The sequence below is a fragment of the Seriola lalandi genome, unplaced genomic scaffold, assembly GCF_002814215.2.
Source record: "Seriola lalandi dorsalis isolate HSWRI2012SDOR001 ecotype SW California unplaced genomic scaffold, Sedor1 jcf7180002054278, whole genome shotgun sequence".
In the NCBI taxonomy this organism is placed as follows: Eukaryota; Metazoa; Chordata; class Actinopteri; order Carangiformes; family Carangidae; genus Seriola; species Seriola lalandi.
Window position 1 is genome coordinate 131322 of NW_019524831.1, and position 72089 is coordinate 203410.

General features: G+C 39.9%; 1 protein-coding gene across 1 annotated transcript; it reads left to right on the top strand.

The window, feature by feature from the left end:
• Window positions 1–22783: 22783 nt before the first annotated feature.
• On the top strand, window positions 22784–48235 carry lmo1 (LIM domain only 1). The gene is made up of 4 exons (XM_023405552.2): window positions 22784–23629; window positions 37658–37871; window positions 46113–46238; window positions 47724–48235. Exons 1-4 carry the CDS (start codon window positions 23608–23610, stop codon window positions 47827–47829), a joined length of 468 nt encoding a protein of 155 aa, XP_023261320.1. The 5' UTR covers window positions 22784–23607; the 3' UTR covers window positions 47830–48235.
• Window positions 48236–72089: the final 23854 nt, after the last annotated feature.

Genomic DNA, 72089 nt, shown 5'->3' on the forward strand with positions numbered 1-72089 from the left:
TCGGTTCATTTTATAGACTTGGGCTAATTTCCAATTAGTACTGAACTAAAAATGTATCAAATAATTATTTGAGGAAAAATACACCAACTACATGCTGCTTTAAACCTGCATGAAATTATCTTTTTACTACTTTGGAGCAGAGGAAACAAGCTGTAAACACAACACTAACACAACACATTATCACCTTTTAAGCTGATATGGCCATTTTGTTAAAAAAAAAAGAGTTTCCAGTTTACACATCTAGCGGATACAGAGCAACACTAACACTCTACTACATTCACCTGCTTGCTGCTGACTTTCTCTGTCTGGTGCAGGTACAGTGGATGTTTGGGGGTATTTATCTGAGAACATCTCCCCACTCAATGTGGAAACGATGCTGATGAGAGCCGCGAGAGGGAACCAGGAACAGCAAAGTTGGGCCAAAAAATCCAAAACAATAAACTGAAAGATGCTAAAGCCCTCCATAGAGCTGAGGGGAACTGCAGAATCAGCTGATAATTCACTACAAGAGACCGCTTTCACATTACATGAAGTCATTTGAAGTATTGTTTATATACATATTAATACTGATTAGTGCAGCTTTAAATATACAACTCCAAAACATCTAGCTAATAAGCTAATACTCATACGATATTGAAGCTGCAAAGCCACTCTATAATCAAAGCCACTGTATAATCAAAGCTACTGTATAAGGGCTCCTGAACTTATGTGACGTGGTCACAGAGTCACTAAGTGTCCATAGAGGAAACACAGTTTTGGTTCATGTGAAGTGAGTTCATTGTTTAACACAAGGACGTGGAATTAACAGGCCGCCTTTCTTCCTTTCATCCTCAACTTAGTGCTGTTTGACTGAGACAGATGGGGAAGGTAAATCAAGGCAGCTGAGTGGAGAGCACTGCTGACAGCACATTAGAGCCTCTCTCAATGAACTGTCACAAGTGCACAGTGAAAGTAAAGTTTGATCATACGTGGCTGCTGTCCTGTCAGACATCCTTAAAAGCAAATGGGGCCTAAGTGCTGTGGAGCTCTGAATGAGCCTGAGACGACAGTTGTAGCCGGTGCAAAGAGAGGGCATCGGCACTCCATCCTCCATCCTGCAAAAGGACAATGAGGTGAGGAGGACTCTGGCAGCATTTCTCGCCCTGCACCCTCATCCTCGCGGTAAAAGCATCTGACAAAGTGTCAGTCTTCCACATCATCATTCACATCATTAAGGGCCGCGCCTAAACTTTTATGCTGCTTGTGCAAAAAGGTCATAAATCTGTGCAAAGCCCCACATCTCCACAAGGTATGCACATTTGACTACCAAAGTGCACCTCCCAAAATTTCTTCAATTTTTACCTCATGTGCTAAAGTGTATTTGTGGAGTCTTTGCTGTTCTCTGGTCTATTTTGGGAACAGCTGCTGTCGTGGACTCTATCAAACTTAATTGAGACTTTGTATTGATATTGACATGATACTGATATCATGCTTCACAAATACACAATGTGACATAGAGTAATGCACTAAGCAATGATTTTGAGTAATTAATTTTCAGGTACTGCTCAGATGAAAATGGGGCTACACATAAAATGTTAATGGAATCATATTCTAATGCACTGAATTAAAACCTGGACTGCTGTTTTGTAGGCGTCAGACATAGTGTAATTAACATACCAATGACAGGTAAAGATCAGAGTGACTTTTAGAAAGCAATGGTGAAGAATGTGTAATAAATAATGTGATTGCTTTTATCACTGAGTAAGAAGTAAAGTAATATCATTCATAAAATTTTGGAGAGTAATAAATAATTATTAACAGATATTTTTTCAGAGCAAATTCTTCACCACTACTATTTACATTACATTCCTTAAAAGGTTCTGATTCTTTTGACCATTGCAAAGCCTAAGAGACTGTCCATTGTCCCATAATGGGCCTGAAAGTCTCCGACATCTGAAAAATGCTTTCAAAATTCAAACATACGCTCATATTGATGTTTAAGTTGCTTTTAATACATAAGCATCTATTTTGCACCTTAATCTTGAGTTTATTTTCATTAGTTTTGTATTCCTTTACTATAGACCCCTTCAATGCAGAAACATGTTCACCTTTTGGTAACATCTTAGTAATCATGTCGGACTGGTCAACAATGCAGAACGGTTATGCCACCAAATCTAGGGTGTGCCACCTCAATTAATTGAATCTGACCACAGAAAAATTAATTACTGCAGCATGTTTTTTGCAATCAGATAGATATAGGAGGCTTAATTAACATCTGTCAATGCCTCTCATTGAATCAACTTGCAGAACAATACTTTTTTCCAAAATGCATACACATTACTTGTTACTTCTTTAAAACATTTTTGTGAATGTTGTTTTTCACTTATCATTCCACAAAGCATTTGCAAAGTGTAGATAAATTGCAGATTAAGCTGATTAGATGAAGCTTGATTGCAGCTTTTGAAAAACCTAATCTGTAATAACCAGGGCTTAATTTGTCTGATTGGAAAGCAGACCAACCTAAATTAAAGAAAACACAATGGGGCAGTTACTGTGGGAATAGGTAGAGAGGCCTGCGCTGATATATCTTTAATGAATAACTTACCGACCCTTGGACCAGCAGTGGGTAGAGCCTTGTTTACCTCAGCCCAAACCTGCACTCCAACACCGTATGCTACTTCACTCTTCCATTATAGGGTGTGTGTTGAGGCCTGTGCCCACTGTTTAGCCTGGCGCAGAGGCACTTCTGTAGCTGTAGGAATTTGGTCTCCCACATATTCTAAAACCCACTTTCACGTGTGTCCCAGTTGGCCAGCACACCTTATCTGTGATGCAAAAGAACACTTTCATAAGTGCCCTGCTGGAGAGGGAAAACACACAAACAAAGAAATATTCAGACATAGATTGAACTTTGTTGTTTTCAACCAATTTGTTGGGTAGGTGGTGGTGGGCAAATGGGTTGTTTTTCCACCCATTTAAAAAATTTACAAGATCGGTGAGTAAAACATCTACATTGAATGTGGGATCATCATTATGACATTAAAAATGTAAACATTTCTAGAGGCCTTTCGGAGTCCCAGTGTGAGCACATTTCTTCTACACTGATGCTTTCAATGTTGACCATTTAACACTGATGTCATAACTGTCCTCAAGGGAGTTTTTCTTTAACAAAGAGGATAACCTAGTTCAAAAACACTGAGCAAAGGACAATGGCAGAGCAGAAATGGTCCGTAAGTCCATGCCATTGTAGCTGAATGCTTTTAACGTCACTGTTCCTTAGACAGACATCACCTTGTGTCTAAAAGTGGGTCTGAACCAGGAGAAACAGCCATTAAGAGCAATTCAGCTGCATGAAAGTAGTGTCTGACAGGTCCTCTCTCAGTGACAGATGCCATTATAACCTGTAAAATGTGATACTGGCACTTTAAGGTTTGTGTCATTTTACCCTTCAACTCTGGCAGCCCATCTGCTCAATTCTGAGGGCACGCTCCTTTGTTTTAGGTCATATAGCCAATGTGTTCAACATCCGTTACTTCACCAAGTCAAGTCAATTCTTTACACACATACAGTACCAAATTATAACAGAAGTTATCTCACAGCACTTTTCATATAGAGCAGGTCTAGACTGTACTCTAAACAATATTATTTACAGGGGCACAACATTCCCCCATGAGCAAGCACTTGGTGACAGTGGCAAGGAAAAACTGCCTTTTAACAGGAAGAAACCTCAAGCAGAACCAGGCTCAGGGTGGGCGGCCATCTGCCTTGACCGGTTGGGTTGAGAGAGAAAGAGAGAGGGGGAGAGGGGAAAGAGAGACAGAGAGAAGGGAGAGAGAGGGAGTGCCAGTGTTTATTATAACTAATTTCTAATTTTAAATCCCCTTTGAGGGGAGATACTGTATTAAGGAATATTTTTAGGCTGTGAGTCCGTTGGCCAGCTCAAAATGACTTTCTCTGTTACATTGTTTTTTCATATACACTACAGTATAAGGTTATTATCCCCTCACAACAAAAACAGAATCTATCTGCCCCTGTTTCTGAGGGCAGTATAGTTTCTAAGGCTTTGAATCAAGACTCCATTTCTTGAACTACAACTCCTTCAAACAAGAAGCTATGGGGGAAAAAAAATACTCAAATTTTCATCGTCACCACAGTTCAGATGACAATTATGACAGCCCAGGTTTAATCATAGAATCGGGTAGTTCATTTTCTCAATGTCAACATGAAACCTTGTCAAAAAATGAATTCTGTCTTTCTCTCGGGAGATAAGCAGGCTCCAGTGCACCGGGCTCATTCAGAGGAAAAAAACTTGCAGGTCACAAGGCAGCGACTTGCATGTTTTCTTATTTTTTTTCACCCTCTCGCTCTATCCTCCCCCTCTCCTTTTTTCTGAAAACCACCCAAGAAGAGATTAATCATGAAGGGAAAACTCAACTTCACCCTCTAGCTGCAGGTCACAGTTCTTATTTCGTGTGGAATTGGCTTTCGGAAAGCAGAAGGCCTGCCCGGGGGGCAGGGACCTGATATGAGAGGAATTTGAGAATGAAGCAGAGGGGATTGATTAGCCCACTTCATATCCCACACTCCGTAAGCACAGTCCAGCTGCAATCTAACACACCGCTGAGCTGAATAGACAAGAGAAATTGGATTCCTTCCTAATATTTAACCTTCAAGTCAGCTCTAACAGCTGTTGATGGGTTGCTCTCCCAGGTAGTTACAAGAGGACTTTTTACATGTTACACAGAGAGGGAATAGCAAAGTGGGAATGTGATGACTTTTCTGTAGGTTATTCAATTACAATGGTGCAAAGAGCGGCTAGGCCATTGAAGCACATCATCTGCATGCAACTGCACTGAGGGATTTAATTTTACACCTCTACTGGCTGTGTGAGTGTGTGGGGGCACACACATATACACCACTCATGTACATATTGGCAAATGTGCACACATGCACGTGCACAAACAAGTGCACACGTGTATGCTAAGATCAAGAGCAATTAATGCCACGAAAGTTGAGTGTGCAGCTAATGGATGGATCATATACTGCCATAATGACTTACTTTGATGTTGGTTGTCAAAGTAGACCTATTTAGACTCAGAGTGCAAAGCGCTCGAAAATATCCTGTAATGCTTCCTTTCTTTTTATCTCTTTTCATGGGCAGATGTTAGAACAAAGAGCGATGGCATCGCTTCCTTACCCTTAGATCTCAAGAGTGACTACCATTTAGATTTCTGGTTTCCTTGGTCTGTACTCAAATCCAGATCAATGTATAAAAATACGAAGAGCTGGCTGATAAATGGTGCATCTCTGCGAGTCTGTGACCACATTAGACACCAATGAATATTTAGCGGCTTCATTTATAGGCCAGTTTGATCATATCCACCCACCATCTCTTGTGCCAGTCTTTGGGAAGTGTTGATAAGAGAGCAGGATGTCATCAGGCTCTTTTCTCAAGTCATTAAGCCATACAGTTTATTCCAAGCAAAGTGTTGCCCATTTGAATGAGCACATTAATGTCTTATGATAATTAAGTGCTTGAGTTGCAGAATTGCAGAATTGGATTCATTAGTAGAGTCACACATTTTTTATTAGCACCTTATTCTGTTCCAGCGCTGTAGCAAATGCCTGACAACATGCAGCTCTCCACTTCTCCACAATGAATACCAGACATTTAAGCACTGAACTTCCATGATTAGAGAGGGCATACTGTAAAACTTCACATCATGGATTTGAAAGAAGTAAATTTAAAGGAAATTTAGCTGATTTTTATGTTCCCCATAAGAATTTAGGTCAATTTGCTAAAGCATATTTCAGGCACGGGAAAGCAATCCAATAAAGTAGTCTGGTACAAATCTATAGATAAATGGTGCTTCACATTCAATTACAGTGAGGATTTTATCTTTACTTTTCAATGATTTTGTCAATTAGTCAACACAGAGTTTCTTAATTCATCAAGGACTCTGGCCTAGTATTAGTCAGTGTGTAAGCATTTATTCGATTAGCAAAGGCAGGGGGAGAGAAAAGAGAAAACACATTAGATGACATGGATGCTTTTCCGTTAAAGCAAATCCGCGAGTAAATGAACGACACACATTCTACTGAAGACAGTTGTTTGAGAGTGATATCTGCTTCTTGAACTGGGTTGATAGCAAACAAACAAAAAAAAGGTGGTAAACAGTCTCTTATTCCTTGAGTTTTGACACAATGACTATCCAGCAAATACACAGCACACCAAACCAATCCACTAGGGAGCCCATGCAGAGACCATGAAACTATACTCACAACACAAATTAATTGGAGGAAAAGAAAAAAAAAACTAATTCTGACATTCCCCGAAGAGGGTCTTTCATCTTATAAATAGTGGCTGCAAACTTGAGTATTTTGCTTAAGCAACACAACACTGGAGATGATAGGATTCGTTTGGCTCAACCCCAGGGGCCCAGCATGACAAAGAACACTTGTTTAGCAACTGCATAACCGGGTCCCAACATGGGCCTGTGACTGTGCCCAACCTCACCTCGAAACCTGCTCCATTTGCATTCTGCCTCTCCAGACACCAGGCGACAGAGTCTAAGGGGATACAGCGTCCCAGAGATGGCATTGGAAGCTCACACATAAATTAGTCTTTATTCCCCCATCTCTCCTCCCTCTCTTCTCCCACTGCTGCTCCTCCTCTCTCTCTCTCTCTTTCTCTCTCTTATTTGTCCCATGGCTTCACCACATCACAGTTCATGCAAAGGAGAGAGTGAAATCCAACTATTAAAGTTTCTCCATCTAATTACAATCTGTATTTACTTTCCTGGGGCTGCTGTGTGAGCCAGCATATTGGCTTTTTAAGTCTTGAAACCAATGTTTAATTCAGCATTGAACATGTCCTTTGGAATAATAAAACAAAAGTGTAAAATAAAGTTCATGCCAAATCCAAAACCACAATGCCGAATCCCATACTTTATATTGGACAAAATGTATGATGTGTATAGCATATACAAATTAAAAAGGAAATTCAAAAACTTTTTGCATCATATGGTAGCATACGAACTCGCCCCACACACGAATATCCTTTTCATTTTCCATGTGAACATTCCCCTTTGCTGAATTTTCCTTCATGTGCTGTAATGTGTCTCATGTTCTCCAACACTCTGAATACATACAAATACATACACCCCGCATGTATGTGAATTTTTAGATGTGAATGGTCCACACGTGTTAGACCTGGTAAATACTTGCAACCTGACCAAGGTTCCCGCCTCTTGCTTAGTATAAGGTGGAATAGGTTCTTGCACCATGTGACCATACGCAGGATAATCAGGTTAGAAAATGGATGGATGGATACTGACCAAATGACAAAATTATAACCAAATATCCCACAAAGGTATGACTCCCACTTTTTTGATGATACAAACAGCCCATTAGAGGGGCTCTGGTGACCCACTCCAGTCATCATGTTAACAGTACACCCACAGAGGGATGACAAATTAACAGAGTAAATGTGTGGGAAAACATTAACAAATGCAGATGCTTCTATGCAGGACACAAGGGGCCACTGAATGGTTTAATGAGTAATAAAATGAAATGACTCATATGTCACGGCCTTCACAGTGACTACATCGCATCATCTAAACACCTTACAGAATCTGCTCAAAGTGGCCCAACATGTTACTAAGATACTTTATGCTGGTTTTTCCTTTAATTCGTCACCCATCTGTAGTTGTGTGCTCAACATGCTAAACTGGCATCTTCTACAGTGGTTGCATTATTGTATTAGCAGCTAGTAAAGTGTTAACAGTAGAAAGTTCATAGAGAAAAGAAACACTCCCTCCAATCTGTCCATCTAATGGGAAAAAGGGAAGACAGAAGACCACTGTGGTGTTGACTCTTTCAAATGCCACCCCCATCCAATCCTTGCCTTTCCAGACAGTCACACCCTTCCTTGGCACATCATTTGCTATTGCCGCAAATGTGATCATTAATTCACCCTTCCCAGAGAAACTTCATATACCCATGACACATTTTTTTTCTTTGTCTAATTAAATATAATTTTGAAGCTCTTTAAATCCAACTTCATCCAAATGCACAATCTAATTTTTCATTTGCTTTTGTACATGATATAAGACATCAAGTCAATAATTTATTAAATTACTTTTCCCATTCATTTTCTTCTATCTATAATTGATCTCTCCAGTTGAAATTCTGTTGTTCCTCTTACTCAGCCAGTCTGCGGAGAGGCTGCGTGACATCACTGTGAACAGGGCTTGTACCTCCCCACCTCCTCATGCCCTTACTGGAAAAAACGCACACACACACGCACACATGCACGCACGCACCGCACACACGCATACACGCACACTCCTACGTAGCTGCTTGGGACATCCTTACCTCTACGTACATTAACCATTAAAAGCTCAATTCCCTCTCTTAAACTAAGTTCATTATTTTTTGGGTAATTCATTTTCATGTTTTTACTGATAAATATAATTATTATTTGATTTATTTACTTCTTTAAAGCTGGTATCTGAAAATAAGTTCTATTAATTGAATTAATAGATATGATGGAATATTGTGAAACACAAACATTAACAAACATGTTTGTTGAGAATCAACAGATCTGCTCGACCTGTTCTTGGTTTACATTTTTAGCACGTTTTAGTTTTTTTTTCCATGCATCAAAACTAAAGCATAAACCCAGTAGTAACATACTTTGCTAGCTGGCAGAGTTTTTTTCTGTAGACACCACTGCCACTGTAGAGGGCAACAAACAATTAGGGGGAAATAGGACATTAATGTGAATAGATCAATTGTTTGCAAGCAATTACTGGTATTGTTGATAACTGATAGCAATCTTACCTTGACAATAACAATTGGATGTTTTATTATATAATAATTATATTCATAATACATTTGATTTATAAGCACCTTTCAAGAACACTTCACAAACCAAATAAGACATTCAGAACATAAGACGAGATAAAAACAACAGCCGTCACAAATCATTAAATCATTATAATGATCAATACATTTCTCTGGCGTAGGATTGATACAGACAGGAATGTGAAAAAAAGTTATCTGCAGTCTGGAATTCCTGAGTGACTCAGAGAGACGTTGATTTGCTAAGAAACATTGTTAAAAACCTGACTCGTCTTACAGTCTCGCTTGGAAGATGCAGAGTTCAGCAAAAGGGGGGCTCCATGTCGATAGATGGAGCTCTTGGGGTAGTTTATTGTTGAGGGGGGTGGCAAGAAAGAATGGCTAGAAACAGTGGTTGACATTATACATGTGAGCTTATGAGCTAGTCACGCACGTGGGATCTTCACTGACAATGCACGTACGCCCCTTCAAGCTGGGGTGGATTCCGTCTCTGCTAAAAAGGGACTCTCGTTAAAATTATCAATAAACACAGGCTGCAGGCTGACTGGAGCCAGGTGTGGAGGCTGAGCAGCCGGCTAAAACGTCCAATGCCTCTGTTTAAAGAAAGGAAGGGACCAGAGATAAAAACACACTTCTCTCAGTGTTTGAGTGAGATATGAAGAAGGGTGAAATCATGTTTTGAAACTTCAGATTGCTTAAGCAAAGTGTCATTAGTACGAACGTATATAATGACTTTTTGGACATAAGGGTAGGTTTTAATAACAAGAATTTTCCTAGAATATCAGGAACTTCGTCCCCTCGGAAGGCAGTGGGTCACAGCTGCTTTTGTGCAGATATCCCTGACAATAGAGTCACCGATGATGAGGAGGGGAAGAGGAGGAGGAGGGGATGGGTATCTTCCGTCCATGGAAGATCATCACCCCTTTGAAAAGTGTTGATGCTGTCTGGCCTTGTTGGCCAGTGGGAGGTCTAAAGGGGGGAGATGGGTGAGCACTATGTTTACCTTTGCGGGCTACAGAGTAGTGTTCCAGCTTACATGAATTCGAAGTCACTGGGGCCTTCACACTATCCGACCAATGAGAGACCGTACCTCCGCTGGGACATCACAGTGAGTGCAGGAGGCCGTTGTTTTTGCGCTTTGATTCCAGGGGAAACCATGGATCCTCGGGTAGGCCTGAAATAGCAGCCATTAGAGTTTCTGTGGTGATGGAGCCGAGGAGTCCAGGATGCTTTTCTTCAGTTTAAAGATGGTAAGTTGGCAGGATCGACACCCATATTTTTTAGTTAGTATGGTACGTAGAGCTTGAACAGTACACGGCCAAGATAAGTTTCACTGTCATGAGCCAGAACGTCTGCAAGGGGTACGAACGTAGACCAGTGATTAAGACCAATAAAACAGGTTCTCGTTAAAAATCAGTGTTTCGCCAGTACTGTTTGGGGACCAGCTGCTGCCACAAAAATTTACTTAGCTTTTTGAACTGGGAACTTAAAATCCAGATGCCTGGTGGCAAAATCCTTCATCCAGTTAAAAGATACAGTTAAAAAACAACCAAGGTCTAAATAATAAAAATGTGTCTCAAAACTGAATAAAAAGTCAGTTTATGGGAGATGACCTGGTGGGCAGTATATGCATAAATTAAGCACAAATTTAGACACTGGTTATTATTTTGTATGATCATCTGATAATTCCTCTCTTCCACCACTGTCAGGGTTTTATCAGGAGTAGCGGAAATGCTACATGCTAGCATGATGGACCAACTGAGACATCATGGCTAATCACTCCTGTTTCAATGGGTTCCACATCATTTCAGTGCTATAAAGGAGTGAATGCTTCTCTTGGTGAAGGTTATTTCAGCAGTTCCAACGGAGGACAGGAACAGAGGACTGTAGTCTGGCTATTTCCTGGTTCCCATGAAAACGGGAAATTACCCATTTCTGGATTTGCATCCAATGAGTATGCCTTTCTGCTCACTCACATTAAAACAGCGTCCACAGCTGGTTCAGACAGGTGTTTCACCACTATAGACTGGAAAGATTTTTATGCTGCAATGAGATGAAACGTCCTTTGTTTAGCTCTCTTCGGGGTGGCTTACAAATACAGCACACTGCTTTGCAGCTACTCTCTGGGTACCAAGGTTTCTGCCAAGATATGAGAGTTTTCTTCGACCTAAATGGCCTTAAGATTATTTTGGCATGGTCTCCAAAGTCACTGTGTTCCACACAGGACAGTTGATGTTGACCCTCACCAAGTAAGAAAAAGGGGAAGAGCTTCTCATGGCTCATCAAACAGGTGACTTCCTCCACTTTAAATGCCAGACCCTCTACGTCCTACTGCACAGCACTGACAGCTTTTCTGACCAAGGTGCAGCTCTCATGCATCTTTTAGGTTTAATGCCAGCCCACTCAGTGCTTCTCTTGGGTCCTGCATATGAGGTGCATGCAGATATGATCTGAGCATCTGGGGTTGGACCCCAATTGTTATCATAGCCTAAACATTTCCCCCACAGTCAACCATGTCTGATCAACCAGAGAAACCCTAAAACTCTCCCATTTGGGAGCATGTCCAGCTATACATCTGTGATCACAAGAAGAATCCTGGTGAAAAGGAACCGCACTTGCATGACAGTTCTTTCATCTATACCAAAGTCTTTAAGGCTATAACTTATGGTACAGATCAAATCGAAGCTTTGTGTTTTGATTCAGCGTCACATACCTTTGGCTGGCAGGCACAAACTGTGATGCATTAGTGGATTAGGGAAGTTGTGCTTTGTTGTGGCAGAAATGTACACAGTGCGATGCAAATATTTGAAGATTTTCAAGTTATTATTAACAAATCCAAGTCACATCTGGAGTTTGAAGGTTACTAGGATGCCCTCTCTTTTCCCCCTCTAGCTGGTGGACCGAGGATGAAGTGTGGTGGGCTATTGTGGACTGAAGATGTGGCTGCATGAGATCTATTTTATCTGTGTGACCCTTCGTGAGTGATGTCCGTAAGCGTCACTCTCTGGGAGTCCGTTATGCCTTGCAGGTTTAGCCTTTGCCTCCATGTGTCTGTGCTAATTTTTGTTGCTGTGCTGGCTTCTACAGTTTTGCCAATGGACGATGAGCTCAGTGATCTACGATGAGCTCAGTGATCTACGATCAGCTTATGCCTTTGGCAATGTCAAGCTAATTGTCGGCTTGTTGCATTAACCTTTATTTTCTATTTTTATTTTCTTTTATATAACTACTATTAATTATTATTATTACTTCTATTATTATTATTAGTAGTAGCAATAAATAACATTACATTTAATTTACTCTACCATAGTTTCACGTCACGCCATCCCTGCACAACCGATGCTTGCAACACTGATGCTGTTTCATTGAAACGCTGTTTGTTGTGTGTAGGGGCCATACTGTGACTAAACAGAGCAGAGGAGATCAATAGACAGACAGACAGGACATGTCACTTAGTTCAGTTTCTTAGCTGCTGCTTTTTATGGTTGTAAACACAACTTTCAGTTCCAACAGGTACAGGAAGGGATCACCAAGAGAGAGAGAGAACTACAAGCTATAAACAGCTGTTTCTATGCCCCCCCTGCCCCCCCCCCCCCGCTTATTTTGAGTGAAAACTGTGAATGCTCTGATAACTAAATGTAAATAATTAATGCTGTGGTTGTAATGAAAATTTAGTTTAGTTTTAACATAGCCATAAAATGTATTTGTCATCCTTAAGTCATCACTCAGGGTATCCGAGAAAGAGTGATAAAGAGAGAGAGAGAGAGAAAGAGAGAGAGAGAGAGTGGTGAGCAAAACTCAACACTCTGGCTCATAGGGTAACATAACACACACACACACACACACACACACACACACACACACACACACACACACACACACACACACACACACACACACACACACACACACCACTCAGTCACCTCCCAGCTATAATTCAGATGAGAGAAAAATGCCCAGTGTGTAGGTTGTTTGTGTGTGTATTTACGTTCAGTCTCATTAGCAGCAGACTGCTGAGCGCACCACTCCTCGTCATGAAGCCTGTTTATGCCCAGGTGTGTGTTGGTGTGTGAGAGTGAAAGACCTGCTCTCTCCATCGGAAGAAATAGAGCCTGGCTGTTGACACAGCGCTGAGCAGTTAAAGTGTATGTGTGTGTGTTTGTGTGCAGTACAGCGTCACTGGTCTGCCTGGTCTAGCAGTATGTGTGTGTGTGTGTGTGTGTGTGTGTGTGTGTGTGTGTGTGTGTGTGTGGCGTAAATATTGCATAGTCTGTATTGATTTTATTTGTGCCATTGTAAAAGCTGTCTGTCCCTGTGAGTTTCTTCTTCTTCACCACAAGTTTACTGTGATTCATTTGATAGGCGCCACCATGAGGAGTCATGAAGTAGTGACTCCGCTAAGTCAAATTAGCGTGGGAATCCGTTTAGATCGCCAGTGTGTTTTAATAAAAAGATCAATATTTGTGTATTAATACTGTATTGCAAGAAAAGGTAATACAATATATTTGTGTATCGATATTTTGTCCCACCCCTATGCAGCCATAGGTTACGTCCCAAATATAACAGTAAAATAGCATAAAACAATGTTTTTCAGTGAAAGAAATAAAAGTATAAATTTTTTTCTACCCATTCCATTCAATAGCTCCAGTGACAAGAAGAGAGGGTCGGCAAAAGAGACAGGTGAGGAACAGTGTTGGAAAATTGGTTAATAATTAAATGTTTACATAATATGATGATTCATTTTAAAATTCAAGTGCTTCACTGAAACAACTTCCTCTCCCTAATTACAATTTCCTTCTAGACCGACATTGTCAATGCAATCTTCAGATCATTGGAAATGTGTTTGTGATTTATTATTTCTGCCTTCATCCCAGTAGTAAGTGACAAGAAATGAGTTTATAAAATAAGAGCTCAAATTATCAGGGCCTTTGACCTGTACAGCTGACTCATTATTGTATGTCAAAGAAAAGCTGAACATTTTTGACAACCGTGTACAGTAGAAGGAGATCAGAGGGAGAAATGGGTTCTTTTTTCTTTTTTTTAGTTTTCACAAAATGTCTTTCTGCTGTTGAGATGAACTGCAGGGACGTCAAACATTCTTGGATTCAGAGGGAAGACAGACAAAATGATTTGATGCCATCTGAGGCCTACCAGTGCTGAGGATCACAATACAGCTAGTTGACACACTGGTGATTATTCATGGAACTCACGCTTATAATCCTGGAGAGACTGAACAATGGATTTCTGTTGTGGGAAGTGAACAGTTGGAACTTCTAACCTCTGCCAAAACAATCGTCCCATACATTTCTCTCAGGAGTGAAACAACGGAGGCCTGAAGGGATGCAGACATCTCCGTCTCCCTTGGGTGTAATCTGGCTTAAATAAATATTTGCCATGCAGTCTGAGCATCACACAAGACCATTGTGATGCTCTTGTGAAGCTTGCTGTGATTGCTTTACTCCACCACAGAGATGGATTTTAGCCTTCAAGTGACTTTCACTTAAAACGGCCCTTCTTTGCTAAAATATCTACAAGCAGCCACGATATGCAGCCGAAAGTGGAATGAAAATCAATTTAAAAATCAATGGCAAGGCAGGGCATCTTGAATAATTTCACAAACATATGAACAAATATAGATAATTATTCTTGACATTAAAACATTCAAAAAAACTTGAGAGAATTATTACTTTGTGTGTTAGAGCTTTGCTACCTTTAAAAAAAAAAAAAAAAAAAACTAGGCAAGAAAACAGGTGGGCTGATTATTGGCTGTGACACAAATTACATTGCATTGTCTTTGAGGGGCTCCGGTAAAGCTGTTCTCTGAATTTCTGCTTACCCTCCAGCACGCCGGCCCATGTAACTCATGTTTTACCATCACACACATCCATCACTGAGTCAAGAATCATATCAATACTTGCCCATTTCCCCATTTGGGGAGAGCTCAGTAGATCAATTCATTTAAAAGGAACCACGGCCAGACATGCGTTTTAGAGATTAGAGCACATATTGGCTAGTCATCTGATGGGGGGTTGAAGGTTCATTAAGTCAATGGAATCCTTAATCAGTAGGCGAACTTTAAGTCCGGGCTTTTATGGCAGAATTTCTACTGCATATCTAGTTACACTGGTAAGGCACAAAGCACTAAACAGCCGTGGGCTTATTTTCATGATATTTATATTGTATTTCATAACTTTTGTGTATTCTGTCCTTAGTAAAAAGCTAGTCTGACAAAACGCCCAAGTTATTTGTTATAAGATATTTGAAAAAGGAAGTAATGTATTAAGAAATGTGTTAGATGCGGTCTCAGAGGAAAGGTTTTACAAATCTGTTTCATAACCTTGGTGCTGTGATGAGACTTTGAGACAATAATGGGGAAATATTGTTGAGCCATAATTTCTTGTTCCATTCTCAAAGTCAAACAACTGGTAATCTCTGATAGTCAAAGACAAAGGATAAAGACAAATGTCAAGCATCAAATGCATGCCGTCATATCCTTACAGTATTGTCCAAATGACAATGGGTGAAAACTCACCAGAGTCCTCAATCACTGGGTTTATGTAAATCCCACAACTCAAGTTTCTGTCTCCAGTCCAGCATATCCCTCTCCAACTAAATCATGGGGCATACTCTGGCCGTGATTCTTAAGTGTCACTTGTGTCCACCTGAATTATTGTTTGTGTGTAATGCAGGGGAAGAACCGGCACGCAATGAGGAGCGGTTGTGCCCTCTGATTGATTGTTAAGTGTTGTCCAGGAGCCCATTGCCAGCCTCCACTTAACGGCCTGCACAGCAGAAAGCAATCAGTGGCTGTTACTAAGGGTCTCATGGGGACGGGCCCAGTCATGATTGATCTTCAGTGGATCTCTGAAGATGTCTCAGAGAACTGGGTTTCACCAGAGCCGTGTTCAGGTCAGAGAGAGTGCCCTTAAACTTGGATGTGTGGTATCACATCAACTGAAAACTTTGTTTAGCTCAACACAAATAAGCCGTCTTTTTCTTTTTTTCCTTTTTTTTTTTTACTGATTTAACTTTCTGTGCTTGGACAATATGAAATGTCTTGGTGTGTCTGATCATGAGTGGTATTGACCTATGAGGCATTTTAATTGGCCTAACAAATAGTGGGTGTTTGCATACATCATTCAAACACTATGTTAACTGCAAATTGCTGTATGAAGTAGTGTATTATAGCCAAATAGTAAATCCCACAGGATATATTGCATGTCTGCAGGCACAATTGTACCTGAGGACACACACTTGCACACACCCAGCCACCTCTAGTACCAGGCTGTAGTGCTGTCGGCTCTCCAGTGGTGTGTCAATGTGTTCAGTGACCACAACGCCTGGTGTTAGTCTCATTACAGAGGGATCAAAGGGGACATGAGCTTCATAGCAGCGGGAACTCTCTTCAGCCCCCTGAGAAGCAACTCCTCCTCTAATCTCAAAGGTCACATTTAGACATTCAAATATAAAACAGCATCACATCACTCACTCATGCACCCATGTGACCTGCTGGAGTCTTCTCCAGAGCAAATGTTCACAGGAGAAAAGAATGTTAAATCTAGTGTGCGCATGCATGCATGCATGCATGTGTAGTACAAAATGGCAATAGCAATAATTAGCCGCAAAGATGCCCAAAGTTATGGTCATGACCCAGTTGTTATTTAACCTAGACTAGTAAATGTTGCTTTTAAAATACTCAATTAGTAATCTGAGGTCCCATACCACATGAAAACAATAACACTCCTTTAGAAGCTGGATGGGGCTTTGTCCTTGCATGGTGTCATAATGACTGAAAATACATGTTTCCATTTTTTCTCTTATTTCTATTTTTTCTTTACCCATATATTCTGTTACTCACACAATATGTTGTTTTATGGTAATTTCCTTGTAACATGTTATATGTACATGTTGAGGTAAATGTGTTCTACAGTACGTCTGCAGTCAAAGACATAAAACACTGCTGTAAAAAACACAATGTTCACAATTAAAATCACACCAGTGATACTTGTCATGGAATTTAGTTTTCATTCTTTAAATGACACAGTGAGTGGACAATGATGGTGGCAGCTAATAACATTGCAGTGCCAACAGCAGTTCCTCTGGATCTGAGCAGCTGTTCTGCAGTCTATATTGGCCTGTTCTTCAAGTGGAGAAAAAAAAAGAGCAACCTAGATGAGAATTTTGTGCTTCAGTGGCTATTGAAAGATGAGGCAATAAACTGCTAAACTTGAGTAATCACACACTCCCTGAGGAATTTCTCAAATGGGGATGGTCAAAAACCTTGAAATTTGAGCCCCTCGCACACGGCCCAGGCTTTAACATTTGATGACATTCATTATTGTAGGGAGCTGAATACAAGTGTCTCCTGATTACAGGGCCCACCATTAAAAGTTCCCACCAGTGTGCATTTCCATGGTAGAACGTCAATGGGATTAAAATCTCAATTCACTCCAGTCAATTCTCCAGTAACAAGATTTCATTAAAAGCAGGCAGGGAGGAAAATGGACTAGAAAGCACTGAAACAGCTGGACTATAAATTATAAAAATGTGCTTTCTGCTAACTGAACACACCTTCAGCTTGCAGATGCATTATTATTTAATGTTCAGAGGAGCTGGTTTTATGTAAATTGGAGTCTTCTATTCTCTTCAGTCCCCTTCTCAATGCCAGGTACTTCCAAACCAAGCAAAGGGAGAGATTATGCAAACCAATTAACATATGAAAATAACGTATTAATATACTGTCTCTGAACTGTATCCAATCAGTTCCTTTTCACTGGCGTGTGTACAAAACAATTAAAATTAAATTTATACTGCTCTTCCTTAACATATTCTGCAGCAAATGGAATCAGTGAGCAAATGCTGACAAAAGTTTTACAGGCCTCTGTTCTTCCTTAAAGGCACACTGACTTTAAGAATATTTATAAGAAGCCATGCTAATAAATTCCAGTCTTTGTTTCTCCCTAATGATGTGTGCATCTGAGACAAAGCAGTGAAATCCATAGTGGTAGCCAGGTGCTAATGAATGGCTTACATTATGCTGTCCACTAATTACAACTGCACCGTAAATAAAACACAAGACAATCAATTAGTGGTAGACGTGTGTTTGTTCGTCATGGGCAGCAAGTTCCTCCAGGCCAGGGCTTTGCAGCAGACCTGCCTCTTCAGGGTGCAGTTTTGAAATTGATAAGATGAGTTTAGATAAATAACACTTCGAATGTTAAGGAATGCACTTCAGGCAATCTAATCTATTTCTACTCACACAGATTACAAGTAAATTAATATCTACGAATTCTCAACCGAGGTGAGTAAAACGTGAAAATGCACATGGAGCAGAAAGTCCTTTCCACTGAATTAGACAAAAGAAATCCAACAGGCGGCTATCATCCCTCTGCTTTTTAATGGAGCTTTGCAAAAAGGCTTTCTCCTCCACTTCATACAAAGCTCCTCCAGTTTCCCAGACACCAACTGGCTGACGTATCACACTTGATTTGAACCAGAGCAGGGGAAATCAGAGTGCATTAACACTGCATGTAGAAGGCACTAACTGAATGATCCTAGCATTATGTGGCCTCTGGCCTGGCCTATCTGCGTAGTTTGATGCATAATTTGAGCATTAATGTAATTTACATTTTAACACAGTCCCAAAAGTAAACTGATTAGTTGATAGTTATCTTCTAATGTGCCAAGAGGACCCACATGTCACTTGTGTGCAGGCAGAGGGACAGGATTACACATAACAAGGTTGGCCTTGCAGAAACACAGACAAAGAGACAATGCCTGCCAGAAGGATAGACACCAGAGAGAGGTACCACACACACATGCACACAAACACACAATGTCTAACACGAAATCTTGTGAGGTAAATAGTTGTCGTTCAGGTTTGCTAGTGTAGCAATTCTGTCTAACAGGATCCATCTTTCTTCTTTATTTCAAGGTCCTTTAAACAGATCATACCAATAAGGAGGAACAACTGTTACAATAAATCTGGAGGATATAACAATAGGTTCTCAGTTGTGTTTGCAGTCTTTAGACGGCTTGGTAACATCAACATATGCGTGTTTGTGCAAAGTTTCAGGAGCAGCTGACTTGCCCGGGCATCACATTAATCAATCTAAAATTCAAATTAAGAAACCTATTAAAAGTATTTCTAGGGCATCAAATGTCTTTTATCTCTGTCCCGACAGAGTTCCTTCTTTTTCATGGGACAAATTAGTGCCCCCATAGATGACAGAAGTGCTTTAAAAAAAAAAAAAAAAAAAGTTCAACAGAGTTGCATTCCCATGATGCAACACTCCCAGTGGTTACATCTGCTCCATTCTTTCATCTTTCTCCATTGTTAGGTGGGAGCTGTCACATTAGGAGGAGAATCGTGGCTCCTTCCCACCCCCAAGTTCCCCCTTTTTTTCCCATTCCAGCAGTTGGCAGGGTGGCAGGCCCATACAAAGGAGCGTGCACCAGGAGCGCAGAGGGGAGCACCGTTAGAGGAAAAACAGTTTGGGAATTAAGGTCATTAATTTTCCACTTTCAAGGGCTGCCACACAGACGGAGATAAAGTCAGCATAAATATTCCGCCGAAGTTTCTCCTGTTTTTCTCCTCTCCCCATTTTCATCGGCAGCCCATTTATCTCCATGCTGTCAATTAGAGGCAAAAGCAAAGAACTAATTAGGAACTGTGCAATTTTAATTAGCTGTTTTGATAATTAAACTAATTGGTTCCCTTGTGTTTCTGCAATGTGTGCTGAGAACTTTTTTGATATCTGGGCAGCAGATTTCCCATCCGCTGGTTAATTAGTCACTTTTGCATTAAAAAGGAGCCTTCCTTAATAGCCTTAATTTGCAGTTGAAAAGAGAATCTACCATCAATAATTTGTGTAATTGGTAACCGTTTGATTGTAATTTAGAGGCACGGCCGGACAGCTCGGCATGTCTAATTCCTAATGACTAGGATTAAAGTTGGATTAACTGTTTGGGAAAGGGATTCGCTCTCCCCTCTTCCCTACCCACCAAATGACACCTTGTCTACATTTGATTGGTCATGAAATTCAAATTGACTAGGTGAACAGAGGGCCTTTTACCCTTCACATTACTTTCTACATGGTGAGCCTGTCAGGTTACATCAAAAAGATTCCAATAATTCCCATTTTCCACCCACTGTCTGAGGAGCGCCAGAAAGAAGAGAATAAAAAGTGGTTGCAATTTATGATGTGATGTGTTAAACCTCTGCTATCAAACGCATTTGTGTACAAGTCTGATGGAGAAACATAGCCAAGATCAGCCACTAGGAGGAGCAGAACCTTAAATCTCAGAGTAACAAAGTAAAGTAGGTCTCACTGTTAATGAAACTTCATTCATGTAGTAGGCAATGCTTTTCTCTCTGAACATAAAATTGTACATTAAATACAGTGTACAATCACACACTGAATGTCTGCCTATACTGTAAGATACAAGCCTGAATTCAAAGCAAAGCCAGTGACATTACCATAAATTATCTTGTACATTTACTTACCAATCCAATGTTTGCTACAGTAGCAGGGACACCAGGGGAAATCACACTGTTGTTTACAGGTGTCAGCTTGCTGCTAGAATGAATTTAAATATAGCTAGAAGCTGGGAAACCTAAAAGCATATCATTCAGCATTTTAACTATCAGGCACCATCTCTATACATTTACAACACCAAGCACCGTCAGTGGTCTGATTAAAAAGCACCATTCATCCCACTTAGCCAGAATACAATTAAGGGACATGGCTTTAAAAGCCCAGCCCTGAAGCCTCTCCCCATCCCACATAAAAGGAGCACTCTCCAGTGAGCCTTGCCTGTAAATATCATGTTTGATATGAGGTTTTAATCTGCTTAGCCATTCTGAACTATAGAATGGGCTCATCTTCTCTCTGAAACCCCTGTCCAATGGCTGTGTGCCTGAGGACGAATAGGAACACAACACTAGTATGCTATCTGATTAGGTGGGGTTAATTACAGAGCACTGTTTTGTAGTGGCTGCATTTGAGAGCCACCCATAAATAGATGGGCATGGGTAATGCATGCTCAGAAATGAATTTTAATTAACTGTGTATCAGAGAGGCCCACTCAGGGGCTTGTTTCTAGTATGTACTGACCCTGCTGTTGGATGTGGAGTGGGAAAGGGTCTGCTCCCCAAGACACTGTGACAGAGGCTGAAGAGTACACCATGGCCTACATGAGCCATGTATCATAGACACACAGGAAGTTGTGTCTTAACACAAAGGTAATGTGGCTAATTTATATTGATGAGAACTACCGTGATTGAGAGCCACTGTGGACTCAGTCCGTCTTCACATTATGATCACTGTTAAAACATGAGTTGGACTGAGCCACACGATCTCTGCAGCTACTTCATCTGTTCAAATACCATTGAAACTTTAATATACACGCAGCATCTTCAGCTACATGACTTTATATAACATGGAGACTTCAAAACCTGGAGTGCTAGAGAGGCGATTGCGGTAACCTCAGAACTCCATCCGTTATTACCCACTGGTCACACACACTCACACACACACACCATTTTTGTTCCCTTTCTCTTTATATTGTGTGTGTGTGTGTGTGTGTGTGCGTGTTTTTTTTTTTTTACATTCAAATATCGAATGGCTGTTTGAAGCCAAGCTCTGATGAAACTGAACCATTCTTTCCCCTTTCCTTTCCAGTTTTCTGTGTGATTGGATTAATTATGTGTCACTCACTTTGCTAGAGGTCAGCAAACATACATTCTCGGTCATAAGTCATCAATCTATGTGACCGTGGAGATGAAAAGTCAAGCATGTCAGCCAGGAAGCTGGACAGAGAGGGATCAGCCCATTGATTTCAGGGCCAACCCAATCTCACCACAGCCTGCTGCTCTGAGAACTGAAATTATCCCTATGGGCTATGTACAGTGAGCTTTATACCTTATATTTGTGGTGCATGATCACATTAGCAGGGCCTATTAAAAAAATGTGGTTCGACTCAAAATAAATGCTCCTCTATGTGGATGTGGTTATTTTTACTCAATTTAGCTCACATATTTTAGTCACCACCACCCGAGTTTATACAGATTTAATTCTAGTTATACAAAAATAAATACTCACAAATGAGGTGAATATGATCTAATGCGCATCTAACCGAGGCTCCTGATCTGAAATAGTTTGAGAGTAATGATTACTACAATTATTTATCATTACAATTATTTCGTTACAGGGTAGCTAATGATAATGTGCATAGAGTAGGTTTGTAATATCTGGTGCAAAATGTTAACAGAAGGCAAGGACAGACTGAGCAAGCTCACACCACAGACCGCCTGCTGGCTTGCTGACGAACCAGCATTATTGTAGCTATACCCCACTCCACTCTCCTAAATGGCTAATCTTTGTTGGATCTCACCCTTAATTGGTTAACAGTCTCCGCGGGGCAAGTGAAAGTGGTGCTATTTAAGGCTCCACCATGAAACAGCAACACTTTCATCTTGGCAATAACAGGCAACAATTATATTACCAGATTCGAAACTGAACCTTCTATCTACCCACTAATCAAAAACGCAGCCCATCTGTTGTGCTGTCTCTTTTGAAACTGCAGCCTGTATGATAACTGTGTCTGGACACTAATTAACTGCTAAATAGACCACAATTAGATGTTATTTCTATTAAATTCTGCAGAAGGAAGGTAAGGAGAAGAAACACAATAAGCGGATTTTATGTTTACTCCAACTGTACCAGGCACTGATGGAGCAGCATCGCTCTCTCTCAATGTCGCTCTCTCTCCCTCTCTCTCTCTCTCTATCCTCCGTGTGCGTGTGCACGTGCATCAATGCAACCTTACGTGCATGCGCGCTCTCTTCTGCTCCTGCTCGCTCTCTCTCTCTCTCTATCACGCACATTCAGACTGGCAGGCAGACCAGTCACACACACACACACAACACGCACACACACACACACTTTCCCTTAGCTGTGCTTTTGTGTTTTGTCAGAATTAATGAGAAAAGTTCCCTTGCCCTAGGGGTAATTAGTGTCCTTGGAGTTAAATAAGCTAATACTTAGACACCTCTGGCACAAGCAATTATGTTTGTGTATTGAATAATTGATTCAAAGAGGGGGGAAGGGCTGCTAATCAGATCTGAGCATAATGAATTGATTTAATTAACAGGGGAATCCGAGGGTCTCTGGAAACTGCGCGCATTTATTCAGTAGCAGCAGAGGCGAGCGCGGCACATAAACTGGGAGAGAGGCGGCGTGAGTTTGCTTTTAGCAGTTGTCAGATTTGCAATTGGATTTGTTTGAATATAGTTGCCGTTTCGGAGCAAATGAGAACGAGAAAGAGAGGATATTAACAGCGAGGAGAGCTCAGCCGTTCAGTCTGAGCGTCTGATCCGTCCGTGTGTGCACAGTTACAGATAGCCGACACTAGATTTATATCGCTTTTCATTGTTTTGCCTTTTTTATTCGCATGGAATTTATCAAAAGCAACCAACGCTGTTTGACGCTATTTATTTGCATTACAGTTCAGTCCGGATACGGGGATCTCGCCGCGTATATCACCGTATTCCGTGTATGAATTATTATTGATAGGAGAGGGTGAAAAAAAAACGTGCAGACGGTAATTCATCTTTCCAGGGTTTTGGTTTATCGAGGCTTAGTCTAGTCAGCCGCGCGTTTCAAAGCCATTTCCAGGAGAAGCTGTGAGCAGACCGAGCGGTGCAGCCTGCTGGAGCCGAGGACGGATCGCCCGGGGAAGGACTCCTCGTTCCTCAGGACGATGGTGTTGGACAAGGAAGAGGGTGAGTAACATCTCCGACCGTAGGATGCTATAACCTGGGGAGTAACACGGCAAACTACTGACATTTTACACGTTAAGTGTTTCCCGTCGCCCCGGACCCTGCGCACCCGCAGCCTCCGCTTTGTATTGGCTTTTTCAAACCCATTTAATCACGACAGGCTCCGTGTTTTTCGCCAAGAAACCTGAATACTGTGGCTGCTTTCTGTACCATGAAGTTGGGCTGCACTTAACACAAAATAGCCTTCCCCTGCCAAACTGCAGTTTAGTTTGGAGGAGTTGCGTGTTTATTTGGAGCAGATTTTGTGTGTAGCCTTTTTTTTTTTTTTTTGATGTGTAACCCAGAGTTTGAGGATACTCCACAGACGCTGCAGTGCATGTGGCTCCTCTTTTTCTTTCCTCCTCTAAGTGCTTTTTGCGTCTGTGAAGTTCGCGAGGCAGCCTTTGACATCACCACGGGATGGGAGATGACAGCAGAGTGCTTTTAACTTGATTGCAAATTATGGATAGGGCCGTGCAACGTTCACTCACTTTCCATCCAAACAGGCCTACTTGCATTACTTATCTATTTCAATGTATTTAGGTTAATGGGTGAGGCAATCTAATTAATTTTAATTTAAATCAAACTCGCCTCTAATGAAGTCCCATTTTGGATTAAACTGATGTTGAGATGTGCCGAGCATTTATCACATTCAGGTCTAAATGGTGCTCAGTGTATATGCATTTAAATACATTCATACAACATTACCATAATACTCAAAGGGAGACTGTACACAGCACTAATCTCTTCATGTGACCTGAAACAAAGTTATTCCCACGTTTCCTCTCTTCTGACACTTCATTGATAGTATTTTGAGGGTTGTTTTGGTGACAATTTAGACCATCCGGTGACATGCACAATGACAACCTCCACTGACCATAAAACCCTTTTTTGTGTGTTACTTCTCAAAGTACTGTATATTCCTTTTGCACATTTGAGTTTATGCAGGGCTCCCCTCTGTCTAAAAGTGATGGATGCATCTGTAAGCCATTATTTATGTTTGAAAATGGATGTTTCATATCTCTTAGCAGAGCATCCTTTCACTTACACATCTAAAAACCAATAAAAGGATTGGGGCAGAGACATAAATTGGTCTGTCCGGCTGAATCCATGTTGTGCTGCTAATGTACCCAAATTAACTCAACTGTAAATTGTCTCCTTTGGATGTCTGTCTAGCTAAAAGTTCCCTATATGATTCATGATTCAGATTGCTTTTAACAGTTATTGGCTAAGCAATATGGTAAATGTACAAGGTGATGCAAATGGCATTAGTGGGAAAGGATGCACAGGAGCATGTAATGCAGTCAATACTACATTAACTACTGATGCCCAATTACAGAACCAGGGAGAGTGGCTTTTAGGAGCATTAGGACTTGCAGAAAAGCTGAGATCACCTGCTGCTCATTGCCTAAAAGCTTCACCCTTTATTTGCTGGGCCCGACCAGCAGCTCCAGCATTTTGGCCAGGTTGTCAACAGAGCTGCTTGAATCCGGTCTCTTTCACTGTGGTGCCTCTTAGCGTTTATTGGCTCTAAAGTTATAGGCTTGTCAATTCAACCTTCTTGTCTAATGTATCCACTTAGTGCCTGCACAAGTAAATGTGTGCGTATATGGAGAGGGAGGTGTGGGCTGGTGTTTTGGGTGGCCACATGAGTGTATGTGTATGATTACTCTCTGTTTCTCTTGATTGATTCCCTATTATGCCTGTATGTGTTTGTGCGTGCTGCTTAAGTGTTCATATTTCAGTCCTTATGTGTCCTATAAAACATCATCAGTGTGTCTAGTCTTGCGTTCAAAGGCTGCGATGCTAGTTGGCAACAAAGTAATGCTGCTGCTCGTTTGGCAGACTGTTTTTGAACTCTGACTTCTCTTAGAGAAGTCTGAAACAATTTGTGCCACATAAGCAATAACCAGAAATGAATCTCTGTGCCCCCTTATCTTAGTTCCATTGAGAAAATCTGCCAGTTAATAATAATTTCCCACTGAATCAGCCTATTAAGAGTCAAACATTAGTCTTAGTAACTTTCATATTAACTTATTTGGCTCAAACTAAAAATAATTCTGTTACTTTCATGTTGTTTGTAGCTACCTTGTCCGTCAGAAGTTACATATTAATCGTAAGTTATCACCATTTCCTCAGATGATGCAGTCATTAACTCATAATATGCACTATCTGGTGAAGCACTGAGTCTGTTAGCACGGAGGAGGACTGTAAAAGGAATACAGGCACTGCTCTGTGAAATGACCTAATGTGCAGGTCATAGTAAGTAATGAATAGCAACACATGTACCAAAATATTCAGTGTCAACATTTTATTTCATCCTACGATATGAAGGTTCCAATTTGCGTCTAATTTGAGGGGAAAATGCAACTCAGCCATTTTCTCTCCTCCTTCGTACCACCTGCAGGAGAAGAAAGTGGCTCCACACTGAAGGCATATTTTTGCTGAACATTAACACAACTACAGTATACTCTTTAGAGACCCAAGCAGAAGAAAAATCCTCCAGCTACTGATAAATTTCTGGTTACCTTTGCTTGTTAATTTACGACCCTGTTATCATCCTGTCCAGTGAAATTTGTACATTCATAAAGCATGTGATCGAAAGGCAATGCTTCAGATGAAAACAGACTGGTGATCTGTCGGCTGCTGTAATAAAACTTGGGCTTCAGGCTCCGATTTTTATTTTGAAATAATAAGAATTGCTTCATTCTTTACCGGTGTTACCATGGTAATACTGTCTTGTAGCAATGTTATATTGATTTAGAAAGTGGACAGTAATATTTCTTTTCTGTTATTTGGTTTCTGAGGGTTGATTTCTAATTTCCAGTTGGAGATTACTTTTATATGTTCCTTAAGTCTTTTCACTTTTACAAGGGAATGCAATTTGCTCCCCTGTATTTGCTATTTTCTCAGCTTATTGGTTTGCTCTTACTTCAAAATTAAACTTGCCCATTTCAAATATTGAAATTACGTCTGGTTTTTGTGCTCTGGGCCCTGAACAATATTACAAACACATTGCTTCGTTTGATATTTCTTAAGTCACTTATCTTTTTTTTTTTTTATAAAGCTTTATTTCAGGCACCTGCATTGCCTGAGCTGTACTTTTCCAATTTTGTTTTAAACAATTGTCAGGAGACAGTTGTGTGATTTAAATTGCACCGCACCCAATTAATGCATAAAAAAGGTCCTTTTTCATTAGCATACACATGACAAAATGGTATCAAAACATGCAGCATGCGCCTGCCTGATATAGATGTGATAATCACATCTATTCTGCGTTGACACATAATGTAATTTGCATCCTCAGTGTTTTGTCCATCCATATTATACCCAAGCTGATTTTTCATCTAAGTGAAAACTCAGGGAAAAAAATGAACACAAAATCACATTTATGCCATTTTCAGTTGAGTGTTTAATTCTGTCTAATCTCTTTCTGATCTTACAAATGCAGAATTCTCATTGGAGACAATTTCGTCTGTCACCACTAAACCTCTAGATCCCTATCAATCCTGATCGTTTCACATCCACGAGTGCGAGAGATGTGTATCATTTTCCATAATCTAAGCGGAATTCAAAGGGACTGAACTGAGACTTAAGAGACACGTGTTAGTGAGCGCACCCACCTGCCTTCGATGTAGATGGCTGAACTCAGTGTGGCACACAAACTCAATTATGCACTCTTGAGCTGTAAGAGCATCCCTTTTATTATTGCCAGAGGCCACATGCTTGCCATGTTATCATACATATTTTTCACAACAAGATCCGGCTGCCACATGCATCACAGGGAACGGACGATCCCTGCTTGAACCTATTGGAAGCAGGCCTCACTGCCACTTGTCACTGCAAAGCTGACTCTCTCAAGCTCCTGTTGACTACACTCTTGTTGATGTGAGGGGGGAAAAAAGTATTCATACACTGATGCTTCGACAAACACACATGCACACTTCCCGCAACATCTCACCAGTTTTTTTCACACAAAGTTATTTATTCACCTGTTTACCTGTTGTGCGCTCTCTGTTCTGACTTGCTTGGCATTCTCATGCACTGTGTAAAGCTTATTCTTTGCTTTTCTCCTTTATTCTGTCATCATAGGCTTAGTAAAGGAAGACAGGAGAGATGGGAAAGAGGAATGATATGCAGTAAAGTTCTTGAGAGGATCAGATGTTAAAACTACAACGTCACCAACTGTGGTTCTTTAGCAGCCGAGTGAAAGTGCCAACGTGCACAAATGTCCATTTTAGCGAGGAAAAACTGTAATATTGTACCTGCATGTCACCTGTTGGCAACATAATCACTTTGTCCAGACAATTCTCAGTGGACATCAAAACTGTAACTCTGCCTGGGCTAATGTAATGCTCAAGATATTCAAAATACATGATTTCATGCAAAAATAATGTGTATTATGAGAAAAGTGTTTCACAAATTCAGACTATGGTACACAGCACCCTCATGTTTTTCATTCATTTCGGTGGCAGAAGGATTTTATAGTAAACATGAATGTTTGTATGTTTATTTGATTAGTATAGATTACTATGCTTTATTCGTGTGTCAACTGAATCTTGCACTAATGTATCTTAATGCATTAGTATCTTAAAAAAAAGAAACATCTACTATTTTTCATTCTGTGTTATAAACATAAAAGGCAATGCTCTATACATGTATGTATGTATGTTTGTGTTATAGCCAGAGAAATACTGGACTTTTAAAGCCAATACCGATATCGATATTTTGGGAGCTTAGAAACAACTTACTTGATACGAATTACCACGATTTTTTTTTTTCAGAAATGTGACCAAGATGTACACTGAGTGGGACATTTTACTGTTGAAAAATAAACCTGTCAGCGCTCTCTGGTGGTGAAGCTGTGTAACGGAGACAGTGGTTCTAAACAACCTCAAACCTACTTTGGCATGTTTGTACTGAAATTTCTTGTTACCCTTCAGCCGACATATACACCAATACCAGTACAATAATAAGCCATTTGCCAGCCTTGCTCAAGTGTGTATGTCTCTGTGTGTCACATGCAAGTGTTGTTCTGGTAGTGAGTAGGAAACTGCAGGTAAAACGTGTGTGTGTGTGTTTGGGGGGGGGTTGCGGTGTCTTGACTGGGGTAAAAGTAAGTACAGTAAAAATTATAGGATTTGATCAGCTTTTTGTGGAAATCCCTGTTGAGAGACTGACGTGTGGACTGATGTTACTTTTCAAAGTGGTGACACATCTGAGAACAGTAGGTGACAATTTGCACATACGTCCATGTGCATGGAAGTTGTGAAGCAGGTGGTTGGTTTGAGTAGCACCTGCAGAAACACAATACTGTGTTATTGTACTAATATAGTTTTTGGAGAAGTCATTTACTTCTATTTCAACTGGCCTGTTGTATTCTCTCTATAACGTACACAACACAGCGCCAAAGGAACCCTTGTCGATGCCATGCTTCCCATCTGCCAAAGCCCTGATCATTCTTGGTGTATTTTCATTTGTTTTTGGCCCTGCCTGTGTGAGTGTGAGGCTCTGAGGATGGCAGTGCTGGTTGGTTAGTGAAAGACACTTTGTTCTTGTGGGGTGTAAGGACAGGCACAGCCTCTAGGGGCTGCTAGTGGGGCTTTTACACATTCAGTCTTGTTTCACTCTATTGTACTCCCATTGCTATGTTCAATTTTCTGCAGGTTGAGTGTAGCTTTGACCTTAAGTGAGAACTTACTGATTCTTGTGTAATCTTAGGCCAAGACATGTTATGGGTTTTCTTTCTCACTTTTTGCCTTCCTCTTATCTGCCTTCACAGTAGGATGAAGATGCTCTTCAGTGTTACAACAGCAGAAGTGCTCTTTACAGCAGTAAACACATAAATTCTTTTGAGCTTACTGCAAAAGTAGTGTTTCGTGAGCCTATAAATTCCAATTTTTCTGTTTTCACACACATTTAAATACAGTACATATCTCTAATCCAACTTAAAATGATCTTTACCTTGGCGATTTTTGGAAAAAAAACAAAATGTCATGTGAATTTCTTTAGGTTAAAAACAACTAAATTAGAAGTTTCCTCAGAGCTGCTTTTTAGTGCAAGAATCCAGAGAAAAGAAGGATGGAGGCTTCACACTCTCTTAAGATATTACAGCTATCTTGTTGGTAAATAGAAAGGCCTGGGGTGCCTTCTCTTAAATAAGATCCATCTTGCTGAGAACTAATCTCTTATTGGATGACCTTCTCTAAATCAAATCGTAAATAGCTAATTAAAGTCTGTGATTGAAGGGGGTAGTTCTTTGCTTCTTAAAGCTGGTAGATTAGGTTTTGGATATTGAAGTCGTTGATTTAATCATTGCTTAACTATGATGTTTGCGACTGCAAACAGCCACACACATTCCCAGTGAACTCAGCGCTAACTTCAACTTGTTTCTCAGACCTTAGACCCTCACCCCACTCCACCCCCATTTCCAATCACATCTCTTTTCATTTCATTTTATTTCATGTCATTTGACCTGTCGTCTCTAGTTGAATTGCCATTTCATTTTAGCCAGTAGCAAGAATTACTCCTTGAGGAAATAGGGTCAGTCGTTATATTATGAGGTAACATAAAAGTATTAAAAGGAATTCATTAAAAGAAAGCCATCTTCCTCATCAAACATCGGCCAGCGTCGTCTCCGCTGTTCCTCTCTTGCGCGCTTTGGGATAGGCTATACTACATGAGGCAGCTTAGTTTACCGTCCCACATGACATCACACAATCTTCATGAAGACCTCTTCCCTAACTGTGCACCCATCCAACTTCCCTCATTATTTACCCCATCAGGTGTGGGAGTGGGTGTTTGAATGACATTAGAGGCCTGTGCTGTCAAATAACTGCCCCCTGTGGGGAATTTGCATTATTCAAGATTAAAGAGCCTCACACAGTGCACCGCAGTATGGTGTTCCTTCTTCCCCTCCATTTTTGACACATTGAGGACCCTGAATGGCACACCTGTCTCCTGGCATATCCTTTGAAATAATAAGTGTGCTGTAATTGCTGGGGAGTGGGGAGGATTTTGTACATCACGTCCTGACCTCATGAGTGACACAAACTTTAGAGGGCTACATTTATTCCTCTCCAAATGCATTTTTAATGCAGACTAAAAAGTGTTTGTGCATTATTCTGTTCCGGATGGCGGAAAGTGTCTGCGACAGGTCTAATGGTTTGATTTTTTTTTTTCCTGCCAGGAATCCTGAAGTGGCAGATAAGATTGTCTCTTCTATCAAAGTTTAAAAGAATATGGTTTGAGAATAGACAGATTTTTCCTTTATTTAATGTCAAATGCAGACTCGAGAAAAAAATCTCTGATCTCATACTGACTGTATGAGCATTGAAGATGAGGATACATTACATAGACGTCAATGAAAAATGGTAAAATGGCAAGTTGCGGGAGCTCCAAACCTCGGACCAACAGACAAAGCCGGACAATACGTCCACATTTCATTGGCCAGTTGCAATACCAAATCCTTTCATTGCTCTGCCAACACTCTGACAGTCCCCCCTCTTAAATAGTCCTCATGGGTTTATTTGGGGTAACCCTGCATGATTAAACCATGAATATTTGTGTCTTTTTCTCCTCTTCCTCATTCATCTTATTCCCTCACTCTCATTTTCTTGCACCATCTCTCACTCCTTTTCTGCTGTTGACAGTTTACCTAGCAGAGCTCTAATCTCACCCTACTACTGAGCAACCAAGTGTTGGAACAAGTCGCCTTCTGTAATAATTTGGAAACTCTGCCAGTTTCATGTCTTGAAAAAAAAAAAGCAGCAATGAATTTAATTAGAAAGCTGTTGCATATCGCTGTGATACATTTCTTTTAATTAACCCCATGTGAATAAATTAAAAATAATAGGGGGCTGAAAAGTGTGGAAAAAACACCCTAATGAAGTTTTCCGTTAATTGGGATGGAGTCTGCAGCCAAACCACAGTGAGTAGTGAGCACCAGGAGTTAACAATGCCTTCTGTAAGCCTCAGAAAAGGGCCCAGGGCCTTCGTGCTGACTTCAAGTGTAAGAAATGCACCTCTGACGTGATGGAAATGACCGTGGGCTGGGAGAAAAGGCAGTCCTGTTCCAGGCTGCTCTGCTGAGACTCCCCATGCCGCGCTTGAAGCTGGGCCAGTGTTATTGCGGCCCTAATGCGGCTGACTCATTTGGAGCGGATCAGGAGTAATTATGGTAGGGAAAGTGGCTGCCGACCGTGGGGGTCAGGACACTTGTAACATGTGAAAAGAGCAATTATTCCAGGAGACAAAACCCTCCCTTATCCCGGGCAGTGCCAGGGTCAATGCAAGGGACGGCTGGGCTCCGTTTCACCGGGGCTTATTAGCCACAGCAAGCTGCAAAGTTTGAGAGAGTGCATCTTGTTAATGAACAGTCCCCTCCTCATCCGCACCACCCCTGTCTGCTCTCCCTCCCAAATACTGTGGGTGTTAATTATGTCATAATCATAGCATGCATACAGTCCCAGAAATCACCTCACAGACCCCAGCATTCATACACAACCATCTGGAAATATCGTGCATGCCGTACAGTAACATAGAAGCCTCTTACAGCGAACTATAAGAAAAAAACACAGTCAGTATGAAATGTAATATTGACTTGGGCCTTGTAAGAAACTACCTAATTTGAGAAAGAGTGTGTCTGTGTGTTTCTCTCTGAGGGTGCGTTTGTGTCTTCATGCATATCTTTTCTTTCACTCCTTGCATATGCTCCAACGAAGGATAGGAACATGAATCAGTCAGTGAATCAGTGGCCTTTATTGTGCTTATCATTCAGAATACACTCATCAGTCTGCTTTCAACTGGCATGTGTATTCCAGCTGATATTATTACCAGATGTCTTGTATTTTGCCTTGGCAATAGAGAAACGTGTCTATGGGCTCAATTACAGCAATGACGGAAGCTGAATGAAAGGGGCTGATTCATGCACACAATGGCAGGACATCTGCATGAGATCCCTATTAACCCTGGTGGCAGACACCTTGGCCCAGGGTCAAATTTTATTTGGGATTGCCATGGCCACAGCATTTACAGTGGTGGCTAAAACATAAAAGAGGAGTTGAAATCAGCCCCTGTAGCTTCTAGAGTTCAATAGCAACACAGTCTTTTTCAGTTTTTACTATTTTACACTATTTCTACTACTACTTCTACTCACTGTTTTTGTCTCATACCAGAAAAAGGAGGAATAATATAATATAATATAATAACGCAGCAGTTTATGGATTCATCATAGGCCATTAACGCATTAACGTCTGGTTGATGTCTTGTGCAGGAGTGCTTTGCATAAACAGATGATGGTGGTGGCGATGATGACGATGACAAATGCACTTGTTCCAGCTAAATACAATCGTGTGGTAATGTAGTATCTAATTTCCCTGAGCATCCCAGTCTGTGTATTCACCACGCTGGTGGCTAACACTCTTATTTGTTGCAGCTGGGAGCTGGAATTATAGGGGCCCCTGAGAGGAGGCCCACCCAGGGTCAGCTTCCACCTCCTTGAAAGCCCACCTCCCTCCCCATGTGTCAGGAAGTGATTCTCATCAAGATCCTTTACCTCCCCATCAACCAGCAAAGTCTGCATCACACTGTGGTGTCAGTGCTTTTATTGATCAAAATATGTTTGACAAAACACAGAACCAGATGTAACTGTCACTTCTGCCATTAAAGTTGAGTGTCTGCTCCATTGAGACCATGTGTGTAGCAGCGTAGTGAAGGTTACCAGGAATCTTTGAGTCAATATACTTACAATTCTGTTGCACATGAAACTACAACTGAAACAGTAAGTTGATAAATCAATTAGTTGATCAACATTAGAATTATTTGGCAACCATCTTGATAATCGATTAATCAGTTCAGTCACTGATAAAGCAAAGAATTACTGGTCCCAATTTCGCAAATGTCAGCTTTTGCTTTTGCCGCTTTTTGTTTTACGTCATTGTAAACTGAATATCTTTGGTTGGCTTTTACTGTTGGCCACACACAAGCAATTTGAAGACGACACCTTAGACTCTCACCTTTGTGATGGGTAGAGCTGCAACGATTACTCGACTAATCAATTAGCAATCACCAGAAAAGTAATCAGCAACGATTTTGATCATCTAACAATCATTTTTGTCACTTTTCAACCAAAAATTTGCTGGTAGAAGTAGACATAGTGTCGAAATTTAGAAATCGATGCCATTATAATTATTAGCATTTTTTCTCCGAAGGCATTAACCAATCGACTTTTTCTTCACCTGAAATGACACATAATGGCCAATGAAGGATTCATAGGAAACCTGTATACATTACTGTACACAGCTTAATATCAAAGCACCTGCACACTTGTTTTCATTTTTTCTTGTTAATCAAAGATTTTACTGATAACGGTGGGAAAATTGGGTTTGGTGCAAATCAGCTTTCTTTTCACACACTCCTGTCTGGTCTGCGGAAATGTGATGATTGTATTTTTATACTTTCAAACATTTCCTTGAGTGCCTCCAAACACTGTATTTTCTTTTAAAACCTTAAATATATCAAAAAGGTTAGCAGACTGATGTGATTTTTTTGATAGCTGTAAAACGGAAGTCTAAATGGGGTAACATAGAAATCGGATGCTATCTCTATAATGGAAAATACATGCTCTGACAGACTGCTTGGGCAGAGAAAAACTAACTGTACATATTCTTGAAAGATACAATCTTAAAGAAAGTAGATGGATGGAAGAAGGGAGAGATGACAGGCCTTTACACACAGTACTAATGGCAAATTAAATTCCCTCTCAGGAAGGATATTTGGCAGGGCAAGTGCTGTCTCTCCACTTTGAGGGGTAAAATGCATCCCTTGTTGGAGAATGAATTGTGATGTGGAGAGGCATGCTTTTGGTGACATCAAATGACACTGGAAGGTCAGTGGCACTTGTATCTGTTAAATGGATTGGATTAAGTGGAGGCTGCCTCCTAGTCTGCAGCTTCCTTTCATAATGCAGCTTTTCTTTCTGGGAGGTGGCAAGCATGGGAGGTTCTGTTGTACACCACAGTTTCACAGAGCGCCGGGAGTGGTGACAGGTGCAAGAAAATGTCTCATGGCATTATGGGAATTGAAAAGACATTTACTTTACACACTCAGTTTTTTTCTGTCACTGCTCTTTGTTTAGTAGGTTTGAGCTAGTGTTTGCTACACTACTATTAAAGCTGTTTTCCAGAGGCTGCTTTGGTACATGACATCAAACCCATGTTTGTTCCCTGCAATGGCTTCAAGAAAGAGGCATCAGTTGAATGTGAGTACTGGCAGACATTAGGCATTCCTCCATTGAGACATCTCTCTTACAGTCAGGCCTGAAGGACCAGGGCCTATGCATGAAGACATGAATGTCAGACTAAGTCGCACTAAGACACAGAGAGTGTTGTAGCTTTGATGACGCTGAGCAGGGTTTTTAACCAAACAGCGCAGCCAATAGAGAGGGTGAGCAGCATACAGTAATTCCAGGGTAGGTTAAGCATTGGCCTTCTCAAATGTGATGTAAAACACACACGTGATATGTTGTATGAGTGTGTGGCGGGTGGTGGTCTCAACCAATTAGGAGTAGTTCTCTGGAGGTGGAGGAACGACCTTTTGGTGTAATTAGTTCTCTTATTTAAAGCAAAGATTTTGAGTAGAATAACTAATTAGGTGTCATAAAAGGCAAATTAAAGATTTTTGTGATCCCCAAGGGAATTGCAGCAACTCCTTTCTTTTTCTTTGCACAAGAGCACACACTCACACACGTGTACACAGACACACACACACATACACACACACGCAGGCATTTTCCCTCTCCTCATTAAGACTGTTTTTAGTTCTGTAGAAACCTGTCAGGCGAGAACTGTTGGCATACCTGCAGAGAGCTCCCCTAACAAGCCATGAAATGCAGGTAGAAGAGTCCGCCCTTATCCAGTGTGGCTTGAATTTGAAGCTTTTTAGCTTCATTTACACTGAACATTGGTATTTATAGCAGGTTTTGTGATCCTAATGTGCCAGCTTCAAGGGGCCTGTTTTGAGGAGGGAGGGAGGGGAGGGAGCTGGAGGGCAGGCAGAACACTAATTGATGGCTCCCATCACCAGCACTGGACCAATTAGCCTCTCCTTTCCACTTCTGATAAAGAAATAAGACGGCTCAACACCACCGGAGCACTTACTGACATATAAACCAAAGCCATAAATTTGACTAACAAGCTCTCCTATTTCTTTCACCTCTTTTTTAAAAGGGGAAATGCTAATTATATTACATTCATAGCATTATTGATGTGTGGATGGCCAAAAATTGCAGAGCAAATCTGGATCCAATAAGGTACTTTGTGAGACCATTTATGTGTTAAGATGTGTGCAGATGTGTGCAGATGTGTGTGTGTGTGTGTGTGTGTGTGTGTGTGTGTGTGTGTGTGTGTGTGGTGGTGGTGGTGGGGGGGTGTTCATGTGAGAGAGACAAAAAAAATATGCTTTTCTATTCCAAAGAAGTCCTTTGAAAAGTGGTATAAGGTTTTTATGAAAGAGAACGAACTTGACAGGCTTAGCCGAGAAAAACATTGCACAGAGTGAAGCAGTCCTTGTTACCAGTTGAGGTTGTGTTTATCACTGAGAAAACCACAGAAGTTACAGTCAAGCAGCAGATCTGACTACAGAATGACCCCATTCACACTTAACATTACAATTGTGCATACCACTAAAGAAATGAACATAAAAACTTTCTTTGGTCTGGACAAAATGTACCCATGCACATCTCTAAAGTACAACAGTAAAACTGTGACATTTCATACATAACTCAGTATACATATGTCAAAAAATGGGCCTTTAGAGATACCCACACATACAAATGCTGGCCTAACCCCCCATGATGCAGTGTCCAGTCTTTTTTTTTTTTAAAGAGAGAGAGAGAGAAATGTGTTTTGAAAGTAGAGTGGCAAGTGGCGTCCACTGTGTGTTCTTTTAGACAGATCAATAGCTCAGTGTGTGAGAGAGTGTCTTAAGAGCTGTTGTCTTGTGCTTTCAGCTGTGGCAGACCTGTTAGTGCTACAGAGGGGAGCTGCACGCCCCTGCCTCTGTACCAGCAGTGGCCTGAGGGGGGCTTTTAGTCCAAACACAAATGTCAACCACACATAGACTATTAGTGTTTAGTGCAGTTATTAAATGGACTTTATTTGTCCTTTAGGAGGCTAAAAGGCGCACTTAAAGGGGACCTGCGTGACAGCAGGGCAATTTGCGAGTTTGGTAACTTAGGCTCGCTCGTTGCAGACACATGAGTACAGATAAGTGTAAAAGGAGGAAAGGCTGTAATGCTCTGAGTAGGGAACACTGGGTGTGTGTTTGTGGTTTGTGTGCGCAAGTGTGTGTGTGTGAACCTGTTTCTGTCCCTGTGTGTGTGTGTGTGTGTGTGTTTGTGTGTGTGTGTGTGTGTGTGTGTGTATGAAACACAGCGAGTGAGTGTATGCTAAAAGGCACTTAGGCCATAACATATCTCACTGGGGTCTGGTAGCAACGTTTTTGTGGTCAGAGGCTTTTTAAAAGGTTAATGTTAATCTATACCAAACAAAGCCCATGAGGAGCTTTTACAGCTGTGGACAGTTGAGTGAAATGGGCTTTGATGAAATGGTAGGTAACTAACATACGACACAGCTCGCTGTAAATACCGCAGAAAGCAAAATAAACATTGTCTTTTATCCTCAGAATATACAAGACATACCCCCTCCTATGAAGCCTGCTGCAAGTGATCATGTAACTTTTGTATTACAGCATGTTCTTAGTGGAACAAGTAAGTCAGAGCTTTGTAGTCCAATGTGACCTGTGTGCCTATCTACATGGAAGAATGTTTTCTTTAATGCATATGAAGCAGGTAGGCAGTGCGCTGTGGCCGTGCGCAAGGCCAGGCTTAGACGCCTCGAGAAGCAGCCGGCTTATCAAAAAGAGAACATGAAAAGTCACTCGTGTTCCTGTGCCGTAAATCACGCATGGCTGTTTGTCTCCTTATCACTACAGGTGTGCCGATGCTCTCCGTCCAGCCCAAAGGGAAACAGAAGGGGTGTGCTGGCTGCAATCGCAAGATTAAAGACCGCTACCTGCTCAAGGCCCTGGACAAATACTGGCATGAGGACTGTCTCAAATGTGCCTGCTGTGACTGCCGCCTGGGGGAGGTGGGCTCCACCCTCTATACGAAAGCCAACCTCATCCTCTGTCGCAGGGACTACCTGAGGCAAGAAAGACACACAAAATCACCTTTCTCCACTCACAACAAACACAAAAGCCATGCCATTCCAAGAGCTGTGACATGATGGGATCACAAAAGGTGTTTGTATCCTCCTAATAGCGTTTGCTTTGGTTTCTCAGTGTGTGTTTCCTGTGACACAGAAATCTAAATCAATTTAAATCTCAAAGATTCCTCTATGTTGTAATTATATCTCAGCAAAAGCCAATGTGTAGTGGTTTGCTGTCATATTGTTTTTGAGCATGCATCCAGCAAAAGGTAATGTTGTTCTGGGATGCTTGAACGCAAACATTTTGCATAGGCAGAAAAAAAAAAAATAAAATATTAGGGGCATTTTTGGAGCAGCACATCTCCTTATTTGTAAAAACAAAATTGATGATCAATACTATATACTGTATAACTTACAAAAATTCCCATATCACTGCATCCACAAGACAAGATGCATTCAGACTTTAAAAGTAAGCAGTGGGTTACACTTGGTTGTCATCTCCAATAGAAAAAATCTGTAATAGTAATGTGTTTCTATCTATGTGTCTATCAATTTTATAGCATTAATAGACACATGCTGTCACAATGAGACAATTTAGAAAAGACTGTAAATTACACCTATAAAGTGGATTCATTTATCTTATCAGTAGCATCTACAAAAATAGAAACCCATCATTAGAAACCCAGTCAAACAGCCACCACCACCATAATTGATTCATCTTATTAAATGTTACATGCACCACTATGTTTTTTATGTTTGTCACAGGGCGTAAAGTAAGGAAATTTTTTGTACTTGAAATGTGTTCAGGGGCTAGCTGTAGGCTACAAGCCAGATGGGTGACGGCTGTGGCGAATATCGCAACCTGTTTCAGAAAGACAAGAACACCAAATCTAATCGATTCTAAATGCGAATCCTCACGTTAACTTGAAAAGTCCAAATTGAAGAAAAATGCATTATCTACTCACCCATTCCTCAGTCGGAAACTACAGTCTGGTAATTGTATCCAAGTCCGAGCACAACTTTCAAAGCCATAAAGAATAGACGATCCAATACGCTTATCTTTCAAACTTTTAAACACTCGTTCCTCCGTGGGTCTCTAAACAGCGTATGTGGTGTAATACTACTGTTGTCAAACGAATGCCAAATTAGTGCGGTCACGAGCATTATTGAGCTGACACTTCACTGAGCCAAAGTGAAAAAAAGGGTTTTTATTAAAAAAGGCTATATACTTATATATAAAAACATGCAGGAATATTTTCCATAGACATATAATTATTTATTTTTGAATCTAAAACGGCCCCAGCCCCGACGCCAGAATTCTGGCACGGCATGTTGTCAATGTAGTATTTCTAGAGTGTAAGATGTTACTTGTTTGGTAGGTTCGTTTATACCGACAAGATGTATGTCCACTGAGCTACGTTGAGTTTAAACTACAACGTGTTTGTTGTTGCAGTGTTCTTTTTACATATTTTCATCCTTTTCTCTGTGTTTACATGAGCACAGGGGAATTCTGTCACGGAAGAGACTGGCTGTCAGTTGTACCAGAGCTGTAGGCTGTGAGAAACCTCCAGGCAGGCTTGTTGCTTCACCAGTGTTCACCAGTGTCTTTGGCTCTGCCCCCCCCCTCCCCCCTCCCCTCCCCTTCAGATGCCCCTGCCATCTGCTTGTTAAATTAAACATGACCATTTCCTAGGCGTTAAGTCACATTCCCAATGAGGTCCTCCCATTTATCTGAGAGGGTATCCCTCTGGGGCCGACTTAGGGATGCCGCTGCCCAAGGTCCCTCCCTCCCAAAACTCCCTGTCCTGCACTACCACCCCCCACCCCTCCTTTCCCTTTCTCCATTCTCCTCCTGCCTACTTGTCTCTCAGCTCCGTCACTGATATCTCCAGCTTACTGCTACCCACTTAGGTTTGGATCAGTTTATTATTCTAATTTGAGAGAGGAGATTAAAAGGAGCAGCATACTTTCAAACAAAAAATCTAAAGGAAAGAAAACCTTTACCAACTTGGTTTTCATCCTACTTCACTCATGGATCTCCATGACATTTCACTTTCATCTCAGCTCTTCCTGTGACCTGGAAGAAGCCCACAGCCCACTTGAGAGGCGCTTAGGGACGTTACGTAGAGATAGGCCATTACCATCCATCAGTTCCCACCTACAGTTAATGCTTTTAAGATGCAGTGAGAGGTCCACTAAGACCTGATGTTGCCCCCAGAAGGGGCAGATGGTGCAGATGAGGTAATAGTAAATGGGCAAATGACCAAGAGAAGGCAAAAATGATGAAGCTGAGAGTTTCACTTGGTAAAATACATCTGCTGAAAGAACAGCAACCCCAACCCCCAAGCCATAAGTGCCTAACTGGCACAGTGAAGGGAGAAGGAAAAGCTTTCTCGCACATTAGACCAGTAAGATGTAGAGGTCAAAAAAAGGGATGAAAAACGGAGAATGACATATGAAATCAAGAGTTAGGAATACAAAAATAAGAATAAAAAGGAAAGAGGAGGAGAGAGCTTTCTGTGCTCCTCTGTTGCCCCGGATTGCCTAATGAAATCCATCTCACTCGCCTGCTCTTCAGCCTGCGACAAATGCAGAACACTTAATGGCTAGAGATGCTTGAGATGAATTCTATTATGGAACAAATTAAAAACCTTGCCTTGCTTATAGAGAAGAGGCACTTTGAGAGACCAGAGTATTTGAAAGTAGGTGATGCAGTCTCCATCCGGTGCCAGTTTCCTTTTCATTCCTTCTTTTCTGTGTACTAAGACGAAGACTCCTCTCACCTGCAGTAATGAAGTTAAATCTGTGCACTGAATTAGCCTCCTGCACTTCATTAAAGACAAGCGGGTGGATCAAACACACTTTGGTTATTTCCCAGGGTTTGGAACCCTGCCATGCTCATATTAATTATTATAGGAGCTCCATCTGTGATTGTCCTTCAGTGGCATTAGCAACTTATTGAATGCACTCACGCTTTCCTGAATCTTACACTTCAACACACACAAACACTAAAATGCACACACACCTCAGCCAATGTCCTCCCCTGCCCTCCAAAGCATTGCACCAACAAAAAGTTCAGTTTCTAATCTCTCTGACGTTCAGTTCACTGTATCAAGAGTGTTTTTTTTTTTTTTTTAGCAACTTGGCCACACTTTCATTATAAACGGGAATAATAGATTAATTAGGCATTTCCTTTATGTCCAAGGCCCAGGATCATACGACTTCACCAGAGGGTTGACAATCTAGTCATGGTGTGATCATCAGGACTTGAAGCCTGAAATCATTTAATCTTCTATTTCATATATTTGAGAGGACATAATAGTCATCCACTTATCAAAATGGGGTATAATTAACTGTAAGAGGAAAACGTTTTAAAGATAATGAACATTATAAGTTATCCACAAACCGGCGAAATAGCAGGGGGAAGATGATAGCTCCATCTGGATGTGACTGTTTTTCAAATCTGTCTTCTCCTTACGACTTTAGTAAGTAAAACAACTGCTCTCCTCCCGTAACAGTTGCTCTTCCTCTCTGGGCAAGATAGATCTGAACAGAAAGGTTTACACTCTCAAAAAGACACAACTTTTGGGGAAGGTCAGAACATGCAATGCATGCATTAACAGCTTTCCCTTTTATGAAATCTGACAAAACCTGTGCAGGAAGGGATGTCTCAAAGAGCTCAGGGAACAGGTAGAAAAAACTTCAAGAGCCACAGCCCAATCTGAGGGAAGCAATACAGAAAGGCAGATGATGCAGAGTAGGAGCTTTAAAGGTTTGAAGTTAGCAAAGCAGCAAGTTGAAAGAACTAAAGAAGGCCCTCTTTTCTCTAAAGACCCATTGTAATAACTCAATAACACAGGAAGGAGAGCTGAGCTTCTTTACACTCCTGCCATCCAACTCTGCTCCCAACAATCCGCATCAACACACAAAGTTTTTAGCTACCAAATAAGAGCTCTTTTAAGGAGACCAGGGTACTGTGTAGGAGACTGTCGGAAAGAGAAAAAAGATACACGTTATAAATATTATTTCTAGACTTCAGAATGAGCTACCAAAAATCAATGATTGAAAACTGGAAAGGAAAGAAGTTGAACAAAAATAAAATGCATCTATTAACTGTTAACTGATTGTTGGTTGGATAAAACAAAACATTACAAGTTGGCACCTTATACTCTGGGAAATTACTGGCTGACACTTTTTACTGTACCACTATGGTTCTATTATAGCTGCAGCCCTACTAACTATTATGTAGAATAAAAGGGGTCATATAATATCTGAACACAGATGATGAAATTTGAAAGTTCCTGAACACACATACTCATCCAGTAAATATCAAGCCTGCTTTCACTTTATACGACATTATCCCGTTCAGAAATCCATGCCAGAATGTCTTACAGGTTGTGGGGAGCAATCCAAATCAGCACTTCTAACCCTCTAATCCATTTAAATGAACCACAGAAGCGTCTATTCTAAAATAAGACTTTTTGTGTTTCGAACCTCGCTACAGTGCTGATGATTGATCGACAAACCCTGATGGACTGAAGCTATGAAGAATATTCTCATATTAGCCAGAAACTCACCATTCACACTCTATTTAAATAGAAATGCTGAAAAAAAAAACTGTGTTAGTGTTGAATTTTTTTTTTCACTTTCCTTTTGAGAATATTGATTTATTTAATCCAAATGACCAGGGAAATTGAAGTGCATGAGCCACTGCACTCCTACAATACAGGACATGTGTCAGAACAATACGTGGAAATTCTGTAGAAAATAGTCTATTCAAACAAAAAAAAAAAAAATCATTGTAAATGAAATGAATTCATGTTTTCAAAGGTAATCCTTTGAAGGCACTGTTTCAGTGCTGTGAAGCGTGTCGAGTTTAAAGGGAAAAAAATTACTGCAGCAGCTCGGTTAACATAGTTTTCTCCTCTTTACATAAACTACGTACTGTACTGTGTGCGTTTTGTTTTTTGTAGAATCTTTGTTTACAGTCAGGTAAACCAAAATCTTCCTCGGCTACTTGGCCATCCCGATGCTTCTGCTTGAGAAGATGATGTCAGCTCTACTGATGTTCTAATCAGAGCGTTGTCAGTCCATTCATGTGCTGGCTCCTGCTTCGCTTTCAAAAGCTTGACTGGACAGAAATGTGCCAAATCTATTTCACTTTGCGTCGCATACGTCTTCATTTTTGTGGTATTATGTTGCATCCTCTCAGCTGACATCTAATCCTTTTTAATATGCTTCTTGATCATGTTTTGGTGTGAAACATTCGATGCTTACTATATGCAGCGCCCTTCAGCTGTTACTCATGAGACTGCTGCAGCGGTGGTTCAACTGTGGTTGCTTTTAGCTTTGTAGGAGCAGGAAGAGAAGAGTGTAATGTGTTTGAACAGTTCTCTCAGGCTGTAATCTCCTCTTAGCACGAGGAGCTCAATTAAGCCGTATGTTGATGCCACGTTATAACCCAGACACATCAATTGATGGCTAAAGAACTGTGCGAGTGGAACATAGCCATATCCAATGCACTTTCTTACATTTCAGCTCTTCATGTTACGGTGAAGATAGAACTTTTCTTTTGATGTAGAAGTGGATCCTTTCATGATTTGAAGACTATCAGCATGATTTAGAGGGACCAGTGTCAGTTAACATGCAACAGTATGGTAGCTTCATTCAATTTACTGTACTTCCACCTAGAAGGAGCCTAGCTTATTCGTGCTATTAGCAGGACACTTCCATCCGTTGTTTGGGTAGGTAATCCAAAGTACTATCAAGTATCTCAAGATACTAAAACCTCAGCACACATTAAGTGTTTTACCTCGGCCCTTAAGATAGATTTTACTCAGTTTGCGAGTAAAACTGGTATAGTGCCCCTTTACCAATTTTACTCAAAAACCGAGTAAAATTCATTTCCCCCAAAACAAGTCAGAAATTTTATGAAGGAAAATTTTGATCTGTTTTTAATTTTTTTTTTTTTTCCTCAATTTATTTATTTGTATCCCCATTAGCCACTACCAAGGTAGAAACTACTCTTCCTGGGGCCCACTCAACTCAGCAACGGTAGAAAATATAGCAAAGCCTTTGGTATATTTTCTTTCTTTATTTAGTAGTACTGTGTTTATTCTCCCGGCTTTATAAAATAAATCTTTTAAGTCAATCAAAATACCCTGTACTCAAAATGCCCTGTATTTCTGCTGGGCTAGTAAAGTTAAAATGCTGCATACCTAGAGTAGTTGGGGCTGCATATGTAAACAGCTCTGCAGAGGTGAGACTCTCAAAAAAAAAAAAAAAAAAAAGTCTTTGTGTGTCACAGTAAGGCAGAGAAGAGGATATACCCACAATATCTGGATTGCCGGTTTGTAGAGAACATACATAGAGCTGAAAGGTAAAAAACTAGGCAGACATGTCACACCTTTCTGAATGAAGGTAGAACTTAGTGTCGATAGCAAGCTGGGCTTCCCCACCAGGCGTTTTCACAACCTGTATGTATCAAGTGAGCACCATGTCCACAGCCCAGCAGGGTGTAATGGAGATGGGTTAGAATAATCCTACAAGCTGTTACAGGTCTGGGCATGTCAGTCTCTTTAAGTGACCAGGTCTCTGTATGCTTCTTTAAAGCCTCGGTTCCCTGAGGGAGAGAAAAAGACATCATCGTGTGACCCCTCGGTACAGGACAGCTCAGGTGTGTTGAAACCTGGAGCAGTCCCTGCCACTTGACTGTCATGATGACACATGAGGTGTGAGGCTGTGGGTTGTGTCCAATAGGAGAGAAGTTTTTGGTGAATAGTACACAAAAGGGAAGAGAATTAACTTTCATTTCATATAAACTTGCTTCCTAGAAACCCTGTGCTTTGAACACAGAAACTGAGCTCTTACAAATGAGAATGGTAACAGGGTTTGTGTAGCACTGATATTTGGTCCATTTTTGGATCAATACTGAGTGTGTGAGAAATGTTTAGATTTTTGGATAAGCAAAAGAAAAACAAAAAACAACTTTGTGTTACAGAACTCTCTGTGGGTGGCAGATGTCTACTGTATAAGAACATGCAGTTTTCTTTTTTTTTTCTTCAGTTTTTTTTTTTTTTACACTGAAACAGTAACCAGTTGTAACAATGTCTCTGTTTAACACCCTGTGAATCCCTCTCATGGAACATAACAGCCTTTCTCCCTCTGTTTCTGTCTCTCCTGCTCCTCTGGGGCAGTGGCCCCTAATTAGAAGCAGTGCTGCTGGATAGACGTTTTCTTTAACAAGGTGAAAGCAACTGAATGGGACTAGCATAAACGAGGCAGAATATCAACACGGTGATTCCTCTGTCTGAGCCCTACAAGTTTGGGGAAAAGTGTTTAACATACTGTTGGAATGGCAATCTGCTGTTGCTTTATCCCCTCTTGCAAAGCTGTGAAACGGTCCTTTTCCTGCTGCAGAATATATAAATCTATCTGTGCTTCAGAATCTCCAAATTAAACATAGGGGCAGGCGCTTGGAAAATGAAAATGTAAATCTGACTGGGAAAAGCATTTGAGTTTCCTTTGCTTTGAAGAGAGAGGAGATCTACACCAGTGCCTTCGTGCTCTGTTTGTGACCTTTATCATTTGGCTCTTATCTAATAAGCCTAAACAAGCAGCAGCGAGGTTTGAGCAGTGAATATGTTCAGCGTAAAACATTTAGTTAACTTTTCAAGGTTACATCTCCCATCATTGTCTCAGGCTCCTATTTGAATGAAAAAGGAAGATGGAGAAAGAGAGAGAAGGGATTGGAGCCTGAATCCATGTAACAGAAATCTTTTTGAACTCATGACTACATCATAGGATGTAGCCTCTTGTGTAAAAATCCAGCTGGCTTAGGTTGGAGATACAGTAGACTCATTAAGTATTTTAGTTTTGAAAGAAGAAAACTTTCAACTGCTCAAATGCTTTGCCTCAGACCTGTTTTCATTGCTTTTGCAATGGGCAAGGGAGAAATTCTTTGAAGAAGGAGATTAAAACCATGTGATCATTTTAATTAGATCATTAGTCAAGAATTAAGATCTATGTTTGTAACTCGCATTAACAAAAAATACCAAGTGGGTGCCAAGAAAGATTTGTGCACTGAATTCAACGTATTTCCATTTTGTCCTGTTTCCCTTTCCATTGCAGCATTTTTTTTTACCATTGTTCTTGCTGTCAGTACATTTTTGTTTGCTCTTTTATTATATCAAGGTAAAGGGAAGGTGGGTTAATCTCTGTCTGTGCTCTCTGTCTTTCAGGCTCTTTGGTACAACGGGGAACTGTGCAGCCTGCAGTAAACTGATCCCAGCCTTTGAAATGGTGATGAGAGCCAGAGATAATGTTTACCATTTGGACTGTTTTGCCTGTCAGCTTTGTAACCAGAGGTAAGAATTGGGATCATAACTGCACAACAACATTGCCTTTTAAAAAAATGTATGAATGGAGTGTTAAAATGGACAATGGCTTAAATATTAGGAGGTGTTAAAGAGCTCTCTGGGGCGACAGAATTTTTTTGTCTTATTACACTACTGCAGACCATAGTTTGTAAGACTGAGGAAAAAAAGTAGATTGTGGTTGTCTTCCTGTGGTAAGACTAAAGATTTCTGCACTGCATTTGTAATGCCCTGCTAATTATTTTCTATTGTGACACACTGCCAGCAGCTTGTCCTTGTTTGTGTTGAGATCTGTAAATCTTTTAAGCCAGAGGGGTGTAAAATTAGCTCTTATGAGGTATAGGAGCTACAAAAATAAAGTCCTCCAGGGTTGTGTTGCTGCATAAGGAAGAACGGACCTACACAGGTGTGAAATGGTGTTTCCGTAGTGATATAAACTATTATGAAATTGGGGTGAGCACAAAGCCTATGCTATGATGTGCATAGAATATGACATACCCAAATATTGCTTTTCCCCATTAATATACTGTCAGTAATGGCACCACTCTGGGAGCAGAACGTCCTTTGCATGCTTGTCAGGGGTGCTGTGACCCTGTTCTTCCACACAGCACAAGCCCATTAACCTTCTGCAGGCCAGATTCAGTTACCATAGTGAACACCTGCTGTAAGGGAATTATGACTGCAGTCTCTCTTCTCAGCTGGCAGACATGAAGCCAGGCCTCATCTGGCACAGTATTGCCATGGCCGTGACTGTTTTACCAGTCTGGCACATTACTAAAGCCGAGCTATGCTCGACTATATTCTTATCTTCACTCCCCTTCAGTCACATTATGAAGCTGTCTGCACTGTGTCACACAAACAAACAGCAGCGTAGAGAAGAACATCAGTAGGGCAGGCTGCTATGTGTTATTTTTCCTCTTCAATTGACTCTGAGACTTTGGAGGAAAAATATTCTCGAGCACTGGAACCAAACTGGTGTGTGAAAAGCTAACCCTGTGGCAGGAGTTTCCTTGGAAACTCTTGTGGTGCCAGCGCTTTTTTGCCAGGCCGAGGAGAGTTGACCTGCCTTTCACTGGGCGCCAGTGCTCGTGTCTGCTTGCTTTGAAATGATAGGATTTTAATCAACATTTATTTGAAGCCACACGTTTATGATGACCATCAAAACAGGCTTTGAATCTGACGAGGCACAGTGTCAGAGTGCGTTAGGTAAACCGTCTTGAGCCAAATGTGTGCAATCAAACAAAATCATCATTACCTTCTGATCTTAAATGCTACATTTTCACTGCCAGAGCAGAGTGGAGTCAGCCAGTCAACACAGGCGCGCGCACGCGCACACACACACACACACACACACACACACACACACACACACACACACACACACACACACACACACACTTAGTCCTAATGCCAACAGTGATCGTCTTTGTATTTTTAACAACAGTTTTGCCTTTGTTTGTATTTCTCTGCCAACAGGTTTTGCGTGGGGGACAAGTTTTTCCTTAAAAACAACATGATTTTGTGTCAAATGGACTATGAGGAGGGCCAGCTGAATGGGAGCTTTGAGACACAGGTTCAATAGTTGGAACCTCGTGGCAGCAACAATCGGCTCCACACTTTACACACGAGATGGATGTTCTGCTGCACTTGGAAAAAGACAAGCGTCTGTCTGCTTGCCTGCAATACTTTTTAAGACCCCTTTATCAGTCCCTAAGGACTCTATTGTAAATGTTCAACTTTTTGCCCCTCCCACACCCCAACACTGAGCAGTTACAAATTTTGATGTACAGTTGTGCCTGCTTAGCTGAGCACTGTATTGCTTGTATGTTTTGTGAAGTTTATTTCAGGTTTGTTTTCTTTTCCTTTTAGAAATGGTTCATTGGAGGGTATGTACAGTCTGTTTTCTCTGTATATATAAACTGGAACATTTATTTTATGAAATGTAATGCAATTTTATTACTAGTGTGAATTAAAGATTCTTAAATGTTCATAGTGAGTTTTTTCTCTTGTACCAAAACCAAAGTTGTTGGAGGAGGTTGGCCCATGTGTTGATATGTAATCATGTCTCCAAAAACTGCAATGCTATAAAAAGCCTTGCTGGAGAAAAATATATTTGAACTCCTTCTTTAAAACATGATGCAACAAAACAAGTTTTATTACATTTTGCAGAGTTCTGATGGAATTAGAAATGCTGTTTAAAATGAACTAAATAAGATTTTATTTGGAATAAAAGAATGCTTCTCCAAACTGTGTTGTTGTGAACGTGCAGGTGTCATGAAAGGGAGTGAGTAGAGCTGAGCTGCTCTCTGTGATTCATGCTTCACTAATTGCCATCTGATTATGAGGGATTGAGAGGGTGAATTGGCCTGGAAATGAAATGCAACAGCAAATAAATTAGAGAGAAAATAAATGCTCATTGAGTTTGAACTCATTCAGACTCATCAGCGACAGAGGTGCAGAGCTGTATTAAAAAGTACTTTTCCCAGAAGACTCTGTTAATGGAGTTGTGTGACACTGTCTGTTTATCTGATGAGGTCCTAATCTGATACACACAGCAATAGCCAACAATATACCAAGTCTGGTGCTGTCAAATATTCAGCTGATTCTTCAAGTGATAATTCCTGTCAATGACTTTGCTTATTACATTTAGTTGTTTGAATTAATTAAGGTAATCACTTTACTTTGACACTGGCTACTATTAATATATATATATACACATAGATATATATTACTAAAACTATAAAAAAAATAATAATACTGGGCAAAAATACTGTGAAGATTATTTGCTGCAAATAACATGATGTAGGTGATAAACAGCTATATGTGTACCTGTGATTTCTTGCTGAAACATTAAAATATTCAAAAGATCTGATTGATTTTTATAGACTAAGAAATGCAAGAAAGGTTTATGACTGCAGGGTGACACACCAATGCTGCAAACTTAACGACCAGTTTTGATTTCAATAATTCTGCTGGCAATTTATAGCTTTTTGGACGTAGGTCACGCAAACCTGAGCCATTTATACAATTAGCTTATTACATGGCTGAACTAACAATCTTTTTCATTATAGATTAATCTGCTGTTAATATCCTCAATTAACTGTTAAGTGTACAAAATGTCAAATTTTGGACATTGTCATATTGCTTCTCTTGTCTTACCAGTAGTCCAAAACCCAAAGAGATTCACGTTCAAAATATTTAAAAAGAAGAAAACATTAATCAATTAATCAATTCTAGTTTATCATATTAAGCATTTTAGATCCACTTTGGGTCAATTTAAATGAACAACACTGCTGTCGTTACTATTAGCAAAACTTTAAACAGTCATGTTTTTTGCATGGTGAAACAACAGAACTAATTAGAGAAAACAAACATCATTCTTTGAGATAATTTTGTTTTTCTTGCAAGAACATAAGCAGAATGTAAATGGGTACAGCTTAAAAAAATTAAGAGCTCTTAGATCATATCATCCATTTTATTCAAGTTCGAGTCCAGTAATAGGGTAATAGGCCATACATCAGTCTGGACAGGGGCCTGCAGCCTTAGAATGACATCACATCTTACCAGACCTCTTATGTGACATGTTAGACCCTGAAAACCAAAAAGACATGTAGTTGGTCATCTTACATCACTAGCTTTGATTTAGTGGGATGTTATAAAGCGCCTGGAAAACTGTATGATACCCTTACAATCTCCAGTGCACGGTGTACGTAATGCAGGCCTCAAAGATAGCATCACTGTGTTAAAAACAGGTTGCACGTCATGTCCACCTGTGTAAATGCTCAACACATCTGCCATACCTTACAGTTAGTGTATGATGTAAGGGCTCCAAATATAGCAGTACAATCATAATAAGAGAGGCAAGGTAGGGGAGTTTATCCCAGGTGCACACAGTCATACAGCATGCTAAATGTGGCTCAGCTGATGTATGAATGTGCTGTCAGGGGCATTGAAAAGGGCCTACAACTATTACAGAATAATTATAAACATTTCATTTGTCCAACCTCCACTGCTGTATTATAAATTATTAGTCAGTATCCTTTCTTTTTGAAGGAAGCAAGCAAACTTCAGATTTCGACCCAGGTGTGACATTCTGTAGGCACTTTCCTACCAGCAGGACACAGAGCAGCAATATAATTTGCTAACACATAAATCAAGTGTGCAAAGAGCATTAATTAGAAATTCATTAAAAATTCAGACTCACCGGCAGGTGTGCAAATAAAGGATTAGGTAGACATCAATTATACCACATAAGAGAACATTTTAATTGCAATTCCTGGATTGATTTACAGAGGGAAACAATCAGGCTCCATGCAATATGGCTGATTGCTCATTTTCTGGAAAAATAATGAGGAAAACACCTCACCAGGTAACACTGTCCCCAGCTATAAATTCATACACACATACAGATTCAGAGTTGTATGTGCTCTATCATGCGCGCACAGACGCATTCTGGCTTTTACACATGTAGGCCCTATATATATATATATATATATATATATATATTTATACAGACAGTCACATCGACATAGGGACAGCTGTCAGCAGAGCATGGTCATAAAGGGTGCACATAGAAAAAAATAAAATTATATATATATATATATATTTATGTTTAAAGTGTACAAGCCATAATGCACATTTTAATACTAAAATCATAAAAACACATGCACATGAGAAAACATAGCATGCACACACAGACACACTATCCCAGAATTACAACACATGACACACACACAGGCATGCTCCCACACATAAATACACATGCACTGCAGCTTGGCATTCCCATCTGCTTGTACTGGTGGAGAAGTTCTTAAGCACCAAATGTTGCGCTGTTATGACTCAAGTTTGTGAATTCTCCAACCTCCTCTGTGTTCCTGATTACTGCATTATGGCATCTGCTTAATTAGCTTGGCTTGCGTCATATGTTGCACACACGGGGGTGTTAAAAAGTGCCCTTCCCTATTGCTCATTATCTGCCTCGATTCATGTGATGTATAATCTCTCTTGACAGACATTCATATTGACATAGGGACAGCTGTCAGCAGAGCATGGTCATAAAGGGTGCACATAGAATAGAAACCACAAGGAGGGCAGATATGTGGAAAGGCTGCCAAAATTCTAAGTGAAACTAGTGATTCTGTGTTTCATTTTGCATCTATCAACACTGCAACAGCTCTAATTATACTGAATTTAATTTTATGGATGAGAGTTTTTGGGAGAAGGAAGTGATACTAGGTTATGCATTTTGATTACCACAGGTAATATTCAAAGTAACCTCCTGCCAGTGTATTTTCTAAATCGGTGTGGTGTCCAACTCTTGGCGAGGAATCAACCTCATTATTGCCATGTGGGAAATTGTAATTGTTATCTGCATAACAGTTCTGGACAATCATTTCCATCCCACAATACGCTACTTCCTTGACAGCACAGAGAGTCTGTAGATTGGAAATGTCTCTTCTTTACTAGTCAAAAGATCATATTCTGTCAAGTCCAAAAAGCATGATAATCATTCTGCAGTATTACAATAAGGAAAGCACCCCAGCATGGCTGTTATTGGACCTTATCATCAGATACAACATTGATTCAATGATTCTACAAAACCCTGGATTATGTACAAGTTTTGTAACAATGCATTTTTATGTGTGTGCATTATTTGGACATGGCAACTACAGGATGGTTAAGGTAAGTAAAATATGGTTATGGCCTTTGCACTATGGTTAATATATGGTTAAGATTAGGTGACTAAAATAACTGTCTGACATTACAGAAAGATTGCTCTTACAATAAAAACAAACGTTAAATGCAGGTCTGTGATGGAACAAAAACTCTACCCAACACCCGCTCACTACACCAACCTCTACACTCTTCACTTTTCGCTTTGCTACAGTACATAAAGGACACACTGCTTCCTACACTGGCACTGAATGTTGGCAAAGTACAGAAATCGCAACCTGCACGAACATGATTCATAGGATACTGGGCTGCATGACAAGATGACCAAATGTCAAACTCATGGTTGCACTAGAGGAAAAGTCAGGGTTCACCAAAATCAGTTGGATTCACAATCTGCACAAATTGACTGTGAAAAATTTCATAGCAGTCCATTTAATAGTTTGTCGTGATATTTCAGTGTGGACCAAAGAGTTGATGGTCCAACGGACTGACCATTGCCAACCCTAGCCATGCCACTTGCAAAACTACACAGATTTTGAGTTAGAAAACTTCAACAGAAACACAAACAAACAAACAGAGGAGACATAGAGTTAAGAACAGAGTGGCAGTGTGCGAAAAGTTGAAAAAGTGCTCAAACATGCATGGATTAGAGTAGTAAGTCCTTGTTTATCATGTTAGTGGAAGCTGGAATTGATGACCTTTTAAATATATTGAATGCATATTTCCACTGAATAGAAAATAACTAGAGGGGGATTTCATTGTTTGGAATTATTCAGGACAATTTTGGATATGTCCATCATTAAGTAAACATAAGTGGAATCTGGCCTGTAACTGTTAATAAATAAACTGTTATTAAAAAAGACAACTGCTCATCTAGAAATAAGTGATTTATTTTCGTGTCTGCATGTGTAATGTTTAATGTAACAATTTGAATGGTTAATCTATATTCTCTACCCATGAACCATTTATGCTGTCCTTCAAACAGACAGCTGCGACCTTACAGCCTCAGAGATAAAGCTACAGCATTTGTTTTAAAATGTGGTGAATACACTTCAAAAAATAAGAACGGAGATGCTAACTGTGGTGAAGAGACCATTATTCCCCTTAAAAATAAACAGATTTTCACACCCAATCAAAAACCAACCAACATATGTTCCACTGATGCCTAATGGGCCTGCTTGTGCTATGTGCAAGAGACTGGAGAGGGCAATTAGCTGCATGTGGCTTTGATTAGCACTGATTCCACAACAGTGCTGGAAGGAATATAGAAAACAAAACACTAAATTACTGTTGAAGCTCTTTTTGACAGAATGCAATAAAATGCAAGAAACTATTTAACTTCATGGTAATAACAGGTAAATGTGAACACGTTAACTATAGCATGGTGCCCATGGCTAAGATTATGCATATTCTACCTACAAACAGCCTGTGCCAAGCAATGCATATAAAACTGAAATAAATGGCTACAGATGCATGAACTTGCCCTGAAAGAGGTTTGCTTACTCTGTGATCTCATTCTTAAATGAAACCAATTTGCCTAGAAATTGGTTCTAAGGCCTAATGCTGAACTCTGTACATCAGCTCCACCACACACACACGCACACACGCGAACACACACACACACACACAGAGTTGCCTTTTACAAACGCACTTTCACAGTCACACTGCTTCCACCCCTTCCCTCGCTGCAAATCATGTTTGACTTTGAAGTGCTAATTTTGGAAGTTTAGCCAATTTTTATTTGCTGCTTTGAAATGTATCCCCTAAGCTGCTGCACCAGCAATGAAATATACAGACCTTTACAATGAGGGATAAGTGACCAAAATGAGAAGCGCCTGGTTTTCTTCCTAACATTATATAACTGTGAATAATCCCCACATAGCATTTTCTCCTGTGCCATCACTGCCTCAATTTATATTCAAAAATATTATGCAGACTTTTTACTTTTTGCTCATTCCTCAATCCCGACCTAATGTTGGAGCTAATTTAAGATATCTACAATACAATGCTGCAGACAAAAACCCTAAAATATTTTTCACATGATTGCTGTGTTTCATCATTGTTTGTGAACAAAAACTCCATAGTAATAGTAATCTGAGTATATGGTTTTACTTTGGTAATGTATTTGGATTTCTTTCTTAGTACATTTCTCCACAGGTGAAGACAGAGTGTAGGCCTTTATATACTGCAGTGATCCAATTTACTAAACCCTGACCACAGTTTTAACAAGGACCACGTGGCCCAATGGACAGGTGTGCTTGGTCATGAATAAAACATGCATAATTCAGATACATTAGCTCTATGGAAAGGTTAAAATGACAATACACTTGTGTCTGTTGAGTTTTGTTCCTCTGTTGTACCAAATACTCACACACTGACAAAAAGACCTCGGTAATATACGTAGCAGTGTTTGCCACCGTGATGGATGCAAGGATGACCTCAATCACAATCCTTTTTTAACTGCTTTCAGCGGGAGCGAGAGCATTATATAGTAAAATAAGTTGATCAGATTGGCTCCTCACCAAGCAGCTCAGCTAATAACATGGCAAGCAAAGAGCTTGAGGGAGAGAAGATTTGGAATGTGGGCCCCTTCACTTTCCAGCGCTGCTCTGCTTTAACACAGTCCTGGACTTGGCAATAAATTGCTTTGGTAATCAGCTTTTTGAAAAGCTTATTTACTGCTTGTTTTGTGTTTATTGTAGTTCTCAGAATGAAATATAAAATTGGATTTTATTACATGTGCAATTTTCTCCTCTCGTAAAGAATAGAGAGAGAAAGAGAGCGCGCATCACCTTGTTGAGTATGGATGATCCAGAGAGGATGTATACTGTATATTATTTTTGATGATGTCTTTGTTTTGTTGCAGTCTCATTATGCTCCTAAGGATAGACACTATGGTATTATGTGGAAACATTTCATGTATGACATTTCCCCGCAAAAAAACTTAAAATCAGAAAAAAATTGAAATCAAAATGTAACAGCTACACTTATGAACGAGTGTGAATGAGTGAAAAGGCAAGTGTGGAGTAGTTTGCACTGTATGTAAGCATTGAATGTATCGGTTTTGTATTCTGTATTCTGCAAGTAACTGCTCATTCACTGTGGAATATAATTAATTAATCAATTTATCCACAGCTCCACTTCACAAATGCACAATCCATGCATTCATGCTTGGAGAATCATAGCCCCACTGGTCCTTTTCACAGTTCCATCATTATGTCTACATCATTTGTAGATCATGTAACACTAGCGTAATATAGACCTGCCTTCACCCCAGCGGTTCTTTCAATCTTTGTTGTCAGCACTCTGGTTTTGTAAATGCATTTAACTCCATATATGATAAAAAAACACAACAGTTTTAAATTTAACCAATCCATGCATCATTCATTAGAGATTGCAATTTTTTCCAATCCTCACAATATTGGCACAAAACGGCAAATTTCAAAGAAATCTTTTCAATATTTTATTAAACACAATCATTTTAATCATAAAATAATATAAATCCTGCCTTGTATACATAGTATCTGGTAGCTAGTTATTGTACCATGACCATAATGCGTTATAGATATTTTGTAATTTTGTATTTTAACTAAATGTGTAGTAACTTTATTCAATTGTAGAGCGACAGAATACATTATAATCAAATTTTTTGCAGGGATATATACCAAGCCATTTACTTTCCAGTCAAATTAAGACCCAATGCCCAATTCTTTTATTAGGCATTATCTGTTTTCACCAATGATCAACACCGGTTATGCAGGTGACACCCAAGTGTTTAAAACTATTTCACATCACACTTAAACTTTCACCCAAGAGCAAACACATCCATAGTTAATGAAACAGCTGTGACTCCAGGATAGAGTGAGTGGCAGCAAATTGTATTGAGTTTTCCTTCATTTAAAACATGCATATTGCCTAAAACTAAATATAACAAAATATGTGTAGTTGGTAAGGTGCTTAAACCATGTGTCTTTAGAATAAATTCTACAATTATGTGAAGATGCTGTTGTGTCAGTTGGACAGGTAGCTATTTCTTCAATCTCATTCAGGCTTGTTTTCATTTTTCATGAATTTAGCTAGCTAGCTAGGTATCTATGTAAATCCTCCCCCCAAAACTCAGATTGGTCCATTGTTTCTCTAACATAACATAAAACATGTCAATGACATCCATTTTATATTATATGCTATACTTAAATAAGTCAAAGCAGCATCACGGACAACAGAGAATTAGTAATAACTGACATTTGCCCTGCTACAATGAAGTAAAAGTAAAAGATACAAAAGGAGAACAGTCGTTCAAATTCAGTACATTATGTCCAGCATAACTTCCAAAGCTAGTCCTATTCATATTCAGCAATTATTCTGGTGGCACATAGTTACAATGAAATCCAAATGAGATCTCTATAGCACTGACATACTTTCTGCTAGCAGGTACAGGATGCCTCATATATGATTAATTAATTGCGGCAGCCTGCCATCTGTGTTTTAACTGATTAAATAGCTCACAAAGTGGGATGCACCTTTTGATGTGAGCCTTTGGGGAACCGGCTCTGTCTTTGTATTTCTACCTTGATTAAGCACAATACTCCGGCACTTCCTCCAGCCCTCTATTTCAAAGTCTCTTTAATTTGGGAGGAAAGGACACAAAGGCATTTGGGGTGCTTTAAAATGTTGCCCATTTCCAGTAGTCAAGGGGCTGTCTCTCCCTTTCTCTCTTTTTGTTTTTTTATAAAGTGAATGTTTCACACAGGGCTGGGCCAGTGAGCAAGCATCGAGCTTTCAGATAAAAATTGATTCCAGTAAATTCTCACCTGAGATCCATCACGGTGAAAGGCTTTAAAAGGTCACACATGTAATAAGTTCCTATGGTCTCAGTCCCTCCAATAATAGGCCTTTAGTCTGCCATGGAAGGCTGGTATATAGAAATAATTGAGTAATCTGTGGACCATTCAATTCAATTGTGGGACTCAGTGACAGTGCAAGGCCTGCTGGGCTGCGAAGAGGTTGTCCTGGAGAGTCTTTCTGCTGGCAGGGAAATGGTTTGTCCCCTAAAGCCGTGCACCTCCATATTTGCAACGGCACAGTGGATCACTGACATTTTAGAGGCTCTTCCAGGCCTAACTTGTATAAGATCCTGTCAGCATTTCAACCCAGAAAGAGGAAAGAATATGACACGACAGAAATGTATGCCCGAGAGCACGAATTAAATTAAAAGCTCTCCTGGTATCCTAAATTACCATGTATCCCCTGCATAGATTTAAGTGCATCTGATGGAAAGAGTAGCATTACTGAATGAGTTTGTGTCTGGACACATTTGAAGGAACAAAATCAAAACTATTTCAACCAGGGCTCTGTATGATTTTTATGTTTTTCAAATACACTACAAAAGCACAAAGCATCAAACTCTGATAACTGGCCATTTGCTAAAAACCAAACCCATTGCTGTTGCTACACCTGTCAATCTTTCTGTTGTCACATGGCACAAATGCAGTCAACAGTGACGGTGAATGGCGGCAGATTTACCTCTGCAATTCTGTAGTCATTTTAGAAACACTCGGCCCTTGAATCCAGACAGAAGTCAACAAAAGCCTCATTTCTAGTGAACATCCAATGATTTTGCCACCTGAATTGACAATTATAGCAAATAGATTTTCTTGGCAGTACCTAGCTAATTAAGCTAGGTATATTTAGCCAACATCAACTCAAATAGTTTGTTGAAAACTCCTTTTTTGATTCGAACTGCGTGACTAAAATAAAAGACTTGATGGCAACAAGCATGATATAGTTCTAACAAACTGAGAGCAAAGCTGCAAGTCCAAAGCAAAAAGTCAACTTTATTACCAGGACACAGAAAAACAGATAGGATAGGATATAGGTCTAGTTAGTTCTAGTGTTGCATGAATAATTGGGAAAAATCATGCTCATATTTGATTGTAAAATAACCCAGACAGGGGTTAGATTTATGCTTTGTTGTTTGTATTTTCGAACAATCACTTTGAAGCTTACAAGAGAAAAGGCTTTTAGGATAAGGAATCAGACTGTTTACCGAACGCAGCCCTCTCTTGATAAAAGGCAGGGGCTGCTCAAGTCTAAACTTCTTCAAATTTAATAAAGAGCAGGACACATTCACTAATGCTAACCTATATTCTGCATCAACTTCCATAACACATGCTATATTTAATTCCAAACTAATGCAGTATGAAATGCTACATTACTTACATTGGAAGTGACAGTTGGTTAGGTTATTACTGTAATTAGTATGCTAATTATATGGACATACTAACGTTAGCAGCTCACATTGAAGCAGAAAAACACACAGTTTAATCATTTCCTTACGCTTTTACTTTTGTCTATTTCGGGTTTTGGGAAGGCTAAAATTAGGGCAGCACAATTAATCAAAATATTATCCAAATTGCAGGAGCTGTCACAACATACCTTTATAAATGTAATATATAAATGCATAGTGGTGCTACAGAGATGCCCCGGCCTACAAATCATGTCCTACAGATGTAAACGAGCAATGACCATTCCAACCAAAATCGTGGCTAATATCGCAATCGCCATATCTGTCAAAATGACATTTTTTTTGCATATTGTTCCGCCCTGGTTGAAATAAAATACCACACTCCAAGCTAATCTTCCTCACGAGAACCTTATTCATCACCTCAACATGTTGAGAACTCCAAAGCTTGACAGGCCTGCTCTGACTCATTAGAGCTGTTAAGCTATGATTGGACAATCTGTGTTAGAGGGAGGGGTTTAGTGAACAGTTAGTTGCGTGCTAGCATGTTAACACTTTGTGTAGTTGAGAACGCTGAAAGGCTTAATTAAAAATACGAAGTAATCCTCATAAATTGAGAAAATAAGTCATTGACTATGATGCAGATCTCTCAGCTCATTCTGACACCGTCTGGCCTTTGAATAATCTTTTCATATTGCAATTCAATATGAAGCTTCTTACACTACGGCCTTTGAGTGAACCACATCAGTCAGCACTCCATCTCTTTATCACAGTGCAGTCTCTTTCTTTCTTTCCTTCTTTATACAGTCTCTATGCTTCTGTATCCTTCATAATCTGAAAGAAAAAGGGGACAAACCTTCTTGTGTCTTGTGTTACATTGTGAAGTTCATTTAATGTGATGGGTGTCCTGTAATTAACTTTCTTCAGAGGGATCATTTGTTGACTACACATAGTTGTCAATACAGCCATGCTACAATGCAGCTAATGGCAGGCACTGTTAGACGGACCTCTGTCTTGTAAAGTCTGCAAACTGCGACAACATTTCCATGCAAGTCACAGATGTCACAATAGTCTTTACACATAATTTTATTTTCAGCAAAAAACTGTTCCCACCCATCAAAGACGCGTCCTCCACACATACACACACACACACGCACACGCACACACAACATGACAGATTTAGAAATATGACTTAAACCAGAACAGATGGCCCTTAAAAGTAAAACACAGTAATTCAATCTGGCTAATGGGAGGAAAGCCACAAACGGCTCCATTCTCATTTCTTTGACTGAGAAACTCAGCTGAATTGCTTCTCCAGCTTTGATGCTCAACCCCTCTATCATAGTGTGTTTCTGTGTTCCCCATGCATATTATAAGACATTTAAAAAGGAAAACAGTGTATATTTACTAGACATGCCTCACCATGTGCACAGACAGGAGCTATTAGTGCCTAGACAGAGGGGGAAATGTATTGTAATTGATTGTTACAAAAGATTACCCTCTCAAGAAGCATCGAGCTATTTCAGAACTGCATTTGATGCCTTAAAGCGCTGTGCAAAGAAAGCTCTTTCAGCACCACACATCCAGGCTGACATGCAGTTTGCAAAACAATTACCATGCGCTGTTGTTTGATCTTTGTCCCCACTTTGGTTCTTTCTAAGTGTGAGTACAACTCACTTGCCAGCCACACAGGGAATGATGGCTTCTATCAAGGGATGTCAGTTGTAGGCAAACAGAATGCATATTCCTTACACATGTCTAAAAACCGTGGTAAGGAGTTGCTTTCACCACTAAAATGATGTCGTTAAAATGATGATGAATTGCTGTTGGAAAGTTGTTTCTGCATACATAGCATCCAACTGCACGATACAAAGTCTGTGATGCTGAGTGAACTGTGGTCTTAACCTTATGACGACAAAACATTACAGTGTGTCTTGAACTGATTTAATTTCACTCACCGTCACTCACTCTGAATGTTTATGAAAAAATCTCCAGTTACAGAGGGTTGTATTCCCACATGAGGTTTACCAAATTGCCCAGTGAATCTGAATGTAGATTTCAACTTTACAAATAGATCAACTTCACATTCTGTACAGAAATTATGACAGACTAAAATAGCCGATTTGATGGGAAACAAATCTGTGTCGATTAAGGATAAGTAATGTGTGTGAAGGGGGGATGGGTATTGAGTCTAGAATTCCCAACAAGCAGCAAATTGGTTTCTGTATAGCAGCAATATAGCCTGGACACTTCTAGTCAGTGTTTGGAGGAAATATATTAACCTGCTGGGCCATGTGCACAAACTTTCCAACCTTATTGTTGACAGGTTTTATGAGCCTAATGCACTTTGTGATGTATAGCATAATAACCCAGTCTATGTCTGTAGGGCCTTACTCTTAATATCGGCTGCCGAGTGGATCAGGCAAAATTATTGTAATGAGACAAAATTTCCATACAACAGCAAAATGAGTTCATTACTCTAAGTTATATTGGTGAAGTAACCAAAAGAAATTGATGGTTTTATTAAGCTGGAATTGAATTTCAGTCATAAACAGAATTAGGCAAACATGCAGACAGCAAAATGTAATAATAATTACATTAGTGTTATCAAAAAGGTTATCAAAATGGCCCCTACTACTTCTCATTTTCCGTTTTCAAACAGGGGTACTGTTTTCAGCCCAAGGATAGCTGTAATTTCCTGGCCGTAGCAGGCCGATTGCCTGTACACAGCTGTAAAAGTGCAGGTGGAAATCTAAGACGTGCAGCTGGTTAATTCCTGTCTGCTGTTTTAAGCTTAACAAGAGAGGCATGACCACACAGCATGTGGGTGAGGGTAGCAGGAACCAGAGCACCTCAGCCCTGCTATTGCTCCACCTGGAGGATCCCAATGTATTTCAAAGATAGCTGGGAGATGTAGTCCATGCAGGACATTCTGGGTCTGTCCTAGGGTCACAATCATTTCCTGTACACATCCAGAGTGATGAGCTTATATACATGCACTCCTCTCAAGATTTGGGATTATTTGATACTAAAAACATTCAAGATAACTTTGTGTGGAAATGGTGGGGTATAAAAAATACTAAACTGACCTTCTATAAAATGACTGCAGTGTTTTTTCCATAATAGATCAAGTAGAATGGGTACACATTTTAAATACAATTACACAATTAAGAGCACCATCTCCTTTAAGTTGATCCTGAAGCTGCTGAAGTCCATATCTTATGTACCCATTAAACAAAGTATCAGTAGTCATTCCTCCCAAGGTTACTATCCCTCTCAGTAGCTGCCTGTACTCTCCAGCTGTCCACTGAGGACTGCTTCAGTGCATCCTCTACATCAACTGATTATGCTATCTATCAAGCTCAGCTGTCACTGCCCATTTAAACCTTTGTCAAGTCCTCCATGCAATGCACCCTGCAGTAAACCAAGTAATTGCACTTTTGTAATCCAACACCTGAACATCGCTTGCCCTGTATATTTCTAAAACAGATAAGAAAGATGGTGTGTTTAAAGAGTAATATTTTGGGGCTCTAGTTGATGGAGGTATGAGGAATAGTCCTGATGACAAATAGACTGGGATCGAAAAGAACATTGTTTTGTTTTTTGTTGTAGTTACAGCAAGCTGAAAGAAGGGAAAACAGATGCCAGACGTTTTTTTCTTGTTGCCAAGGCACAAACAGGATGCTGGCAGCTACAAAGATTCAATTATAAAAAGTACAGAAAATAATTAGAAAAAATAATAGCACTTGAAAAAAATTGCCCCTCCAGAAATTGCGCATAACAATAAATCCGTTAATTAGCTCATTAATATTCAATTGGGGTCAGTGGACTTAATGGAACCTTTTTCATGGGCCAAGGAAATGTTTAACACTCAGTTTTTCCTCTGCCTGTTCTCATTATCAACTATGCACAGGCAGGCCTTATCAGTCCTCCAGATGGTGAGGAACAATGCAGCACCATTATCGTCTTACAGCAGCATGTGTGCCTTGTAACCGGTGTGTGCCTGGGACAGTGAAGTATAGATACTGAGGCATTTAGTGTAATTGATATGTGGTATATATCGTATTGTTTAGGCCTGTTTGTTTGCTCTGCTGGTATTCAAGGCGAGAGGAGAGGCGAAGATTGATTTTCACTGCAGCCATTCCCGCTCTCACCACAGGTCACAGATAACTTGTCAACGCAGGTTTTTGGGCTGGTGTAAAATGCATCAAGGCTAAACTCTCTCGGGCATAGTGGAGGATAGAGAGTTTCATCTCTGCAAACACAAGCCCTCTCATTGCCACTACCTTGTGCACGAGACAGATGTTTTATTCAACAAGTACATAGGATGGAGAGATGTCCGAGCAAAGCCTTTTTGCATCTCTGCTCTGTTCGGTACCCTTTGTAGACCATATTTCAGTGTTGCAAATACAAATAAACGTATTTTTCAACTGTAGAATATCTTTCGTAGTATTTTTATTCCAAATGTTTTACGGACCAAATTTAAGGGACTTAGGCAAGAATATCAACCAATATATTGTCAGCAGATTTTCTTACCTGTCAAAAATTACTAATACTGTATCAACCTCAAAAATCCAGACTAGAGTAAAGAGTCTCTTTCAAGTTCATGTACTACATGACAGTGCAAGTATATGCAAAACCTAATATATTGTCTTTGTGATTGCTCTTATGTTTCATTTGATGAATACAAAAAAGCACTCCCTCTAAAGCAAACTTCATCATTCGTTTTATCAGTGCATCTTGTAGCCAGTCAATCTGATGCTCCTTACTTCATTATCACACTATGTCTGGTGGCATAGAGGTTCCGTAAACTTGCTAGGTCCCTGCCTCTGCACTCTCCCTTTATAAGCTTCTCAGAGATTCAGATTACTTCAAGCTCTTTTCACCAACATTCAGCATCAGCCTATCATCAGAAAGCAGACCAGGACAAAACCACTCATGCATACACAATTGGCCTGGAAATGACTGTGTCAAAGTCTATATGGTAAAGCCAAGTTTAATTAATGTAGGTATGATGAAAGCTAAATTGTCACTATGGGGCATTTCAAACCTATGACATTTACATTGCCTTTGTTGAGATCTTTCCCAGAAATCAAGAACACCAAGAAATATGCTAGCAAGGATTTTACAGCTCTGTGATTTTCTAAGCAGAGTAAATAATGCAATCTGCTAAGAAATCTTCATTCACTGACAGTCAAAGGGGAAATTGATGCCACTTGTTACAAATATTCAGTGCATTTATTTTTTATCAGCATTTTCCATAACACTGTGGATTAATGTGCCTCAATTCGGAAGATGAACCGTGACATCGCCATTTTCCATTAACGTGCTCCATCTCTTGTATCCATCATTATATCTACAGTAGTTAAATGTCAACCTTTTGAAAGCCAACATTTTCAGTCTCATCTAGGGTTATCCCCCTTTAAAAAATAAGACAAAACATGAAAGCACACAGTTTGTTTTTGTCTCTGTCTGAAGCAAAGGCTGTGGATTTTTGCAGAGATAAAGGCTGTTCCATTTGTTCTTAACATGTCAGTTTATTGACACCATTCTCAAAGCAAAGGGAGATTATTAGAAATGATATATTATCGCTTGAAAAAAGAACATTTTTGTATCAATTCAGTGGTGCAGAAAAATACAGGGATGGACTGAATGACTTAGGAGATTTTCCCACGTCTTCTTGACAACTAAGTGAAACTAAAGAAGGTACACAATAAAATTGAATTTGCCTGGCTGAAACAATGTAGGTACAAGGACTTAACAATGAAAGCATTTCTAAACAAATAACTGACAATGACTTTCAGCTGTGAGAGCTAACAGAGCACAATGGCTGGGACTGAATGTGCTGAATGTGCTATGGCTATCCCACAAATAGAGGTGATCCTAAATCATGTACTTAAAGGTTGCAGCTTGAGAGCCCAGGTGTCATGGATAATTCCTACTCAGATATCTATAGCCCTCACTATCTCACCCCATTCTCTCTCTCCTAGCTTAACTTCACCTCTGTCAAACAGGCAAGCTGCCATCCTATTGATCCCCCCCTCCAACCTCCAAACGCCCACCCTCCTCCCCGGGCCCAGGAGTTAAGGGCAGTCACTAAACCTGTGGGCAAAGGGAAAGAGGACACTCCCCACTGAGTGCAATTGGGATTTGAGAAAGTTAAACACTTCTCAAGCACAAAATTCCAGCCTGGGCAGCAGAGAGGGGATTCTGTCCTCAGGCCTCCTCACGCTCCCCTGATCAGGAGGTCAGGCCCATCATCATCGTCCTTCTTGCCCATCTTGCACTCTCGCCGCCTTTCAGAAGATCTGGAAGGGCTCAGCTCTCTCATTTACTTCAAACACTGCTGTCAACAGTTTTTGTTGCTGTCCTTGAGTCTAAAATGATGGAAGGTTCATATTTTGAGAATGACACACTGCGGGGGTGGAGGGCAAAAGTGCAGATGGCAAAACAAAGTCCAAAACTGGTCATTAAAGCAGCCCACTCCGACCATTAGGTTTTAAGAAAGGTAGCAGGCATACCATCTAAGCATTCAAATACATAAACAGAACTCAACCGAATTAGTCAGTGCAGATATTGAACATGGAAGTTAGGACCTCTGTATATTCACTGCTGTTAACCACAGCATTTATAGTGATCTTCTCACTAGTACTATTTCACACTACTACACTACAATATGGAAAGCATGTGGCCAGACCAGAATGCAAACATGACTCAGGGCTGAAGCTACATATGGCAATGCAGCCAAAATTGGGCCTTAATCTGAATTCATTTACTCCTTACATCTTTTGTCTTCAATTGTTTTGAGGCAATGATGCCACAGTGGTCAGTTGACCAAAACATAAATGAACATTGAACAGTTTATCATTATATATAACTAATGATAGATGTACGGTATACCTATTACAATACCTAAGATATGTAAATAGTGAAATATTACTGTCAAATATGTTCTAGTACAAACATACATGCAAAACTGAGGACAAAATAAAAACATCCACCTCCAGACGCCGGGGGCTTTGAAAAGATCATCGGAGGCACAGGAGGCACGCATTTATAGATAAACTGTTGTGTAAGTAGATTAGATAGTTCAACGTCTATAAAATATGAAATATACCAAATATAACATTTACATTTTTGCACATAAAATGATATGAAATCATGAGAGAGATTTCAATGGACTGTATTAATGTATAATCCCATTCATAAATTAAGATTAAATTAAGATAAAACAGATGTTGTATCGTTTCAAAACAATGTACCAACAACAATAAACATTACCTTTAGATAGCTTTGTTTACAGCCTTAGACGATTGTTACAAATGTGAATGTGATTTATTTTGCTCACATTGTTTTTCTGAATGTGTAAATAATGTCATGATTGTGAAAAAACTTTAATGGAGAGATGTGTACTGAAAACACTAAGAAATAATTAATAACGGATGGTGCCTCTCAAGTTACAGAGAATTGAGCAGGACAAGACACAGAGAACAGAAGACAGGAGAGGACACAGTAGCCATTCAATACTACAAATCCTCCATTATACAGAATAAGAAACTAAAATACCCAGGACAAAGTACAGGACAGGGCACAAATTGGTCTAACCATCTGCTGACCAAAGAGTCTACCCAAATATACTTTCCCCTGTTCTTGGACTCAGTGGTTGTTTGTAACAAAACTGTTAAACAGATGAGACTAGACAGGTCAACAACAGGCTCCATGGATGTATACCCTAACTGACTACAAGTGATTTGTTGGTCCCCACAAACACTCCTGAACCTACAGATGAAAGGTTCCCACTGGCCTTTGTCTTTTTTTCTTTTTCCTTTTTTTTTTTAGCGGACACCCATGTTACCCCCAGTGCTCCTTATCTATTCAGACCTGTGGGTCTCCTGTAACACAACCTGCGAGAGTGAAGGAGGGGTATTTAAGGCCGTATCACCACTACAAAAAGAGCTGCATGTTTACAAGAACAAGACAAGCACATTACGTTCAAACAATGCAGCACTGCCTCCAATCCTGTGCTCTCTTTCACTCACTACATCCCACCCCCTCGGGGTTAGCAGACCTTCCTTCATGTTCAAAGATTATCTGTTAATCCAAAATGTGCAGGAGCATGAGACGACAGGAAAGGGACCAATACTCTGGGGGGAGCGAGGGATGCATGGCTTTATTTGTTTGTTGGCTTTCATATTAATCCATTGGAACACAGTGCCTTTCCCCCTCTTTTCTGGGCATGTGTAAATGTTTTAGAGCCATTAAATGGAAGATGAAATTTTCAATGGATAGCATGTAAAAGTATTAATTGTAAAGACCATTATTTGGTGTCCATGAGGCTGAATCAGCTTAGCCACTCCATTCCCACATTTGCATACAAAATGCTTTATTTTGGCAATCAATGAAAGTGCTCCACTGTATGTGTGGCTTATCACATGCTTGCAGGAAATGGATTCCTTAGCCATCTCGTTAAATTCTGTTGATGCAGAACAATTTGAAACATGGCACAGGCAGCAATGACATTTAAAGATGCCTCGGCTTAATTATATTTTGCAAACATTTGGGCTGTTTGTCCTCGGGGATAAAGTGCCTCCACTACAAAGTTAACTTGTTAATAATTCAAAATGAATCTCTCTTTTTGTTGAGCACCAATCATTATCTCCTATTAGTGCTGGTTAAGGGCATTCAAGGTGCCTCCAACACACAGGGGAGACATGCTGCTATTTAATTCTTAAAATGAGGCACACACATGTAGCACAATGAACTTTGTAAAATTCAGCAGAAAAATCCAACCACTAAAATTCCTGGAAATTTTTCAATGTACCAACAGAGTAGAGATGCTGATGTGTACAACAATAACAAACTGAACAAATAATTCAAATAAATACGTACATATACCCACATAAAAAAATACAACCAGGAAACAGGAAAAGGGGGTTTTAGCAGAGCTTATGCATCTTTGGTGCTTGTACAATGTGTCGCCAGAGGAGAAGCAAAAAGCATGCCTTCATATCGAGAGGTAAGTATTGTTGAATTGCGCAAATGCAGATAACGAACTATTTTTTGACTAATTAGTCAATCAAGAGAAAAAGAATTGGCAACTATTTTGATTGATTTTTTTCCTAGCAAAAATTCATCACCTTGTGAGCATCTGCTGCCTTTCTTTGTCTTATGCTAACTGAATGTCTTTGGGTTTTATAGTTGAACAAAACATTTGAAAATGGCACCTTGGGCTTTAAGAAAGTGTGACGGACATTTCTTACTATTTTATGTCTATTCTACACAATGTCTGTACTATTTCATGTCTCAATTCATTGATTCATTGAGAATGTAATCTGAAGATTAATTGATGATGAAAATAATTGATACAGCTAACAGTCGACTATGTTTTTTTTCAGGTTCAATTCTGATACCGATTATTAGTAATCAAGGAGATCAATAACCGATATTTGGAACTGACATACCAACACAAAACTACTGCTACATAAAGCCAATGGAGACCTGCCATGGTGTTTCTATTATTTTGCTCACCGCAAATGAAGGTAGGCTAAATAATAGACACACCTCTCTGTATAATGTAATACAGCTCAACAGCACCACACACTACAACCTCCAAAACGATCACACAATTGAATCAACACCACTCTGAAACAATTTTAATAAAAAGTGAACATTACAACCCTCATGAAGGAGTATTACTGTAAGACTGTTGTATTAGACTGCATTGGTTTTAGCTTGGGGTACCTACTAAACTGCCAACTGAGTGTGGATTTGTAATCATCAGTTATATGCACAGGCCACAAAGAACCTGACTGGAATTGGCTGGTTACTCTCAGTGCAGTTCTCACTTGGGAACACTGTACATGCCTTGTATTCTAAAATGTTCTTTGATTCAATAGTTTTATCATATATTATTATCTCCATAATATTTTTGCCCCTCCCCTTCCCCTTTTAAAAATGTAATGTAGTAATACGTTTACTCAGAGAACAATGTAACTGACTCACGTTGTGCTTTTATCTGATTACATTTATACTCAAGTAATTTTACTTCTTCATGAGTAAAATTTCTTTAAGTAACAGTAGTGAGTGGCCATACAGGTGCTGCGGTAAGCGAACTGTTTTAATTCCGACTGCTGGTGTTACTGTGTTACTGGTAGCATTTTTTTGCAACTCTATGTCAACCCAGTTAATGTTGCTGTTTTCTTCATTACAGCGACTAACTAGATGTAGCCACTGTACATTTAAACTATAACGCTAGTTCTGCACAAGCACTCATACCTTTCTCCTTCATTTAGCAACTTTCTCGCTAATTCCACACGTTTAAATGCTGTTTAGATCTGCTAGCAATGCTAGCTTAGCAGTTAGCGATGGTGTCTCTCTCTCTCCCTCTCCTGTTGGATCAACAAATGAACTTGATCATAAGATTGTGATGCTTGTTGGAACTTCTGGACTATCTGCTGCTTTACCTTCAACACAAAGTTCCTGTCTGTGCCCGTCTGTGCACACAGTAGCCTTAAACGTTAATAGGCTATTACTCGTGACGTGTAACCAATCATATTGTGCTGGGGGCGGGACATTGCTCCAGACCACAGACGCAGAGGCCCTGCATAAGAGCCAAGTAGCACATTTTTAAAAGAATGTATTTTATCGTCAGTCAATTAAAAGAAATATTGATACAGATAATCATAAACATGCTAAATATCGGATCCGATAATCGGACAGGTCAGTAATCAGTCGACCCCTACATCATACTGCGTATGCTTCGACTAAGACAGATAACAAATGTTATAATACATATGTTGAGCAGTAATGTACACTTGAAATGAATGCCTGTTTTTGCATATACAGTACATGCTGTATATGTGCATTCATGAGGAAGGGATCACATTCAAGCTTTCTACAGCAAGATGTCTGCATGTTTCGTTCATGATAGTCCATAAAGGCAACACAAATTCAAATTGCATCCCTTGGTGATAGTGTCTGTCCTTCTGATACTAATAAATTAAAGTGTGCAGACCAACAACCATACAACTAAAAGACAGTCAAGGTCTAGCCTATATTGTAAAGCCTGTTTCAACTCCATTAATCCACCTCAATCACTTTTCACAACTGTCTTTCTTCTATGAATATACAGGATTCCAATTTGTGACAGTGTCCTTCATGACACTCAAAGCCAGGTGCATCCCCATCAATATCAGCAAAAAGAGGAAAAAAATTAAACCTTCTCAAAATATATACTGTAGGAGTGCATTGATTTAATATACTGCCATAAGCCCTTGCTCCTACACTCGACATGCAATTTGGAAATAAATTGACTGATTTAGATAGAGGCACAGGGAGGAGTGGAAAAAAACCTGGCGTAAACCTGGCCCGCTACTATTGAGTAAGGTGACATTGCGCAACAAATCACTTGCATGAATAGAGAAAGAAAACGATTTCTATTTCTAAAAAGTAATTTTGTTTGGGGAAGGTGCGTTGATTGCCATGTATGTGAATCTATTCCTCACTCGACTCGAGGAGCATGAACATTTTATAAAAGTCAATGTTATATTTTGCTGTTAGCATAATAATCAGAAAGGCCAGACTTTCATCCAAAGAAAAACAGAATCTCATTTATTCCAAGTACATAATAGAGGGCCAACTGCAACAGCCTATCTCTCCCATGCTTTGTGTACTGCTGTGCAGGAGCAAAAATAGTTGACTTTTGCAGCAGCAGAGTCCATTGTGTTTTAATTGAGCCCAATGAAGAATAATTAAGTAATTAAAGGCTTGATAAGAGAGAGGCACAGTAAACAGATAAAAGACAAGTGCTGGTATTAACAATATGGTATACTGCAGAGAAAATTGGACATACCACCAGTATGGCATCACTAAAAGAAGACAAAGCATCAAAAGCACCACCCAAAATGGGCCTTCAGTCTGAATGTCATTTCTTAAAAGAGCTTGTGGCTGTGAATATGCACGTGGTCAGATTTAAAATTTAATACTTCCCAGCTGGATTTTGGGAATGGGAGTGCACTGTGATATTTTCACCACTCTGACATTAGCGGGTTTTATTTTTTGAGTAATTGCACAGCTTGATGTGTACTCAGGGGTTTCCATGAGAACGATGAAAGTCTTATTTCAACAATGCTGCAATTATGGGGAAATATGGAAATACATTTTGAGCCAGTTCACAGTTGAGTTGACTGGAATAATAGGAATAGAAAACAGAAACAGGGAGCAAGGGGTGAAAATGGCAATTCGAAACTCAACTGTCTTTAAAATACCAGCCTATTATGAAAAAGAATCCTTACAACAAAAATCTCTAATACCCTCTATGTGTCAAATACTGCAGCACATCCTTATTACTTTAAAGTAGTTCACAGTGCCAAAATTTCCCAAATAGTGGTATCAGCTTTATTCAACATACAGCAGTCATAATCTGTGTTGGCATCATATGCTGGCTGGCAGTGATAATCTATAATCCATTCATCCAAAGAGGGTACACAAATGCATATTTGTTTCCTAGGATTAAAAGCTTATAGAGGGAGTATGGCATGGCCAATAATGTTCATCCATGCCAGCTATGACAGAATTTTCAGCTGTATTGTGGATACATGTTTTTTTGTTTTTTTTTTAAGTCACAAGGCAGTATCCCAAGTACTTGAACAGAACAAAGTACAGACTTTATTGTTACAATACGTTTTGATTGGAAAACCAAAATTAATTGATCACTATATGTCTTTTAATGATAATTTTACTATTCAGCAGATTTGCTCAGTGATAAAAAATGTTTAAATAGTCACTTAATACCCCAGCCTACGAACCAACCTTGTGCTCAGCAAACGAAGCTGTCACATGAAGGTCACCAGTTCATAGTGCAAGATTGAAAAGGTCGACAACCATTGTTTGACTGAAATGAAACCCTACATTGCTGCAGAAATAGGATGCCAGTCAGAACACTGAAGAAATCCTTCAGAAAAACGCCAAATATCATTGTACTAAGTCCTCTTATTGTTTGAGCAATTCAATATCGTGTGTTGTTGCTGTCATACACATCAATTTAGTACTTTTTAATTTTAATTTGTCAAAAAAGTCTGACAAGTATAACAAGGTAAGAGACTTGCCAATTTCATTGTAGACAACTGCACACATTCATATAAAAAAGTGTTTCATTGAAAATATCCACCCTGGCACAATGTCTTGATATGCTTTGACATTCTTCACTTAGCTTAAATCTCCTTGGTGTCTGTCTATAAGCACTACTTAGACTAAGATTTTCAATGCACTTGAGAGGGATAAAATAAGACTTTGTCCCTGTGATGGCCGGCAGGTTACTATTGAGAAGGCCTTGATGGTCTGGCTTTGTCTACCTCATAATTTCTTGTCCTTCTGTCAGTAGAGTGGTCCTTACAGACTGTAAAGACACATCTTCCTCTGTAGTACATTTTGGCCTCTTTCAGTTTCCCTGCATTCAAGACACCCAATGTTCATGGTAATGCTTTAATTAACTCAGACTACCAGCATATCACATGTTAAAAAAACGTAATTGTCAACAATATTTAATCAGACCAATGCCCAATGTTATAAGAACAGTTTTATTGTCATCCTTTATGAGAAAAATGAAACTCTTTTATAGATCATTAGACCATGCTTGATTGTTGCTTTGTATAGTTAATCACAGTAAGTGCATGAAGGGTTGTTCACTCCCTTAACAAGGGTCACAATGTCTTTTGAACTGCTCAATGAGCAAAAGTAGCAGACTAGAATAGAATAGCAGTAAACCCACCTTGGGTGTAATTTGAGTTCTGTTTCACTATTAGTTTGTTCCCCGAGGCTCTGTTTCAGCTTCAACTTGTTGTGCCCACCACCCAATCAAATGGTGGTTTGTCCTACGTAAGAGCTCTACTTGACTTGTTGAATATGAAGAGAAAGAGACCAGTTGTGAA

What these genes read in the sequence shown, in the direction of transcription:
- lmo1 (XM_023405552.2), top strand. Translation starts at nt 23,608, where the DNA reads ATGGTGTTGGACAAGGAAGAGG. An exon ending in GGTGTTGGACAAGGAAGAGG is followed by an intron (nt 23,630 to 37,657) that starts GTGAGTAACATC and finishes TTATCACTACAG; the next exon opens with GTGTGCCGATGCTCTCCGTC. An exon ending in TGTCGCAGGGACTACCTGAG is followed by an intron (nt 37,872 to 46,112) that starts GCAAGAAAGACA and finishes TCTGTCTTTCAG; the next exon opens with GCTCTTTGGTACAACGGGGA.